Source organism: Pristis pectinata, chromosome 40 (assembly GCF_009764475.1).
Source record: "Pristis pectinata isolate sPriPec2 chromosome 40, sPriPec2.1.pri, whole genome shotgun sequence".
NCBI classification, from domain to species: Eukaryota; Metazoa; Chordata; class Chondrichthyes; order Rhinopristiformes; family Pristidae; genus Pristis; species Pristis pectinata.
This window is the reverse complement of record NC_067443.1, coordinates 8,227,250-8,297,251: the sequence shown is the minus strand read 5'-3', so window position 1 is coordinate 8,297,251 and position 70,002 is coordinate 8,227,250. Positions and strand designations below refer to the sequence as shown.

At 56.1% G+C, this 70,002-nt stretch overlaps 4 protein-coding genes across 5 annotated transcripts in view; 1 reads left to right on the top strand and 3 right to left on the bottom strand.

The window, feature by feature from the left end:
* Positions 1–4,933, top strand: part of mettl25b (methyltransferase like 25B) — a 10,971-nt gene extending 6,038 nt beyond the window's left edge. Inside the window, exons 5-8 of the mRNA XM_052045785.1 lie at positions 1,736–1,879; positions 2,166–2,698; positions 3,218–3,402; positions 4,394–4,933. Of these exons, the coding sequence (XP_051901745.1) occupies positions 1,736–1,879; positions 2,166–2,698; positions 3,218–3,402; positions 4,394–4,545 (1,014 nt within the window). The 3' untranslated portion in view covers positions 4,546–4,933. The remainder of the gene's footprint in view (positions 1–1,735; positions 1,880–2,165; positions 2,699–3,217; positions 3,403–4,393) is intronic.
* A 719-nt stretch (positions 4,934–5,652) lies between these two features.
* Positions 5,653–14,166, bottom strand: mrpl24 (mitochondrial ribosomal protein L24). Its single transcript, XM_052045787.1, has 6 exons — positions 14,067–14,166; positions 11,305–11,478; positions 9,154–9,249; positions 8,363–8,466; positions 8,140–8,270; positions 5,653–5,887 (listed from the first exon to the last, which is right to left on the bottom strand). Exons 2-6 carry the CDS (start codon positions 11,473–11,475, stop codon positions 5,751–5,753), a joined length of 639 nt encoding a protein of 212 aa, XP_051901747.1. The 5' UTR covers positions 11,476–11,478; positions 14,067–14,166; the 3' UTR covers positions 5,653–5,750.
* Positions 14,167–17,623: 3,457 nt separating this feature from the next.
* Positions 17,624–42,345, bottom strand: LOC127587442 (hepatoma-derived growth factor-like). Of its 2 annotated transcripts, none has more exons than XM_052045763.1 (6): positions 42,095–42,345; positions 26,204–26,280; positions 25,514–25,652; positions 24,310–24,480; positions 19,517–19,723; positions 17,624–17,821 (listed from the first exon to the last, which is right to left on the bottom strand). In XM_052045763.1, exons 1-6 carry the CDS (start codon positions 42,179–42,181, stop codon positions 17,801–17,803), a joined length of 702 nt encoding a protein of 233 aa, XP_051901723.1. In that variant the 5' UTR covers positions 42,182–42,345; the 3' UTR covers positions 17,624–17,800. The 2 variants fall into 2 exon arrangements, with proteins under 2 accessions (XP_051901723.1, XP_051901724.1); XM_052045764.1 differs by having other exon boundaries at positions 19,529–19,723; positions 42,095–42,326.
* Positions 42,346–67,791: 25,446 nt separating this feature from the next.
* Positions 67,792–70,002, bottom strand: part of tlr18 (toll-like receptor 18) — a 2,558-nt gene continuing 347 nt past the window's right edge. The window contains exon 1 of the mRNA XM_052045743.1: positions 67,792–70,002. This exon is cut by the window's right edge and continues 347 nt beyond it. Coding sequence (XP_051901703.1) covers positions 67,899–70,002 — 2,104 coding nt within the window. The 3' untranslated portion in view covers positions 67,792–67,898.

The window sequence follows — 70,002 nt, the reverse complement described above, 5'->3', positions numbered from 1 at the left end:
GTCCCAGGCACCAGTACGTCTCCTGCCAAAGATGTACAGACCATCGCCGTGGTTACAATGCCTGATTTACAGACGCCCAAGCTCCCATAATATTACATTCAAAAGTCCAGCCTACTGCAATCAGAATCAGGTTTATTATCACTGACTTAGATGTCGTGAAATTTGTTGTATTGCGGCAGCAGTACAGTGCAAAGATGTGAAATTACTATAACTTACAGAAACAAATTAATAGTGCAAAAAAAATAACGGGGTACTGTTCAGAAATCTGATGGCAGAGGGGAAGAAGCTGTTCCTGAATCATTGAGTGTGGGTCTTCAGGCTCCTGTACCTCCTCCCCGATGGTAGTAACATGAAGAGGGCATGTCCCGGGTGGTGAGGGTCCTTAGTGATGGATGCCGCCTTCTTGAGGCGCCGCCTCTTGGAAATGTCCTCGATGGTGGGGAGGGTTGTGCCCGTGATGGAGCTGGCTGTATCTACAACCCTCTGCAGCCTCTTGTGATCCTGCGTGTTGGAGGCTCCATACCAGGCGGTGATGCAACCAGTCAGAATGTCTCAAACGTTCGTTCCTACGCACACCAGAACTATTTTCCGCTCTCTCCATTTTTACTAATTGTTTCCTGTCTCGTGTGTTTTTGATGCCATCCATTACAACACTGTGGAGGTCAGGGAGCTCTGTGTCTCACAGTCCCATAACTTGTGGACAGACCCTACCCATGACTGTGGTGGCCAAGCCTGGTTCACTGACGGAAGGGTGGGTGTACTGGGAGCCACCATAAGTGAAGCCCCCAAACAAGGTACCGACCTGGGAAGCCACAAGCTGTGTGGGAAACAGTCGCAGCAGAACATGTCAGGCAGCGAGTCAGCCCCAGAGCCAGGTTTCCAGTGACGACCAACACTGAGCAGTGAGGTCCGACCCCGGCACTGCCCGGCCAGCTCTGTCTGCCTCCGGTTGTCTCAGCTGTTGGAGAGGAGGGGTCCCCGCGTGCGCACCTCACCACGGGGAAGAGAGAGACTGATCTCCACTCCACCCCCACACCCCTCACCTCCCTTCACCAGTCCGGCAACTGGACTTCCACGGATAAAGGCTCCCAACCACCTGGGTTGGAGGGATTTCTCAGTGCTGCTCCCTGGCTCCCGAACTTCTCGGTTTCCATCCTGTTAATGCCTCATTTTCCATAGAAACGCCAGCTTAGATTCCCAGCAGGAAGGGCAGCTGTGTGACCGCTCCTAGCTGTGAGGCCTTCTGAAGTCGAACAGCAGCCAAATTCCTTTGGAGTCGCCTTGCTACCGGAGGGGCAGAGCTCCCATCATCCATCTACCATCGAGGACATCTTCAGGAGGCAGGGCCTCAAGAAGGCGGCATCCATCGCGGACCCTCACCATTCGGGACATGCTGTCTTCTCGTTACTACCATCGGGGAGGAGGCACACTCAACGATTCAGGAACAGCTTCTTCCCCTCCGCCATCAGATGAACCCATGAACACTTCCTCATTATTCCTCTTCTGCACTCTTTATTTTTGTAACATATAATTTTATGTCTTTCACTGTACTGCTGCCACAAAACAAATTTCACATCGTATGTCAACGATAACAAACTTGATTCTGATTCTCCAGAGGTGGAGACGTGGGGTGGGGGTGGGGGGTTGGTGAGGGAGACCTGCACGCACACCCCCCACCCCCACCCCCAGCTGTGAGTGAGCTGCTGTCCTCTCTTCTCTCCCCCCAACCCCCCAGGGCCACCTGTCTCGCTACCTTGCCTTTGGCCACGGCCTACAACTGACCGGGGTGGAGGGGACCGAGGAGCTGGTGGCTGCGGCCAGGAGGTTCGACAGGGAGCTGCTGCTCGGCCTGGCGAAGGAGGCCCGCCGGGAACCGAAGGTGAGGCCTCCTTAACGGTGGGCTGTTCGGTGGGGTCGGGTTGGGGGGGGACAGTGGGGTCTTCAATGAGGGGGGCTGTTGGGGTGTTCAGTGAGGCGGGGTGCGGGGGGTGGAGGGGGAAGTGAAATGGAAGGGGGTGGTAGAGGGGAGAGGGGAAGGTGATGGGCGAGGGAGGGTTGGGGGGGGAGAGGTGGAGGGGAGGACAAGAGGGGGAGGGGGAGGTGATGCCGGGTCAGGAACCCAGACCGACCCCCTGACACACACTCTCTCTTTCTGTTGTACCCAGGCCGGGAGTGAGCAGCCGAATTGGAGCCCGGACCCCCCCAACGTTCGGCCCCCCCGGCACCTGGTGCAGTGGGTGGACCCTGAGGAGGAGCAGGACCTGGAGCGGGTGCTGGGGCTGGGGCCGGGTCAGGGTCCGGCCCCCCTGGTGCTGACGGCCCTCCACGCCTGTGGAGACCTGGGTCCTGCCACCCTGAGGCTCTTCGCCCGCTGCCCCAGCGCACGGGGCCTGGCGGTCGTGTCCTGCTGCTACATGAAGGCCAGCGCGGAGGGTGGGGTGTATGGCCCACCCCGGGGCGGGTACCCCATGAGCACCTGGGTCCAGGGGCTGCCCTCCCACCAGCTGCCCTACAAGCTGCGGGAGACAGCCTGCCACGCGGTCGAGGACTTCGCTGTCCGGCTGCAGGGCGGGAGCCGGGAGCTGCGCACGCACGGGTACCGGGCCGCGCTCGAGGTCCTCATCCGCCGCATCAACCCCCAGCTCCGCCGCCTCGCCCTGCACGCCAGCAGGAAGACTCACCTCCTCCCCTTCCAGGAGTGAGTACACCGTCCTTGGGGCAGCAAGGTGTGGGGGCCGGAGGGGGGGCAGAGGGGTGTGGGGGCTGGAAGGAGGGTGCAGAGGAATGTGTGGGACGGAGGGGGGGCAGAGGGGTCTGAGGGACGGAGGGGGCAGAGCGGTGTGGGGGCAGAGAGGAGCAGAAAGGTGTGAGAGACAGAGGGCAGAGGAGTGTGGGGGACGGAGAGGGGCAGTGGGGGACAGGGGTGTGGGGGACAGAGGGGGGTCACAGAGACGGGAAGGGTTGTGGGGGGTGGAAGGGGCTGTCTGTTCCACCAGGAATGGGAAGTCTTCAGCCCAGATCTGGGGCTAGATCAGTCGGGCAGAAGACATGCTTCTGGGGCGTCTCTGGGCCACGGTGGGGGGCGGGGGGAGGAATCACCAATAACGCCGAGTGGGAGCGCAGGGTGGGCTGGGACAGCCCCCAGCAGTGGTGGGGTAGGTTTTCACACTGAGACCCCCCCCCCCCCAACATTGACACCCTCTTCCTGTCTCCACAGCTATGCCCGGGAGGGGTTACAGAAGCTGGGCTTGGACCCAGGAACCCCCTGGGACACTGATGAGGTCCAGTCATTGCTGGGGCAGGAGGGGAAGGTACTGGCCTACTTCTGCCTCAGCCTGACCTTGGCTCCCGTCATCGAAACACTGATCCTCCTGGACAGAGTCATCTACCTCCAGGAGCAAGGTATGGATAGTCGGGGACTGAGGGGCTCCAGGAGGGGAGCAAAGAAACAGACAGGTTTAATCCAACAGTACAGCCTGGAACAGGCCCTCCCGTCCACCATGCTGTACCGAGCTCGTTAAACTAACAATAAACGCCCAACTGAACTAATCCCTTCTGCCTACACACTTTCCACATCCCTCCATTCTCTGCACATCCATGTGCCTTCTAGGAGCCTCGGAAACCCCTCTGTCGTATCTGCCTCCACCCCCACCCCTGGCAGCACATTCCAGGCACCCACCGCTCTCTGTGTAAAAAAAATCCTGCCCCCCACATCACCTTTGAACTTACCCCCTCTCACCTTCAATGCATGCCCTCTGGTGTTAGACATTTCGACCCTGGGAAAAAGATACCGGCTGCCTACTCTATGCCTACATCATCTCATAAACCTCCGTCAGGTCTCCCCTCAGCCTCCACCGCTCCAGAGGAAACAAAATAGTCCAACCTCTCTTTATGGCACGTGCCCTCTAATCCAGGCAGCACCCTGGTGAACCTTCCTACCTCTTGAACTCAATGCCTCGACTAATAAAGGCAAGCGAGCCGTACGCCTTCCTTACCGCCCTATCGATCTGTGCAGCCACCTTCAGGGAGTTATGGACGTGGACCCCAAGATCTCTCTCCACATCAACACTGTTAAGGGCCCTGCCATTAACTGTGTGCTGACCCTTTACATTTGATCTCCCAAATTGCAATACCTCACACTTGCCCGGATTAAACTGGTTTGGGAAGAGATCGGGAAATGAAGGGGTAGGGAGGAAGCAGACAATGGGGGTGGGGGTGGAATTAGGGGTTTGGTAAAATAATGGGGTGGGAGTGGAAGGTTGGGAGATCAGGGAGCAGTGGGCTAGGGAGGGAGGGAGCAGGCAGGGGGCTGCCCTGCTGGAGATCCTTAGATTGGGTTAACAAGGAGGCAACCTTCGATAAGTTAAACACCCGGTGCCCATTCTCCCTGCAGGCTTTCAGTGCCAACTCCTGCCCTTGTTCGAGCCCAGGTTCTCCCCTCGTAACTTTGTGCTGGTGGCTGCCAAGGTCAGGGGGCAGCTCAGCCATCTTCTCTGCCCCGAGGAGGGGTTTGGATGCCCCGAGCGAGGTTGCAGAGACTCCTGACAGTCGATGCTGTGTGCCCGCGGACAGGCAAGGTGGGGGGTGGGCAGGGAGAGGACGGACAGAATGCCCACCCCCAGCTTCCAGACGATGTGGTTTGCTGTTTACTGCATGGAACTGAGCTCAGATACGGGACGGCGTGGCTGTGCCCACTGGTCAGGGACACATCAGAGCTCCAACTTCGCTCCTTCACCACCAAGGTCCACGTAGATCAAGGCAACACAACTCCTACAGCAGGCCTCCAATCACCATTGCCCGTGAACAGAAGCTGGTTTCAGCAGAGCAAGGTCCCACAAACAGCAGCACGCCCAGAATGAGCTTGGTTGGATTTGGGTAACTGTTGGTGAGGATGTGCTGTACCACTGGGGGGGGGGGGGGGGGGGGGGGGGGGGGGGGGGGCGCGGGGGTCACTGCTGGGGGAAAGGTTCCACCACAGGAGGGTCACTACTGGGAGAGGGGTCACTGCTGGGGGAGAGCCCCCACAGGGTCACTGCTGGGGGTGCCCCCCCCCCCCCACCCTGTGCTCCCTCAGCACCGCAGGGAGAGTGCCCCAGGTGCAGGAGGGAAAACTCACACTCAGTCCTGCTCCAGGCGCCACTGCAGCCCTGCTCTGGGTGCAGAGAAGCCTCCTGCAGGCGAACAGCCAGCCTGACTGCTGGCGCAGCTGGAAAACCCGGCGCTGGTTCCGGTCAGGCCCGGCCGGCTCGAGGAAGCTGCCAGTGACGGCCTCCTGCCTACAAGTGAGTGCGTGCGTCCCTGCGTCAGTGAATGGGCATATGGTGGGGCAGCCCCCACCACCCCCCCCCCCCCCACACACACACCCTACACGGGCTTGAATGGTGCCCCAGTGTGAACCCCGTCAGCAGAGGGGGTGGAGACAGTGTGCGGTGACAGACCCCACTGCCCACTCCCTGCACTCACCGTGGGGACGTTAGGCCTCCTGCTGGCTGCAGCGGTGGGAGGTCTCACTTCACCTCTCCAGCCCCGGGAAGTGCCCTCTGCCCTCTTGGCTTCCACTCCTGGTTCTGCAGCTGCCCAAGCCCCAAGCCCTTGAGCTGAAGGTAGTCGGTCACCCACGGGAAGGGCAGCACACAAACTCCTGCACCGATATCGATGGAAGGGAATGGTTTAATTAAAGAGCCTATTACAGAGTGTTAAATCTGAGTGAGAGCGTCACTGAGTCCCTTCACTCCTTCCTTCCTCCACGATCAGTACCAGAAGGACTTGCGCTGACGCCCGGTCTCGACGATGCCCATCTTCTCCATGACGTCTTCCTCAAAGGTTCGCAGAGCCGGGGTGTAGGAGCTGTCCAACGCATCCTCCACGCTGGTGTCCTTTGGCCCATCTGGACACGGCCACAGAGGAGAAATCAGAGCCAGCGGTCGCACGGGTCAGATCCACACGTACACACAGAGTCATACAGCACGGAAACAGGCCTTTCAGCCCAACACATCCATGGTGCCCACCTAGGCTAGTCCCATGTACCCACATTTGGCCCATATCCCTCTAAATCCCTCCGATCCACGAACCTGTCCTAGTTTCTCCTGAATGTTGTTCGTGTACCTGCCTCAACCACTTCCTCTGGCAGCTCGTTCCATTGACTCACCACCCTCTGTGTGAAGAAGTTGCCTCTCTGCTCGCTTTTAAATCGTTCTCCTCTCACCTTAAACCTATGCCCTCCAGCTTTTAGTTCCCTTTCCCTGGGAAAAAGTATGTGCGTTCACCCTATGCCCCTCTGATTTTATACACCTCCATAAAGTCACCCCTCAATCGCCTACGTTCCAAGGAATGAAAACCTAGTCTGCCCACAACCCAGGCCCTCGCGTCCTGGCAACATCCTCGTAAATCTTCTCTGCGCTCTTCCCAGTTTAACCACGTCTTTCCTATAACAGGACGACCAAAACTGAACACAACACTCCGAGTGTGGTCTCACCAATGTCTCGTACAACTAGTCCATGTACAGTGTCGTGAACTAGAGACGGGAACAGTCACCGGTAACAGCTTGTGTTCAATAAGGTCATGGCTAACCCTTTCCCTCGGCATCAGTTTCCTGCAGTAACACCACATCTCTTGATTCCCAACAATCTATCGATCCCACTCTTCGATACACCCAGTGCGGGGGAGAGAATCCTGTCTCATCTCAGTCCTGAACAGCTGACCACTGGTTGTAGCTACCCCAGCCAGGGGAAAACACCAACTCTGCAGCCATCCAGTCAGACCCCATTGGACTTGTCGGTTTCACTGAGGTCACCTCTCATTCCTCTGATCAGTAAACTCACGGACAACTTAACGTCTCTTCCACAACAAACCCACCATCCCTGGAATCAATTCCTTGCTGCACCCCCTCTGTTGGAGACCAGACTGGGATGGTGTCTCCTCCTGCCCGAACACAGATGTAACCTTTCACTGTGAGTTGGTCAAAAGTCAGTTCTGGTTTATTTACTGTTTTAGCGTAGTTTCCCATCTCATTGCCAAGTCATGACTCCTGCCTTTGTTGTTTGCTTTGTTTAGATTGAAGTTTCAGACTGAACTGAATCACTTTCACTCTTTATATAAGTTCTATGGAATTAGGATGCCTCTTCCCCAGAGGCCCAAATCATCAGTGTTCAAGGACCTGTGTATATACACCCCCTGTCCGCGGGCCTGTGTACACACCCCCCCCACCCCAACCCCCGTGTACTCACCCCACCAGCACCTTCCTCCGTACATTAGTGTGGGGTTGGCCCGTTCGCTGTGACCCGTGGGTCTCCCCTGGAACTCCAGTTCCCTCAGCTCCACCCAGACCTCACCCGTGGGGCTGAACCTTCCTCTCCACCACCTCTACCTCACTCTTTAAAATCAGGGTGAATTTGTTTACCACTTTGTTCGTCCCTCCTGAAAGTTAAACATCCCAGAATAGTTAAACGCCAACATTGGTCACTTTGGCACCAGCTCCCTCTAAAGGACCATGAGATCACCCTGCCCTGAATTCACCTTCCTCACTCTGAATGCAGCCAGCTGATGTGCCTTCCGGTCTGCTCCTGCACCAATGTCCCTCCCTCCCTCTCGGCCCACAGAGGTTTCTATACAATGGCGCGATATTACACCACCACTGTCCTTCACGTTCCAGAGGTTCCCTCAACAGAACCGTTCCCCTAAATGTCTCAATTCTCACCCGCAGCTCGAGTTATTTGATTCACTGTGACAGTGGTCACTGCCTGATTCAAGTGGAGTTCTCTCAGTACTGCCCCACTTAACACACCCAGGCCAGGGGCAGCACGGGGGAAGGAACCTGCAACGGTGGGATCTTGAAATTCTCATCAACTCATTTTCAGATCTGTACCTGTGGGTGAAACCCTGTCTCTGTAATCCTCATCTGACCCCTACACCCCTCTCTGTCTGTGACCCCCTCCAGCCCCTACACCCCTCCCTGTCTCTAAACCCCTCTGGCCCCCTACACCCCTCCCAGTCTCTGTGTGACCCCCTCTGGCCCCTACACCCCTCCCCGTCTCTGTGAACCCCTCCAACTCTGCTTCTCATCCCCTCCCCACGTGGAATTCAGGTTTCCTACCAGTGGGTGGTTTACTCTGAGGGGGTGGGGGCGAGGGGACTACTCACCCTTCCACTGCTCCGGCACAATCCCATCCTTCCTCTGGAAGACGGGCTTGGGGATGATGCGGCCGGAGCGGGTGGACACTCTGACCTTCTCTCCCTCCTCCGTGAACCTCCAGTCCACCGTCGTGGGTTTTCTGTGTGGGAGGAGGAGCGGGTGATCATTAGACTGAGTGTTGGCCCTCACCGAGTGACCGGCACAGTGACCGCGGTCCCACAGAAAACCTACCTGTCGGCAGGGTCGACGAGGGCCACGTCTGCCACCAGCAATGGTGCCTCGCTGGCGATGTACGTGCCCCTGTGCTCTCCCATTTTCCCAATATAACGGTAGTGCTGTGGGGAGAGGGAGGTGAAAGGGTTAACACACAACACACGGGTCCCATCTGCCCCTCACCCCCCCCCCCTCCATCTAATCCTCACCCCTCCCGGGATCATGGTCACCTGTCCAAACCCAGCATTCTGTGGAAAAATACTTGCACCACACATCTCCTTTAAACTTACCCCCTCTCACCTTAAATGCATGCCCTCTGGTGTTAGACATTTCGATCCTTGGAAAGATACCGGCCGTCTACTCTATCTGTGCCTCTCATAATCCCGTAACCCTCCCAGGTCTCCCCTCAGCCTCCACCGCTCCAGAGAAAGCAACCCAGGTTTGCCCAGCCTCCCCTTGTAGCTCACCCCTCTGCCCCAGCCACCACCTCCCCGACCCCCGAGAGACCCCCAGTCACCACCTCCACCCGACCCCCGAGGGACCCCCCAGTCACCACCCCACCCCGAGAGACCCCCAGTCACCCCGACCCCCGAGACCCCTAATCACCACCTCCACCCCGACCCCTGAGACTCCGTCACCACCCCAACCCCCGAGACCCTCAGTCACCACCTCCAACGACCCCCGAGAGACACCCAGTCACCACCCCGACCCCCAAGACTCTCAGCCACACCGCCATCCCGACCCCCAAGAGACCCCAGCCACACCTCCACCCGACCCCCGCCTCTCCCTGCGGAGACCCCCACACTCACCGTGTTCAGTCCCTCCAGGATCACCCAGTTCCGTGCTCGGATCACCTGGCTCACCTTTCCCTGCTTGCCGGCATCTTTCCCTTTGAGAATTTCAACCTGGCCGGAAGAACAGAGAACGATCGGGATCCGAAGCGGGAGAAGCGTACAACACCCGGTGCTCTGGACTCATACCCTGGGACACGCAGCGACCCTCCCACCATTGGTCTGGAGAACCCCGGACTGAGACACCCCTCCACCAGGACACAGGGCCCCACCATGAAGCTCTCCCCAGCTCAGTCCCACACGGCCAGAGGCCACAACTATGGCCTCTTGTCCCACACTCCCCAGCCAGGGGAAGGCTCCCCCCTGCACCCAGTCCGTTGAAACAGCACACCTCTAAAACGTAGAACAGTACAGCACAGAACAGGCCCTTCGGCCCACAATGTTGTGCCGACATAGCTAATCCCTCCTACCTACAGAATGCCCACATCCCTCCATTTTCCTCTCATTCATGTGCCTCTTAAAAGCCGCCAATGAATTTGCCTCCACCACCCTATCAGGCAACGCATTCCAGGCATCCACCACTCTCTCAGTAAAAAACTTACCCCTCACGTCTGTCCTGAACCTTAAATGCATGCCCTCTGGTATTGGATCGCTCAATAATGAGAAAAAGATATTGCTTGTCCACCCTATCTATGCCCCTCATAACTTTATACACTTCCAACAGATCACCCCTCAGCCTCTGCCGCTCCAGAGAAAAGAGCCCAAGTTTGTCCAGCCTCTCCTGATAGCACATGCCCTCTAATCCAGGCAGCATTGTAGTCAACCTCCTCTGCACCCTCTCTAAAGCCTCGACATCCTTCCTATAGTGAGGCGACCAGAATTGCATGCAATACTCTAAATGCGGCCTCACCAGAGTTCTGTAGAGATGCATCATAAATTCTCGACTCCTGTACTCAATACCCCGATTAATGAAAGCAAGCATTCCATAAGCCTTCTTAACCACCTTCAATGAGCCCTGGACTTGCACCCCAAGGTCTCTCTGCTCTTCAACACTGTTAAGGGTCTTGCCCTTAAGAGTGTACTGCCTCTTGACATTAGTCCTACCAAGGTGCAACACCTCCCAGTTATCCGGGTTAAACTCCATCTGCCATTTCTCTGCCCACATCTGCAGCTGATCTATATCACGCTGTATCCATCGCCAGTCTTCTACTCTATTCACAACTCCACCAATCTCTGCAAACTTACCAACCCACCCATCATGTACTCATCCAGGTCATTAACGTACATCCTGAACACAGACACGGTCAACTCGATCCGTCGTCCTACGGCCAGCCCACCTTCCCCGGAGCCCTTCTGGTGAACATTTGCTGCACTCCCTCTCGGACAAGTACATCCAGCCTCTCCTGTGAAACACTCCATCCCAGGCAGCATCCCAGGGAATCTGCCCTGCACCTTCTCCAGTGTACGGTCACTCCCTTCCCTCGGCCTGTGACCACAGCTGTACACAGTCCTCCAGCTCCGGGCCGAACCTTCATCATCGTCCCGGTTCCTGGCTGAGTCGTTCCCAACCCTCAAGCCCACTGTCACTCCTGGCAACTCTGCCAGCCTCACCCTTTGATGTTAATGTTGTGTTTAACCTTCTCCCAGCAGCTGGAGATGGGCCACTTTTCCGTGTGTACTTTTTGAACTATAAAGGATTTTGTTTTTGCAAAACATTGTTTTGTAACATTATCAGCCTTTATCTAGATATCAGCAAAGTTAACAAGTTTCAGGACACACGTCAGTGATAATAAACCTCATTCTTCATGATGGAACTTCTCTACCAACCCACCCCTCAACCCTCCCTACATCTCTCTGCCTTACAACGTCCGTCCGCGCCCGATCCGTGGTCCGGTATCTCCCGCTGTGTCCACCAGCTCCTTCCCGAGGCACGGTGCCCGGAGAGTGAACCTTCCCGCCAACTCCGATTCCAGGAGGCAGACTCGGAGGGAGCTCCTCCCCCCCATCCCCCTATCCCATCCTCCTCCCCCCTCCATTACCCCATCCTCCCTCCATCCTCCTCTCCTCCCTCCATCCTCCCCTCTTTCCCCCTCCCCCATCCACTCCCCTCCTCCCCCATCCTCCCTCCTTTCCCTCTATCCCCCATCCTCCCTTCCCCCTGCCACTCACCACGTCTCCCCTGAATACCGTCCACTCCGGGATGGGCTCCACAAACACCTTCCTGCGCTGCCTGCCCGGGGGGTTCATCCTCTGGGCTGCTGCCGTCCAGGGACGGTTGGTGCCGTACCGGTAACCCGCCGGCACCTTGGCTGCAGCCGCCAGCAGTGCAGCGAGACGCATTATCTGCAGCGGGGGTGCACAGGCGGGAACGGATAAGTAACATCGCAATGTCCCAACTCACCCGCAGTGCAGAAAGCAGCAGCAGTTAAAAAGCATTTAGACCCGAACGTCGACGATCCGTCTCCCCCCTCGTTCCTGCAGCAACCTTCACCCTCCCCTCCCCAACTCACTCCACGCCTGCCTCCATCTATCGCCCCCCTGACTGTCTCCCAACGCCACCCCCTCCCCTCCCGGACCTGCACCCCCCTGCCCATCATCTGTCAGCCCTCGTCAGTCCACCAATCACCTCGGGCTCCCGTCTCACCACTCCCTCCCCCCCCCTCCTCTCTGCACCAGCCCTCTCCCCTCTCAGTCCTGAGGCAGGGTCTCGACCCGAAACGTCGACAATCCCTCTCCCCACAGGCACTGCTCGACTCGCTGAGTTCCTCCAGCAGATTGTTTGTTGCAATGAAACATCCTCGCTCGGCTCTACCCAAGTGACAGGCGTGCTGAACTGGGATGCTGCGTCACGTAATCACGAGCCATTACTGGAACCCGGGTTTAAAGGCACAATTAGTATCTTCAGGGCCATTTAAACAGTCCTGTGTACACACACACACACACACACACACACAGACATACACACAAACACACACAGATTCAGACACACACACACACACACGCGCACACACACACAAATTCAGACACACACACACACAGACACACACATGCAAACACACACACAGATTCAGACACACACAGTGATCAGCAGTGAGTTGAATGACCTAGGGATGGAAGGTGATTAGTTGCAAACTAGAGGCCGCTCCCCCCCTCTATCCTATCACACAGGAGACAAGCCAGGGAACTACAGGCTGGTGAGCCTAACATCAGTGATGGGAGAGGGATTCTGAGAGACATGATCTAGCTGCATTTGGAAAGGCAAGGGCTGATTAGGGACAGTCGGTGTGGTTTTGTGTGTGGCGAATCGCGTCTCACCAATATGACGGAGTTTTTCTTGAAGAGGTGACCAAGAATGTTGACAAGGGCAGGGCAGTAGACGTTACCTACATGGACTTTAGCGGGACCTTTGACGTGGTAGGTTAGATCCCATGGGATCCAGAGTGAGATACAACGTTGAGTTGGTGGAAGGAGTCAGAGGGTGGCAGTGGAGGGTTGTTTTACAGATGGGGGGCCTGCGAGCAGCGGTGTGCCGCAGGGGTCAGTGCTGGGTCCACTTTCAGATACATTAACGATTTGGAAGAAAATGTAGGGGGCCTCATTATTACATTTGCGGATGGCACCAACATTGGTGGCATGGTGCACAGTGAGGAAGGGTGTGTAGGGTTACAGTGGGATCGGCTTCAACTGGGAAAGTGGGCCAAGGATTGGCAGATGGAATTTAAACTGGACAAGTATGAAGTGATGCACAGTAAATGGCAGGGCCCTGGGGAGAGACCCAGGGTACACAGCTCCTTGAAAGTGGTGACACGGGTAGACTGGGTGGTGTAGGTGGCGTTTGGCACGCTGGCCTTCATCGAGCGGGCCATTGAGTACGAGTTACAGCTGTGCAAGGCGTTGGTGAGACCAGACTTGGAGCACCGTGCGCAGCCCTGGTCGCCCAGCGATCGGAAGGTGTCACTGAGCTGGAGATTCACCAGCATGCTGCCGGGATTGGAGGACTCGAGTTACAAGGGGAGACGGGACAGGCTGGGACTGTTTTCCTGGAGCGAAGGAGATTTACAGGGGTTTATAACATCACGAGGGGCATCGATAAGGTGGACGGTCACCGTCTTTTCCCCAGGGTGGGGGAGTCTAAAACCAGAGGGCACAGGTTTAAGGTGAGGGGGGCAAGATTTAAAAGGCACCTGAGGGGCAGGTTTTTCAGAGGGTGATCTGCTCTGCTCCTCCGTCCTATCCCACACGGGGGAGCAGGCGGAGGCCGCTCTACTCCTCCGTCCTATCCCACACAGGGGAGCAGGCGGAGGCCGCTCTGCCCCTCCCGTCCTATCCCACACGGGGGAGCAGGCGGAGGCCGCTCTGCCCCTCCGTCCTATCCCACACGGGGGAGCAGGCGGAGGCCGCTCTGCCCCTCCCGTCCTATCCCACACGGGGGAGCAGGCGGAGGCCGCTCTGCCCCTCCGTCCTATCCCACATGGGGGAGCAGGCGGAGGCCGCTCTGCCCCTCCCGTCCTATCCCACACGGGGGAGCAGGCGGAGGCCGCTCTGCTCCTCCGTCCTATCCCACACGGGGGAGCAGGCGGAGGCCGCTCTGCCCCTCCCGTCCTATCCCACACGGGGGAGCAGGCGGAGGCCGCTCTGCCCCTCCCGTCCTATCCCACACGGGGGAGCAGGCGGAGGCCGCTCTGCCCCTCCCGTCCTATCCCACACGGGGGAGCAGGCGGAGGCCGCTCTGCCCCTCCCGTCCTATCCCACACGGGGTAGCAGGCGGAGGCCGCTCTGCCCCTCCGTCCTGTCCCCCCGGAGCCCGGACTCAGGCGGCGCCGGTAAACCCACCGGCTGAAACCGCTCTGGGTCCGGGGAGACCGTTCGGCCCGTCGGGCCCGACCTCGGCCGTCGCTCCCCTTCCCTCCCGCCCGCCCCCGCGCTCCCACCTCCACACGGACCCGCCGACCTCCCGCTTCCACCGCCGGCCCTCGCCGCAGGCCGCGGACTACAACTCCCGTGGTGCCCCACGGGCCACCGCCTCCTGCGCATGCCCGTTGCGCGCAGTGACCGCCGGGAGTTGGAGTCGCAACGCGACTACACTCCCAGAGTGCACTGGGCGGTTGTCGGCCCGGTGCCTGCTGGGAGTTGGTGTCATTCCTGACTGCATTTCCCAGGATTCCGTGCGCGCCACAGGGGCGGCGCATGCGCAGTGGGACGTCCACCATCTCAGGGAGCTGAAGCGCCATATTAGTGGGCGCGCAGCCGGTGTTGGGGAAGGTCAGTGGCCGCAACACCCTCCGTCCCCCCGTCCCTCCATCCCCATCCCCTCCATCCCCTCCATCCCTCCATCCCCCATCCCTCCATCCCCCATCCCCTCCATCCCCTCCATCCCCTCCATCCCTCCGTCCCCCATCCCCCATCCCCTCCATCCCCCATCCCTCCATCCCCCATCCCCTCCATCCCTCCATCCCCCATCCCTCCATCCCCCATCCCCTCCATCCCCCATCCCCTCCATCCCTCCATCCCCCATCCCTCCATCCCCCATCCCTCCATCCCCCATCCCCTCCATCCCCCATCCCCTCCATCCCCCATCCCTCCATCCCCCATCCCCTCCATCCCCCATCCCCTCCATCCCCCATCCCTCCATCCCCCATCCCCTCCATCCCTCCATCCCCCATCCCCTCCATCCCCCATCCCCGCCATCCCCCATCCCCCATCCCTCCATCCTCCATCCCCCATCCCCTCCATCCTCCATCCCCTCCATCCTCCATCCCCCATCCCCTCCATCCCCCATCCCCGCCATCCCCCCGTCCCTCCATCCCCCATCCCCTCCATCCCTCCATCCCCCATCCCCCCAATCCCTCCATCCCCCAATCCCTCCATCCCCCATCCCCTCCATCCCCCATCCCCATCCCTCCATCCTCCATCCCCCATCCCCTCCATCCCCCATCCCCCCAATCCCTCCATCCCCCCATCCCTCCATCCCCCCGTCCCTCCATCCCCCGTCCCTCCATCCCCCATCCCCTCCATCCCTCATCCCCTCCATCCCCCATCCCCTCCATCCCCATCCCTCCATCCCCCGTCCCTCCATCCCTCATCCCCTCCATCCCCCGTCCCTCCATCCGCCATCCCTCCATCCGCCATCCCTCCATCCCTCCGTCCCCGTCCCTCCATCCCTCATCCCTCCATCCCCCATCCCTCATCCTCTCCATCCCGCTGCACCTGAGGCATCCCCTCCATCCCCTCCATGTCGCTGCACCTGAGGCATCCCCTCCATCCCCTCCATGTCACTGCACCTGAGGCATCCCCTCCATCCCCTCCATGTCGCTGCAGCTGATGCATCCCTCACCATCTAAACGCAGCCAGTGAAGAAAAGGCCACTGTGGGACGTGGCCGGGCTCCCCACCAGCTCACAGTGAATGGGAGGGTCCATAGCCCAGAGTGTGTCCCACCTCATCTCACTGTCTCCAACCCCTGGTCCAAAGCTCCCCCTACCCCTGTCCAAAGTACCCCCTACCCCTGGTCCAAAACTCCCCCCTACCCATCCAAAGCTCCCCCCTACCCATCCAAAACACCCCTCTACCCCTGGTCCAAAGCTCCCCTATTGACAGCCTGTTACTCAAATCATTCTCACCACCCATTGCCTTGTCCCAGATTCTATGCCACTGCTCAGCTGGTGCCCTCAATCCCTCAAACACCATCTCCCTTCACTGCACAGGAACCACCTTCCCAGCCACCTGCCCCCCTGTGCTGCTCCAGCTCGTGCTTCAGACGGCAGTCGGTTCCACATTCTCCCCGCTCTCGGGTAGAGAACGCTGGAGTTATCAGGGAGCGTCTGCCACTTATGAATATGCTCCTGATCTCCACTCCTCGGTGTTGCCGCCAATCATTTCCTGTCCAGAGAAGCGCCCCAGCATAATCTTCCCTCAATTTCCTAGCATCTCATTTGTTTTTAATAAAAATGCCTCTGCCAGTTCTGTTCAAAGAACCAAGGTGAAGTATTAACTCCCATTTCTCTCCACGGATGCTGCCTGACAATGCATTTTTCCAGGGATTTTCAGATCTCCAGCGTTTGCAAGAGCAGTATCAGTCGGGTACTGTGTTCATTATAAGTACGCGTGCCGGCTTGGTGGCGTCAATTTTTATTTTGTGGGTATTAGTTCAGGGTGTTCCCCAGCCAGGCCAGCCGTCCTGCAGTTGGGAACGGGGAACGACGCAGTGAAGGCCCGTCAGCCCATCGTTCAGTCCGTTCCTCGTCCTCTCAAGCAGAGAGAGAGACGTGCGGGTACTTCAACGCACCGCTAATCTCCAGAAGCTTTGCGACTTCGAAACACGTTCAAGTGTTGTGTTGAAGCCTGACAGCCACACTTGTGCACAGCAAGCTCCCACACAGAGGTTGAAATAATTCATTGAGTTCATTCTGTGCCGTGGATTTTTGGATATGGGTTAGTGAAGGGAGCTGAGGTTGAAGACGATGGTGTGAATGGTAGCGGGGACTCGAGGGGCGGAGGGCTGACCCCTCTCCATAACCATCACTCAAACACTCCCTCATTCTCCAAACGGCAGTGTGAGAGCGTTTACCTCCCCCCAAGGCATCACACCAAGGGAAGGTGCTTTCACCAAGGGCAGCTGAGCAAAAGTAGGGCTGGGGTCATTACCCAGAGGGGAAAGTCAGGGGCAAGCTCCTCCCCAGAGAGGTGGGCTTGTTTCCACAGGGAGCAGGAGGGGAGGGGAGGGAACGGCAGAGGTGGATTTCAGAGCAAGCCCTGTGGTGGGAGTGTCAGCTCCAGCTGAAGGAGACACCGCTCATCCCCCAGTGTCACTCACTGCTCGGGACATGAGAACCCCACCATCGGGGGGGGGGGGGGGTGGGCGTGGGGGACGCAGCTCTGTTCGTGTACCAAGGTTGGACGGGACCTGGGTAGTTTCGGACAAGCTGGTGATGTCTCAGACTGGGGCTGAGCTAGTCAGAACAAGAGGCTGCGGTTCAGCGCCTCCAGTCCAGATCCCCGCCCCCCGCCCCCCACCCCCGGAGACTGCAGGTGCTGGAGCTACACACAAAGCCCGGGAGGAACTCAGCGGGTCAGGCAGCGTCTGTGGAGGGACACAGACAGTCGATGTTTCCGGTCCAGAACCTCCAGCTGGACCAGACCACCAGTCCTGATGAAGGGTCTCGACCCGAACCGTCCACCGTCCACTTCCCCCAACCCGCTGAGGTCCTCCCGCGCCTCATGTTTGGTCCTCCTGAACGACCCAGCTCTGGTTTGAAGGTTCTACCCACCCCCCCCCCCACCCCCTTGCTCTGAACCCTTGCCCCCACCAGCTGAAAACCCCCTCTCCCCCCGCCCTCCAATAACCAGCCCTCACCAGTTCTGCATCAGATACCCCCGGCGCACACCCACCCCTTGCCCACCATCTGTGAAGCGGCAACCCATGGAGGGAGCATGCGGCCGCCGGCAGGCGCCCCCCCCCCCCCCCCCACACACACACACACACCGCGACAAACCGTGAAGCAGAATTTTCATTTTATTACCATAAAAGTGAGCTCAAGCTCGACACTGGTGTAAAAAGCCGCTATCAGCACAAACAATGCTTTCCTTTGAAATCTAAAACAAATGCCCCGATCCTCGAGGTTTCTGGGTCTGCAAAAAAGCCTGGTCCAGCGGATCAGCTTCATGCTTTAAACAGGAGCAGCCTCGGCCTGCAGGGGGAGAAGACGGGGGGGGGGGGGGGGGGGGGGTGGAGAGAGAGGGAGAGCGGTGGTTACAACCCTCAACAACAAGCAGCTCATTGGACAGACACTGAAACCGGCAGGGCCCTTGGCAGAGTGACGGCGATCAGCTTCTCACCACCCACCACGGGAGACGGCAGTGAGTGAGGGGGTGGGGGGAGAAGGAGCGAGTCGGGGGGGGGGGGGGGGGGGCGCAGTGTGGAGTGAAGGAGACAGGCTGGCTGGGAGGGGAAAATCGCCTGGCAGCATCAAAGAGTTTTGAAGCAGGAAATTCCAGAGATTAGGAGCTGACGGCTGGAGGCAAAACTGTCGGTGGGAAAGGAGCCAGACGTGGAATGATGGGAGACGGGGAGGGGTGGGGGGCCGGAGGGGGTCACGGAGACGGGGAGGGGTGGGGGGGGCCGGAGGGGGTCACGGAGACGGGGAGGGGTGGGGGGGGCCGGAGGGGGTCACGGAGACGGGGAGGGGGTGTGGGGGGCCGGAGGGGGTCACGGAGACGGGGAGGGGTGGGGGGCCGGAGGGGGTCACGGAGACGGGGAGGGGGTGTGGGGGGCCGGAGGGGGTCACGGAGACGGGGAGGGGGTGTGGGGGGCCGGAGGGGGTCACGGAGACGGGGAGGGGGTGTGGGGGGCCGGAGGGGGTCACGGAGACGGGGAGGGGGTGTGGGGGGCCGGAGGGGGTCACGGAGACGGGGAGGGGGTGTGGGGGGCCGGAGGGGGTCACGGAGACGGGGAGGGGTGGGGGGCCGGAGGGGGTCACGGAGACGGGGAGGGGGTGTGGGGGGCCGGAGGGGGTCACGGAGACGGGGAGGGGGTGTGGGGGGCCGGAGGGGGTCACGGGGAGGGGGTGTGGGGGGCCGGAGGGGGTCACGGAGACGGGGAGGGGTGGGGGGCCGGAGGGGGTCACGGAGACGGGGAGGGGGTGTGGGGGGCCGGAGGGGGTCACGGAGACGGGGAAGGGGTGTGGGGGGCCGGAGGGGGTCACGGAGACGGGGAGGGGTGGGGGGCCGGAGGGGGTCACGGAGACGGGGAGGGGGTGTGGGGGGCCGGAGGGGGTCACGGAGACGGGGAGGGGGTGTGGGGGGCCGGAGGGGGTCACGGAGACGGGGAGGGGTGGGGGGCCGGAGGGGGTCACGGAGACGGGGAGGGGGTGTGGGGGGCCGGAGGGGGTCACGGAGACGGGGAGGGGGGGTGGGGGGCCGGAGGGGGTCACGGAGACGGGGAGGGGGGGTGGGGGGCCGGAGGGGGTCACGGAGACGGGGAGGGGGTGTGGGGGGCCGGAGGGGGTCACGGAGACGGGGAGGGGGTGTGGGGGGCCGGAGGGGGTCACGGAGACGGGGAGGGGGTGTGGGGGGCCGGAGGGGGTCACGGAGACGGGGAGGGGGTGTGGGGGGCCGGAGGGGGTCACGGAGACGGGGAGGGGGTGTGGGGGGCCGGAGGGGGTCACGGAGACGGGGAGGGGGTGTGGGGGGCCGGAGGGGGTCACGGAGACGGGGAGGGTGTGTGGGGGCCGGAGGGGGTCACGGAGACGGGGAGGGGGTATCCCACCTGCTCTCTGCCTGGTTGTGTGGGTCAACCATCCCCCCCCCCCAAGCTGCTCCAACCCCAGCCGGCTCGGACCCCCCCCACAAACATTGTTTCTGCAGCGCGGGAGGGGCTCCCTTACCCCCTCGTGCACCTTCTGGGTCTCCGTGGCATTGACCAGCTCGCTCTCCGTCTTCTCACTGGGTGCCAGGCTGCCCTTGTTCTCCTTCTCCTCCTCCGCCTGCTCCTCTCCCTGGGGCGGGGGGCTGTGGCCCTCCTCCTCCTCCCCCTTGCCCCCTTCCTCCGCCTCCCCCTCCTCCTTGGAATCGCAGGGCCGCTTCGGGGAAACCTGGGGGGGGGGAGGGAAGAGTTTCAGTGGTGGGCAGAATGGGCTCGACCCCTCAGTGTTGCAGTCCTCAAGATGACCCTGCAACTCTGAGCCTTGGACCATAGGAGCAGAATGAGGCCATTCAGCCCGTTGACTCTGCTCTGCCATTCGATCATGGCTGATTTATTTTCCCTCTCAACCCCTTCTCCTGCCTTCACGTAACCTTTGACACCCTCACTAATCAAGAACCTGTCAGCCTCCACTCAAAATACACCCAATGACTTGGCCTCCACAGCCGTTTGTGGCAACGAATTCCACAGATTCACCACCCTCTGACTGAAGAAATTCCTCCTCATCTCTGATCTAAAGGGACGTCCTTCTATTCTGAGGCTGTGCCCTCTGGTCCTAGACTCCCCCATGGATGGAAACGTCCTCTCCATGCCCACTCTATCCAGGCCTTTCAATATTCGGTGGGTTTCAATGTGATCCCTCATCATTCTAAACTCCAGTGAGTACAGGCCAAGAGACATCAGACCCTCCTCATAAGTTAATCCTTCATTCCCGGGATCATTCCCGTAAACCTCCTCTGGACCCTCTCCAACACCAGCACATCCTTCCTTAGATATGGGGCCCAAAACTGCTCACAATACTCCAAATGGTCTGACCAACACCTTTATAAAGCCTCAGCATTACATCCTTGCTTTTATAATCTCTCGTTTAATACCCCCTAGATTTAGAGACAGATGTAGCACAGAAACAGGCCCTTCAGCCCATCGAGTCTGTGTCGACCATCAATTTACACTAATCCCAATTTATTCTCTCCACATTCCCATTATCCAGACACATCACAGCTTGGTACGGCAACTGCTCTGGACCACACCGCAAGGAACTGCGCAGAGTTGTGGACACAGCCCAGTCCATCACACAAACCAGCCTCCCCTCCATGGACTGCCCCGGGAAAGCAGCCGACATAATCAAAGACCCCTCCCAGCCCAGTCATCCTCTCCTCTCCCCCCTCCCGTCGGGCAGAGGGTACAAAAGCCTGGGAACACACACCACCAGCTTGTACCCCACTGTTATCTTGTATGATAAAGATGAATCTCTCAATCTACCTCATCATGGTGCTCGTATTGCCTACCTGTACTGCCCTTCCCCTGTACTGTAACTCTGTACCTTGCATAATACAGCGTAGAAACACTGAGTCCATGCCAACCACCAAGCACCCACTTACACCAACCCCATCTTATTCTCCCCACATTCCCATTGACCTGCCTCAGTTTCTGTGAAGCACTGACACACACTGGGGACAACCTTCAGTGGCCATTTAAACTACATCCCTTTGGCACAGAGGAGGGATTTGGACCAGCTCGGGGAAACCCACAGAGTCACAGGGAGAACATGCAAACTCCACACAGCATTGCTTCTTTTGTACTAACTCGCTGTGCTTACGTATGGAACGATCTGTACGGACGGCATGCAAACAATAATTCTTCACTGTATCTCGGTATGTGTGACAATAATGAACCAAGTACCCAGTTACTCCTCCTCACATTCTACCCCTCACCGACACACTGGATACAATTTACAGCAGCCAATTAACCAGAGCACCCAGGGAAACCCACCTGCTCACAGGGAGAGCGTGCAAACCCCACACACAGCACCGGAGGTCGGGATCGAACCCAGGTCTCCGGAGCTGGGAGACAGCGGCTCCACCCACTGCGCCACACGGTTGGGAGGTCGAGCTGGCTAAAGCCGTGACCCAGACCACCTGTGTCCCACCCTGTGCTGGATGTGACCAGGCAAGGAGACATTTCAACCTCTTCACAGACACCTCCCTCCACCAGGAGCAGCCGTTTTCACTCTAGGGAAAGATCCTGGAACGGCGGACCCAGGGATTCACCGAGTTCTGCTCCGGGTCAGAATTACACCGCCTCTCCCTGCTCCACATTCAGGGTCACTCCGTCCCCAGACTCGGCACAGCCGAAGCAGCAGTCTCCGACACCTCCTCCCACGGATCAGCCCCTCATACCTGTGCTGGTTCTGCAGAGGGTAATAACTAATTAGTTCCCCTCCCCTATTCCTCCTTCACCAAACTACAAGCACTTCCCTGTTGAAAGTATCCTGACTGGTTGCATTGTGGTCTGGCACAGCAATTCAAATGCAGAGGAACAAGAAGCTGCAGACAGTGGTGGACTCTGCCCAATACATCACGGGCACATCCCTCCCCACCATCAGGAGTATCTACAGGAGCTGCTGTCTCAAGAAGGCAACATCCATCAAAGATCCTCACCATCCGGGCCGTGCCATCTTCTCACAGCTCCCATCGGGCAGGAGGTACAGAAGCCTGAAGTCCCACACCACCAGGTTCAGGAACAGCGACTTCACTCCAACCGTTCGGTTCTTGAACCAACCGGTACCTCAGTACGGCAACACCGGGACCACTTTGCAATAAAATGGACGATAGGGTTTTTTTGTTCTAATTCTGTTCTTGCTTGTAAAATCATGTATAACACGATTAATTTATGTTTTTCTTGTGAATGCTGCTGATCTGATGCTATGTGCCTGTGATGCTGCTGCAAGTAGGTTTTTCATTGCACCTGTGCACACATGGACCTGTGCCTCTGACAATAAAATCAACGACTTGAGAACCTGTCCAAATGCCTTTTAAGATTTGTAAAGGGACCTGCCTCCACCTCCTCCTCTGGTAGCTTGTTCCATCTACCCACCAGCCTGTGTGTGAGAAACCTGCCTCTCAGACCTCCTCTAAATCTCTCCCCTCCCACCTTAAACCTGTGCCCTCTAGTTCTAGACTCCCCTGCCCTGGGAAAAAGACTCTCTCTCTCCTATCTATGCCCATCTATAAGGCCTTCATTAGTCGGAGTATTGAGCTCAAGAGCCGCGAGGTGACGTTGCAGCTCCTTAGATCTCTGGTTAGACCACACTTGGAGTGTTGTGTTCCATTCTGGTCGCCTCATTACAGGAAGGATGTGGAAGCTTTAGAGAGGGTGCAGAGGAAATTTACCAGGATGCTGCCTGGATTGGAAGGCATGTCTTATGAGGATAGGTTGAGCGAGCCAGGGCTTTTCTCTTTGGAGAGGAGGAGGATGAGAGGTGACTTGATAGAGGTGTACAAGATGATAAGAGGCATAGATCAAGTGGACAGTCAGAGACATTATCCCCAGGGTTACAATGGCTAACATGAGGGGACATAATTTTAAGGTGATTGGAGGAAGATATAAGGGGGATTTCAGAGGCAAGTTTGTTTTTACACAGAGAGTGGTGGGTGCATGGAATGCACTGCCGGCAGAGGATGTGGGGGTAGATACGTTAGGGACATTTAAGAGACTCTTAGGTAGCCACATGAATGTTAGAGAAATGGAGGGCTATGTGGGAGGGAAGGGTTAGATAGATCTTAGAGCAGGATAAAATGTCGGCACAACATCGTGGGCCGAAGGGCCTGTGCTGTGCTGTAGTGTTCTGTGTTAGCCCTCAACCTCCAGAAAAGACAAACCCAACCTGTTCAATCTCCATTCCAGTGAATGTCTTCTGCATTCTCTGTTGCTCCCACACCCTTCCTGTCGTGTGGTGACCAGAACTGTACACAATACTCCAAGTGCTGCCTAACCAATGTTTTATTGACCCCCCCCAACTCTTGTACTCAGTGCCTCAGCCCATGAAGGCAAGCCTGCTGAACGCTTCCATCACCTCCAGATCCACCTGTGTCACCAGTCATGGGTTTGAAGTTTGCAATGGTTCTAAAACATTGTCTTCAATCTCCTGTGGTGCTGTACAGGGAGAGGTGTGACCAGTCAATGCTTACCTGTGCACAGGCAATTATTGCATCAAGCCAAACAAAACTTGTTCAGTTCCCTTTCAGCTTGTCTGAAAACAAGGCGTACATTATAACAATCTCTTAGTCCCAATATAAATTTCTGTGTCAACAACTACAGTGCCCAGAGTCCACACAATCGGGTCACGTGTTGATGACACCATCCCACCAGTGCCGGTGCTGCGGGGTGGGGGGGGGGGGGGGCGGGGGGGAGGACAAAACTTAATAAGCAAACACAATTACAAAGGTGCACGGGGCCAACGTTTTTATATCAGCAACAGAGAGATGGAAGGGAGGGAGGGAGGGAGGGGGAGAGAGAGACAGACAGCAGAGACAGAGACAGAGGGAGAGAGAGAGAGGGAGCAATAACACAAAGCCCTCCGCTCCCTCTCCCCCTTTCTGATCCCTCCCCCCCGCACCTCCACATCCTCCCTCCTCACACCCTCCCTCCTCCTCTCCCCCTCTCGTGTCCCCTCCCCCTTTCTTGCACCCTCTCTCCCCCTCCATGCCCCTTCTCTCCCCCTCCCCCACTATCTCCCTCTCCTCCCCAATGCCTTCTCTCCCCATCCACATGCACACACTCCCCCCTCCACGCCCCCTCTCCTCTCCCCTCCATGGGACCGAGGTGAGCAGTGTGAACACAGTGAGACGGGGGGGGAGGTGTAGACCCCGCGGCGTGCGGCTGAGGCCCGCAGGGTCCTTGCCTCACAGCGGGGGGGGGGGGGGGGAGGAAGGTGTGGACCCCGCGACGTGCGGCTGAGGCCCACGGGGTCCTTACCTTTGTTGGAGTGACCAGCTTGCGCTTCGAGCCGGCCTTCTCCAGCTTCTCCTTGTCCTTGGCCGGCTCGTCGATCACCAGCTTCCCCTCCTCGTCGCTGCTGCCCTCCTGGTTCTCCTTCTTCTCCCCATCACCTTCCCCCTCCGACGAGCTTTGGTGGGACGTGGGCGCCTGGACAGGAAGGAGCAAGGTCAGGAGCCCTGGATGATACAGGCTGCGGTGCGGCAGAGGGGCTGGTGGCTGCCGCTGGCCCGGGGGTTCCACACTCGCCTCTGAGGCAGAGGGTTGTGGGTTCAAGCCCCACGCCAGAGACCTGAAGACAAAAATCCAGCCTGCCTCTCAGACGGAGGGTCACCCTGTGGGAGGGGCAGTATTGAGGGAGGGTCACGCTGTGGGATGGGCTGTACTGAAGCCCGACGCTGTTGGTCTACGGGCACCCGGTGCAGCGTGGGTCAGGGCGCGCGGAGGATCTCCTGGTGGGTCTCCTGCTGGGCCTGGCCAAGCTGGCCATCCACGGGACGCGGCGGCGGGCGGCCGAGGGTACCGGCAGGTCGGCCTGCCTGCCCGTCTTCCGCGCTTACGTGCACGCGTGGGTGTGTTTAGAGAGGGAGCAGGCGGTTTCCGCGGGCACCCTAGCTGAGTTCCGCGCTCGGTGGGCCCCTCAGGGGGTTGCGTGTGTCGTGGACATTACAAATGTGATTCTTATTTGAAGTGTTGCATGTTACATTAACGGGTGTAGCGTCACGTGTGTGTTTCGTTAGTATTAGTTTGCATTCTCTACTGTAGTATGTCGTTGCGTAGTTTCTTCTTTTCTGTATTAGACGTCGTGTATTGACACTGGTTGTCTTTCTGTAGTGCTTTTAGCGAATAAATGTTTATATTAAAAAAAATGGGCGGTACTGAGGGAGGGTCACCCTGTGGGAGGGGCAGTACTGAGGGAGGGTCACATTGTGGGAGAGGCGGTACTGAGGGAGGGTCACATTGTGGGAGGGGCAGTACTGAGGGAAGGGCACATTGTGGGGGCACGCTGAGGAGGGAGGGGCATCGCCGGGGGCACGGTGAGGAGGGAGGGGCACACTGTGTGAAGGACACAGAGGAGGGAGGGTCACAGTGAGGAGGGAGGGGCACACTGTAGGGCACGGTGAGGAGGGAGGGGCACGGCCGGGGGCCAGGTTTCAACAGGGGCATCAGCTGAAACACTCACCTGGTATCCCGACTTCTTGACTGTTGGGTTGTTCTCGATTTCCCACAAACCCTCACTGAAACCTTTCCGTTTGTTCGGCTTCCCCAGCTTTTCCTTGGATTCCTCGTATGGGAACAGGTCCTTTGGTCCCAGGAAGGCGCTGTGGGAGAACAGAGTCACAGCCAGTCCTCGTCTGGGAGAGTGGTGCACTTCACCGCAGGCAGCGCTGGCAGACAAGCTCATGTGCAGCCAGGGAAGGGGGGGGGGGGGGGGTTGGGAGGAGGAGAGGGGAGGGAGAGGAGGAGGGAGGGGGGGTGAGGGAAAGAGAGAGGGAAGGGGGAGAGGGAAAGGAAGGGGAAGGGGAGGGAGGGAGGGAAGGGAAGGTAAGGGGAGGCAGTGGAGGGGGCAAGGTGGGAGTAAGGGGGTGGGAGGGGGTGGGGACGAGGGGGTGAGTGTGAGAGCGAGGGGGTGGGGAGAGGGAGGTGGGAGGGGGTGGGGGCGAGTGTGAGAGTGAGGGGCTGGGGGAGAGGGAGGTGGGAGGGGGAGGGGCGAGTGTGAGAGCGAGGGGGGTGAGAGCGGGGTGGTTGGGGTGAGGGGGTGACGGAATCGGGACGGGGTGGGGGTGAGGGAGGTGGAAGCGAGGGGTGGGGGTGAGGGCGATGGGGAGGAGGTAGGGGGCAGTAACCACACAGGCTCCAGCTGATCACTTACGTCTCGTGGGTGCCAAAGAAGAAAATGGGGTATTTGTTCGATGGCGATTTCACAGCTCCCTCGGGAAGCTCGTCAATCTGTGGATCCAAACCAGGGCATGGTGAGCAGGGGGCAGTTCCCACCCCACCACCGACACAGTGGGGGTGGAGAGGGTGGGGGTGGAGAGGGGAGGGGAGGGGAGGGGAGGGGAGGTGGAACAGGGCACCCTCCCGCCATGTTACGAGGGGCACCCTCCCACCAATGCACACACCAGAAACACGGCAACAGACTGCACCCATGAAGCACCCCCCCACCCCAGACCCTACCTCACCGGCCTCCCCCCACCCCAGACCCCACCCCTCCACCTCCACCTCCCCACCCCACCCCGCCACCTCCCCCCCACCCCAGACCCCACCCTGTGGCCTACACCCCACCCCAGAACCCCCCTCGCCGGCCTCCCCCCACCCCCGACGTTAAGCTGAGGTTGGAAGCAGACTGTCCGACCACCCCGCCCCCCCACATGCAGGGAGCCCCCCCAAGTTCATCCCTCAACCAGTCTCTCTCCAGTTGGTGTGTGTGGGATAAAGTACAGCACAGAAACAGGCCCTTCGGCCCACCACGTCCAAGCCGACCCTTCTGCCCACCTACACCTATCACATTTGCCTGCATTCAGACTGGATCCTTCTGAACCTGGACTATTTAAGGGTCCATCTGAATGCACCTTAAAGTGGTGATTGTATCTGATTCTGAGTTCCAGATATCGACCTCACTCTGTGTAAAGAACTTACCCCTTAATCCACTTTAAAACCCCTCCCTCCAGCCTAACCCCTCTTATAGTTGATACCCCTACCAGGAGAGGAAAGGGTTTTCCCAGCTACCCTATCTCTGCCTCTCAAAACATAGAACATGGAACAGTACAGCACAGGAACCGGCCCACAACATTGTGCTGAACAAATTAAGCTAATGACACCTGTTCTGTACCCCTCCATTCCCTGAACATACATGCACCTGTCTAACTCTCTTAAACCCCCTCTATCCCATCTGCCTCCACCACTCCCCCCCCAACCCCCCCCCCCCAGCAGCGCAGTCCAGGCACCCACCACTCTCTGTGTAAAAAATAAACTTGCCCTGCACATCTCCCTTGAATTTTCCCCCTCACCTTGAATGCACGCCCACTAGTATTGGACATTTCACCCCTGGGGGGTAAAGATAACCTTTTATACGTCAATCAGGTCACCCCCTCAGCCTCCTTCGACGCAGGGAAAACAGTCCCAGTCTGTCTGACCTCTGCTCATGACCGAAGTGCTCCGATCCAGAAGAGTGGTGGCAGAGCTCCCCACACCACTGAAATGCCTCGCTGGCAGCCTGGGATGGGGCTGCGGAACCATTTCTGCCTGAGATGTCCAGCCGTGGGCAGCACGCCGCTGGAATACGAGAGACGGGTGGAGACTGCTCATTCACGTCTCGGCACACCTTGGCAGACTGCCCTGCCGTCCTCTGAGAAACTTTAATTTCCTGTCGTGTTCTGTGCACAGCCTCCCTTCAGTCGCTGCCCCCTATGTCAGGCACCGACTGTGGCGATCCACAGAAGGTACAGAGTGAGCTCTTCATCAGCTGGGGGCCTGCCCTGTGGGTGTTAGACCCCAAGTAGGAATGGACGAGTATCCTGACAGGTTGCACCTCAGCTGGTCTGCCCTGGAGCCACGTTATTGCAGTTGGCACAACAAGGCTGACAGCCTTGGCCAACACACATCCATTGAGAGGAGGTAGGTCAAGTCAAGACCCCATTCTAACCGCGATGGAGCCCACCAGCCTCAGCCGAAGGACATTCGCTACCAGTTGGGGGGTTGATCACAACCCTGTCCTCAGCAATGGAGCTGCTGTAGAGATGGTGGACCGTTTCAAGTTCCTTGGCCTCCACATCACCAGCGACCTCTCCTGGTCCCTTCAGACAGATGGGGTGATCAAGAAAGCACATCAGTGTATGTACATCCTCAGGTGTCTGAGAAGGTTCAGCTTGTCCACAAGGATTCTCTCAAACTTCTAGAGATGCCCTACAGAAAGTATCCTGACAGGATGCATCCCAGCCTGGTCTGGCAACTGCTCTGCTGTGGACCGACGGGACCTATAAGAGTGGTAAACACTGTCCGGTCTGTCACAGGCTCCTCACATCCTTCCATCAGTCCGCCTCACAGTGAGTTACATCAGGAAGGTGAACAGTATGGTCAGGGATGTCTGCCACCCTGGCCATTCCCCTTGTCTCTTCTACCTTCTGGAAGAAGATACAGGAAAGCCTGGACATCCAGACTGAAGGACAGCTTCATCCCCACTGCTGTCAGACCCCTGAACCAGTCACCTCTCTCACACCCCCTTCCCAATGGGGCTGCCACGTTCTCAGACTCAGAATTAATAACCGATCAATAACCTCCGCTACTTCACTTTAGCATTTCCTTTTGCACTACCTCAGTTTGCACTACGGTCGGCGCCATCCTGCTGCTCTGCACTATTTATTGTTGCATTTATTACGACCACGTACACGGTTTACTCTGCGAGCTTCACACGAGCGAGGAATTTCACTGCACCCTGGTGTAAATGACAATAAACTCATCTGAATCTAAAATTACTCCTTTAATCCGAAGTCCCCAGCCCTCTGCACCGAGCTCCAGCTGAGGTTTTCCACCTTCCCGTGGTCAGCCACACCCACGTGCTGGAAGTGGATGGAGATAGGAGAGAAAAGAGAGGGAGGTGAGGAAGGAAGGGAGGGAGGGGACTCGTGTGGTATAAACCCTCAGAAGTCCGTGAGCCCCACTGGGCTGAGAACTAAAGAAATTCTGCTTAAGTGGCTTAAGTGTGATTCCTCCGACACTTGAATAGCTGTCAGCCGTGAAACTGCAGGGTCCCTTCTGTGGCGAGGCACCCATTCCAGCGGTGTCCCAAGTACAGTGTCCAGCATCGTCCAGAATCAGGTTTATCACTGACACACATGGTGAGATGTGTTGTTTTGCGGCAGCAGTACAGCGCAAGACATAAAAATTACTATAAGTTACAAAACTAACTAATACAATATTAAATAAATAAAGAGGAATTCATCCCCACGGGCCCCACCAGTCACCAGATCCTGCTACAACTAACAAACCGCTGGAGGAACTCTGTGGGTCAGGCGGCATCTGTGGAGGGAGATGTACCATTGACGGTTTGGGTCGAGAGGCTTCACCTGGACTCGAATGAGCAGTTTGTTTGTTGCTCCAGATTCCAGTGTCCTGTGTCACCAGGTCCCGCTAAGCCCATCTCCCTCACACAGTCCCACCAGAGGTTCTGTTTCCTTCAGGAAGCAGGGGTTCAGACGATAGGTTACCGCCCAGGAGCGGCCCTGGTTTGTCACACGGGGGCAAAAGTGATGCTCTTCCTCCTGTGGCCCACTGCCCAACTCCCCCTGCCCATGAGCCAATCATAGAGTCATACAGCATGAAACAGGCCCTTCAGCCCAACCGGTCCATGCCAACCAAGGTGTCCACCTGAGCTAATCTCAACTGCCCGTGTTTGGCCCATATCCCTCTAAACCTTTCCTATCCGTGTACCCATCCCAGTGTCCGAACCTTGCCTCGACCACTTCCTCTGGCAGATCGTTCCACGTACCCACCACTCTCTGCATGAAGAATTTGCCCCTCAGGTCTGTTTTAAATCTTTCCCCTCACACTTTAAACCCATGCCCTCTAGTATTTGATTCTCTTTCACCGGGAAAAAGACATTCACCTTATCTATGCCCCTGATGATTTTATACACCACCCCTCATTCTCCTACAGTCCACGGAATAAAGTCCTAGCCTGTCCAACCTCTCCCTATAACTCAGGCAACATCCTCGTAAACCTCCTCTGCACTCTTTCCAGCTCAGTGACGTCTTTTCTATAGCAGGGCGACGACACCATCCTCCAGGCCTCACCAGCATCCTTGTACAACTGCAACGTAACACCAGCAGTGCCTGGTACACTCCAGTCTGAAAGAGGCAGCCAAAGCAGCCCCAGGGGGGGGGATGGCGAGAAAGCAAGACAGCCTTCCAGGTAGAGGGCTCCCATACACAAGCGGGGTCCTCGCAAGAGATCACCAGCTTCAATCAGAGGTGCGCGATACAAAAACAAGAGACTCGTAGCCGACATAAAACACTGGTAAGGCAGCAGTTCTGTACCCTGCACCCAAGGACCACACCATCCCCTTAGGGAGCATGGGGAGAAGATTTACTGGAGCCCAGGCAAGTGAACTGCAGACAAGCTGGAGGAACTGAGGGTTGCTTTGTCTGAACAGGGAAGGTTTAAGTTGCTTTGTCTGAACAGGGAAGGTTTAATAAAGGCATTGAAAATCAGAAAGGTTTTTGGCAGAGTAACTGGCAGGAAGCTGTTTGCAGAGGTGTGTGATTAAGAATAAGTGGCAGAGGAGAGTCTTCTAACAGAGTTACAGGCCCTCCCCGCGTTACAACAGTTACGTTTTCTACTATCTCCCCATTTTCTTTCAGTCCAGATGAAAGGTCTTGTCCCGAAACATCGACTGTTCATTTCCCTCTGCGGATGCTGCCTGACCCGCTGAGCTCCCTCCGCGGATGCTGCCTGACCTGGAGGTGCCTCAGTGTTGTCCCATCCCTGTGAACTGTTCGTAACCTGGAGAGATCCCAAGTGGGAAATGTGGCCACGAACAGAGTCCCCACGTGGCAGAAGAAGCCTGCAGCCCTGCAGCAGCCGACAGATCCACCGCAAACACTCAGAACGTACACGTCAGGGTTTCGAAAGCTGGGGAGGACCTGCGCTGGTTTTGAACACAGTGCCTAAAAGGGTCAGTGGAGGCAGATTTAACTTGCAGGTGGGAACTGGATGAATATCTGGGGGTGGGGGGGGGTTGGGAAGAGCGAGCTATGTGGAGCACTCTCTCAAAGAGTTGGCAGTGGCATGATGGGCCAAATGGCCTCCTTCTTAGGGCATGAGAGGCAGTGCTGACACCGCTGAACCCCAAGCCTCGCCCTTGGGGTCAGGAATCCCAGAGCAACATACAGTGAGCAGGGAACACGCTGGATAAATCCTCAGCTCTGTGACCTGGGGTGAGAGGCATGTCCTGGCAGCTGAAGCTGGAATGTTTCCACACACCAAGGTCAGCGGCAGACACCACGGGAGGCGAGAGACAGGCTGTGACTCTCTGACTCTTGGCTGAGGGGTTGGGTATGGTGGGCACAGAGGTGGTCTCCGTGATCAGAACCAGAAGCCATGGAGCTAAAACAGTCACGGCAAATCCAATCGGGAACCATGAGGATGGAAGGGTGGAACTCGTTCTGTATGGAAGCTCAGAGGGGAAGGGGGTGGGGAAGAATGGGAGGGGATGGTGACGAGGGAGATTGTGGTCTGGTGGGGGGGGGGGGGGGGGGGAGAGTGACACATGCCCGGAAATCCTCTGCAAACCCCTTTGTGATCCCAGAGTGAGACACCTCAGACCGAGCAGTATTAGACTTGGCCTGCCTTGACGAGCCATTGCTTGGCCAAATCCTCCAGCCCTATCACATCACACAACTGGATCCATGTTAACAGCATGGGCTGCCTTGGAACCTGTCCTACTGAAGGCACGAGGACATGTCACAGAGCAGCTCTTCAAACATCAGCTCCCGCCGCTCCCTGCAGCCCGCACCCAGCCCAACCGCCCCAGCGGCATCCGACCAATGCCCCCGTCTCCTCCCCACCTCAGCCTGAGCCCACAGGACCTGACACGTTCCCTACAGCCGCGATTCCCGAGGCAGCTATTTGACTGTGAGAGCAGCACAGCCAAAGCGGCTGCGATCCCACCCACCCTGCGCTGCCGTCTCACTCGCACCCACACACGCGTCTGAGCCAGAGAGAGTGGAAGATCCTAGCGGTCAAACACAGAACCCTACTGTGTCCTGACTGCATCCTTTGAATGTCCCATCCAGCAAGGATCTACTGATTGCATCAATGTAACAGTGGGAGGGAGGCACACACTTGCACAATCCTTCACAGTGAGCTCCTGAGTGACCACACTCTGATCTAAAGCTATACCCATCGTCCTAAAGATCCCTCAACTCCGACTGCACCCTCCAGACACAGGCCCTGGGGCTGGCCATCCAGGCTAATCCAATTACCCCATGGACAAGGCAGGCAGACAGCCTTGCTGCCTCAGCACTGCTCCGCCCTCAGCATCGCGCTCCCTCAACAATGGACTTCTGACTGTGCTGCTCCCTCAGTACCGCCTCTCCCAGTGTGACCCTTCCTCAGTACTGCCCCTCCCATAGTGTGACCCTCCCTCAGTACTGCCCCTCCCACAGTGTGACCCTTCCTCAGTACTGCCCCTCCCACAGTGTGACCCTCCTTCAGTACTGCCCCTCCCACAGTGTGACCCTCCCTCAGTACTGCCCCTCCCACAGTGTGACCCTTCCTCAGTACTGCCCCTCCCACAGTGTGACCGTTCCTCAGTACTGACCCTCCCAGTGTGACCCTCCCTCAGTACCACCTCTCCCACAGTGTGACCCTTCCTCAGTACTACCCCTCCCACAGTGACCCTCCCTCAGTACTGACCCTCCCACAGTGTGACCCTCCCTCAGTACCACCTCTCCCACAGTGTGACCCTTCCTCAGTACTGACCCTCCCACAGTGACCCTCCCTTAGTACTGCCCCTCCCACAGTGTGACCCTTCCTCAGTACTGACCCTCCCACAGTGTGACCCTCCCTCAGTACTGCCCCTCCCACAGTGTGATCCTCCCTCAGTACTGACCCCCTTCAGTACCACCCCCACCCCCCCCCCCCCCCCCAGTTCTGCCTGTCCCCCAGCATTACACTGGTGTCTCAGGTCTATGGAGAGAAGTCCCAACCTGCGACTCAGAGCTAGGTATGTTACTGACTGAGCCACAGCTAACACTTCATCCTTATTTAAAGCCTTGCACGTGCTTTATTTTTTCAGACAAAAACTCTAAAAATGTTTAGGTATAGTTGACCAACTGGAATTTAAAGCACCCAATCAGAGAGGTTCCTGGCTCACGGTTGCTTCGGGGTTGGAGGCTGGGTGTGTCCAAGTGAAGGAATGTGTGCCTGGAATGGGTGATTAACTTTCACTTTGTGAAGAGCCTTTTCACCTTACAGGCAGCCATCCCGTCACTTGGTCCCCCTCTGTCCTGCTTCCCTTGCTGTGTCTCGGGAAACCTGCTCACAGCCATTCCCTTCCCCAGTGAGGAGCCAGTGGAGGAAGCTGCTTATCACAAACCCAGCCCACAGTAACTGCAGCCAAGTAACAAAACCAGCCCATGCTTTTTTCTGAAAACCCTCATGTCCTGAGTTATAACTGGGTGGTTGTGGTTCTGAGTCAGAGGCTGTGCATTCAAACCTTTCCCCAGAGGACTTGGCAAGAAACACCAGGCGGACAGAGCCAGGCAGGGCTGAAGGAGCATTCCCACGGTGGGAGGGGCCGTGTCAAGGAATCACCACACTGTTGGGGGAGTCGTGCAATGGGAGCTTTACACTGTTGTAGGGGTAGAAGGGAGCAAGGGTCACACTGTCAGAGGGGCACTCCAGAGGGAGCGCCGCGCTGTGGGAGGGGCACTGAGGAGGGAGCGGTGCACCATGGGAGGGGTGGTGAGGAGGGAGCGTCACGGGAGGGGCGGTGAGGAGGGCGCACCCCACCGTGGGAGGGATGGCGAGGAGGGAACGCCGCACTGTGAGACGGCGAGGAGGGCACGCCGTGGGAGGGGCAGTGAGGAGGGAGCGCCACACTGTGGGAGGGGCGGTGAGGGGGGCGCCGGTGAGGAGGGAGTGCCGCGCCGCAGGAGGGGCGCTGAGGAGGGAGTGCCACGCCGCGGGAGGGGCGCCGGTGAGGAGGGAGCACCGCGCAGCGGGAGGGTCAGTACTGCCATTTCCTGAACACCATTAGCTGGTCTCATCCACTACAGCGTTTACGTAAAGAAGCCAGCCCCAAGCCAACAGCGTGTTCTCCGATGTTTACCTCCCAACACTGAACATTCAGCCGTCCGTACACTGCTGAGGTTGTGACCTTGCTGTGTAAAGGCTACCTGTGAGGTGCTCTGGTGCTGCAGAAGTGCCAGTCCTTTAGGAGGTGACTCTGCCCACTGTCTGTCTGACTGTAATTAAACCCTGCTTTAATTATTTACTGGATGGGTGCATCATGAGCCAAGACTGGCATTTCCTGCCCACCGCTGGTGTAGGTGTTCCCATAAAACCTCCAGGACCTGGGCCCAACAGTGATGAAGGGTGATGTACTCGGCTGGGAGGGGAAGCTGCAGGAGGGTACGGCAACCCTCTGCTTGCTGCCCTTGTCCTTCTGGGTGGCAGGTGGTGACTGAACAGCCATGGTGCTGGATCCACTGTGACGGACAGGGGACCAATCAGAAGGGTTGCCCAAACTACCCGAGTGTTGCTGGAGCAGCACTCACCCGGAGGATGCCCAGTTTGTGTGGCTGCTGCGGTTTTGTCTCTGGTAACGGTGAGCCCGGGACGTTGGCGGGTGGGGTCTCGGTGACAGCAGTGCCACTGACTGACGAGGGCTCAGCCTCCCTCTCCCATCAGAGACGGCCACTGTCTGGCACCCTTTGTGAGTCGAGAGTTCATTATCAGCAAGTCGTCTGGTGGGGGTTGCTTCGTTTGCAGAAGGGTGGGGGATTAAACCGAACACCACCATTACCACCGAGCCCCCTCATTCCTGAAGGGACGCCAGCTTGTGAATAAGGCCATAAGATACAGGAGCAGAATCAGGCCATTCGGCCCATCGAGTCTGCTCCGCCATTCAATCACGGCTGAGTTTTTTCTCTCAACCCCATTCTCCCCATAACCCTTAACCCCTCCCCCCTTACCAAGAGAACCTATCAATCTCTGCCTTAAGTACACCCAATGACTCAGCCTCCACAGCCCTCTGTGGCAACGAATTCCACAGATTCACCACCCTCGCTTTCCATTAGTGGGAGAGTCTAGGACCAGAGGGGGGGCACAGCCTCAGAATAAAGGGACATGCCCTTAGAACAGAGATGAGAAGGAATTTCTTCAGCCAGAGGGTGGTGAATCCGTGGGAATCGTTGCCACAGACGGCTGTGGAGGCCAAGTCATTGGGTGTATTTAAAGTGGAGGTTGATAGGTTCCTGATTCGTAAGGGCGTCTAAGGTTTCGGGGAGAAGGCAGAAGAATGGGGTTGAGAGGGAAAAATAAACCAGCCGCGACCAAATGGCTGAGCACTCGACGGGCCGAATGGCCTGAGTTTGCTCCTTTGTCTTGCGATCTCTGGCTGAAGTGAGGCCGAGGACATGACTGTGATGCCTTGGGGCTGAGATAATTGACCCCCAATGACTACAACCACCTTCCCCATGTGAGTGAGGACTCCCAGCACCAGAGAGCTTTCCTCCGATGCCCGTTGACCTCAGTTCACCTTCCAATGTATGTACAACGGTGTCTCTGTAATGGGTAAGGATATAAACACAGTGTGGACATTGAACTTTGTGCAAAGGCGTAATATTTATAACACCTACAGATAAGCCTCTACACAAATGTCATAAACAAGCTGGCCATCCTTTTACTGATGTCGGATACTGATTACATGGGATCCTACTGTTTGCAAATTTCCCTCCCTTAATAGTAGCCATGCTCCAAAAGAATTTCAATGGTTGGAGTCAAAGAGATACAGTCCATTCAGCCCATATAGTCCATGCTAACCATGAAGCACCCGTTTACAGTCATCCTACCCTAACCCATGTTACTCTCCCCACATTCCCATCAACTCACCCACTCATTGGGGATAGTTAGCTCATGGTCTTTGGGATGTGGGAGGAAATCAGAGCACCCGGGGGAAACCTACGTGGTAACAGGGAGAACGTACGAACTCCACACACAGACAGTGACAGAGGTGGGGATCGAACCGGGGCATCAGACTATGATAAGCAGGAGAAAGGAGCAGCCCACTGCCCCATACTAACACATACCACCCATGCCAGCAACTGAAACAGAGTTAAAAAGCACCGAGTGAGAGAGGACCAGACTCTCAGAACACAATCGCTTTCTGATGTCTTCTAGAGTCACAGAGTGGTACAGCACGGAAACAGGCCCTTCGGCCCAACTGGTCCATGCCGACCAAGATGCCCATCTAAGCCAGTCCCATCTGCCTGTGTTTGGCCCGTATCCCTCTAAATCTTCGTAACCATGTACCTTGTTCCATATACCCACCACCCTCTGCATGAAGAATTTGCTCCTCAGGTCCCTATTAAATCTTTCCCCTCCAACCTTAAACCTATACCCTCTAGTTTCTGATTCCCTTTCTCTGGGAAAATGACTGTGCGCGTTCACCTTATGACTTTATACACCTCTGTAAGGTCAACCCTCAGTCCCCTTGGCTCCAAGGAATAAAGTCCCAGCCTGCCCAACCTCTCCCTGTAACTCAGGCCCTCGAGTCCTGGCAACATCCTTGTAAATCTTTTCTGCATCTTTCCAACAGCAGGGTGACCAAAACTGCACACAACAGTCTTTCAAGAGCGACCTCACCAACGTTTTGTACAACTGTAACATAACATCCCAACTCCTGCACTCAATGCCCTGAATGATGAAGGCCAGCTTGCCAAATGCCTCCTTCACCGCCCTGTCTACCTGTGATGTCACTTTCAGGGAACCAAGTACGGGTACTCCTAGGTCCCTTTGTTCTACAACACTCCCCAGGGCCGAAGTTCATTGTGTCCTACCCTGTCCTACCCATTTTGTTCGTGAACGCGGTGATTTTTGGCACATTCCATTAGAAGAGTGTGGATGAAATTGAGGAGAGCAAGATCAAGGGGCAGGCCAGCAGGGTAGCAGTCAGTGCTGCAGCTTCACAGTGTTGGACCTTGGATGCTCTCTCTGTGTACTCTGCACACTCTCTCTCCACAACCGCACTGTTTCCGACATGCTGGAAGGTTAACTAGCCACCGTTAGTGCAGGCAAGCAGTAACAGGGTTAAAAGTAGTACAGAGAAGTGGGGGAATGAAACTGATGGGCTTACTCTGCTGGGAGCTGGCAACAGCCTAATGGGCTGAATGGCCACTTTCTGTATTATGAAGGATTTCAGTTCTATGGAAAGTTGAGAAGCTGGGCTTGGTTTCCTTACAAAAATAAAAGGTTAAGTGGAGATTTAATAAAGCTGTCCAGCAATGAGAGTGTAGGTCAGAGTAAACAAGGAGGAGGTGTTTCCAGTGTCAACAGAGTCAGGAACCAGAGGGCACAAGTTACTTTCAAAAGAACCAGAGAGATGAAAAGAATTTGTTTTAAACGCAGCAAGCTGTGATCTGGAACATGTTGCCTGCATGGAAGGTGGGATCAGAATCAATGGGAACTTTCAAAAGACTCTGAGTAAATATTTAAGGAAAACTAAATCACAGGGTGTGGGGAGGAATGGGGCGAGGGGGCAGGAACCAGGCGAGGGGGCAGGAACCGGGCGAGGGGGGAAGAATGGGGGAGTCAGCACAGGGACAATGGGCTGCAGGGTTGAAGACTGTACGAACCTCCCGACAGAGAAGGGCTTGAAAACTCAACCAACAAGACCTGTTTTCCAAAGAATGTATTATCTCTCCCCTGCTCGACAAAACTTTGCTGCAGTTCCAAGCAGAAGCGGCAGATAGGAAGGATGGGGAATGGGTGGGTGGGGCAGGGGAGTACAGTTACGGACGTGGAATGGAAGGATGGGGGGAGTGGGGCAGGGGACTACAGTTAAAACATGGGGTCACCCTGAAGTTCAGAAATGGTCTGTTTTGCCTACCTCAAATCCAGTTTCTGTTTAAGGGAATTTTTAAATCACACTTAATTAGTTCCAACATAATCCAGGTGGATTTAATCTCATTATGCTGGATGCCAAGGACTAGTAACGTACATGAAAACACTCAAACCTATTACCTTGTAGACATGAAATGTGTTTCCCTTCTCTGCAACTGTTTAACCTTCTCCCCACCATATGATTCCAAACATTTCACTGTCTCTCCCATGGATAATAGATATCTACTCTTCTGTGTGCCCCTGCACCTGGTGTCTGTAGACCTGCCCAACGTACTGCCCCTTGCTGAGGGAAAAAGGGTTTTCTCTGACAACTTTTCACAACCTCAGGACATCCCATAGCTACTGAAGTGCATTTAAGGTGCAGTTACTGTTGTAAGGGATGCAGCATCGCTGCCTATGTTCACACAGCAAGATCCCACCAATATGATGCAATTCAACATCCAGTCCACGTAGGATAGGTTGAGCCATGAAAAGACTATGGGGAGAAACCCCCCAAAACTGAAACAGAGAGTACGGTACAAGCACTTGGGGAAGGGGCCCTACTCTAATGCATCATCAGAAAATGAGACAACAGTGTGAATCCTCCCTCAGTACCACCCCCCCCCACAGCGTGACACTCCCTCAGTACCACCCCTCCCACAGCGTGACCCTCCCTCAGTACCGCCTCCCCCACAGCGTGACCCTCCCTCAGTACCGCCCCCCCCACAGCATGACCCTCCCTCAGTACCGCCCCCCCACAGCGTGGCCCTCCCTCAGTACCGCCCCTCCCAAGGGGCGGTGCTCCCTCTGTACAGCTCCTGCAACAGTGCAACGCTCCCTCAGTACCGCCCATCCCACAGTGTGAGCCTCCCTCAGTACCACCCCTCCCACAGCGTGACACTCCCTCAGTACCGCCCATCCAAGCGTGAGCCTCCCTCAGTAACGCCCCTCCCACAGTGTGACCCTCCCTCAGTAACGCCCCTCCCACAGTGTGACCCTCCCTCAGTACTGGACTAGATGTGACATTCTTAAATTTTGTGATCACATCTTCAGAGTGTGACTCTAACCCACAATCTTCAGCTACACGGAGACTAACACTGAGCACTTCACCCACAACTCAGTCCGGTGAACCTAAAGCTCCGCAGGATGCAGTCCAAGTCCCAGAACACCGCTTCACCTCAGCAGAGAACAACACCATCCCCAAGTCCATCTGGGCATGTTCTGTAACCATCCAGAATCTGGACTTCACTGGCAAGCCCAACTCCGCCCTTTCCTAACTGTCCCTCGAGAAGGCGAGACTGAGGAACATTGGGGGGAGCACCATCACTGAGGCTTATCTCATGGAGGCACAGAATCAGGCCCTTTGGCCCACCATATCTATGCCAGCCCCTCCGCACTCTTGGTTCATGGCTTTCAATGTCCTCCTGGTGAGGGTTCTCCCACAGTGCTGTTGGAGGGGGAGTTCCAGAATTTGGACCCAGTGAATATGTAGGACTGGTGATATCTTTCCCAGTCAAGACGGTGGGTAAGTTGGAGGGAACACCACCACCACGTGCACCTCATTAAGCCCTGGAGCCAAACAAGAGTCTATGTTCCTCACACTTCTCTCTCTGTCTGGACAGTATTCCACTCACATCCGAAGTCTGAAGCACCCAATCCTTTCACAGCACCAGTCCCCACACCATTCATCTGCCCGTTCACATTTACCACTACACAATAACACACAACTTCCCTCTTCCCATTCCAGACTCAGGGAGAGGAGCCTGGAGCCACAGACACATCTACTCAAATCCCACAAAGACCACCACATTTCTCAACATATCCCCAGTGATTTACCCCATCCCTCTCTCACATCACAGCCCGGACACACCTCCCACCATGACCCTCTGTGCCACCATCTCTCAAGTGTCACCAACTGTGATACCACCAGCCCACTTCCCAAACACCCAATCTCCTTCCAGTCTCCACCCCGCCTGCTTCCCTCCCCAGCCCACGATTTACCTCTCTCCAGGCACACATCCACTTGACACTGCTCCATCAGGATCCCACAGACTCTGCCCCAGAGACACATGATCCTCCCTGTCATCACACCCTACTGCAGACTGCTCCTCCATCATAAATCCTCCTCCCACCCCCAACCTGGCTCCTCCTCCCCTGCTGTGGCTCAAGTCATCCCGTTAGAAGCCAACACCCACTCCTCCTCCAACCCACCCCAACAACCCCTCCTACCCATACGTCTACATTATCCCCTCATACCTCCCAAACGATGTGACTCCCTCTCAAAAACCACCCACCCAATATGCCTTCCCAACCCAACCCACCCAAAGATACCCTTCAGACCCACACACCCCCATAACCCCCCCACTCATCTCCCAATGTAATTCCCCTAGCCACCTAGTGACCCCTCCTACCCCCAAAGCAATGTGCCTCCTATAAACATGACCCCCTCAACCTACTCTTCTCGTGATCCTCACTAATCCACCCACCCAATGTAACTCCCGCCAACCCACACACCCCATAACCCCCGACACCTCCCAATGTGACCTTCTCCTACCCACCCACCTAATGTAACCTCCTACCCCCCAAACAATGCCTCCCCCACCCACCTACACAACGCGATCACCTCTCTCCCACTCACACTCCCTGTAACCCTCATACCCCCAATGTGACCCCCTCCTACCTACCCACCCTCACCCCTCCTGCTCCCCAAGCAAAGTGCCTCCCTATCCACCATGACCCGCTCATACCCACCCAGACCCCCGATAATCCCCATACCCACCCACACCCTCTGTAATCACATACCCACCCACACCCTCTGTAATCACCTCATACTCACCCACATCCCTGTAACCCCCTCATGCCCATCTACACCCCGTAACCCCCTCATGCGCACCCACATCCCTGTAACCCCCTCATGCCCACCCACGACCCTGTAACCCCTTCATGCCCCTGTAATCCCCTCATGCCCCCGTAATCCCCTCATGCCCACCCATACCTTCCTACACCCCCTGTAACCCCCTCATGCCCGCCCACACCCCATTAACCCCATGCCCACCCACACCCCCTGTAACCCCCTCATGCCCACCCACACCCCCCGTAACCGCTTCATGGCCATCCACGCGCCCCATAACCCCGTCATGCCCTCCCACGCCCCCTGTAACCCCCTCCTGTCCTCCCACGCCCCTGTAACCCCCTCATGCCCACCTACACCCCCATAACCCCCTCATATGCACCCACACCCCCTGTAACCCCTTCATATGCACCCACACCCCCTGTAACCCCCTTATATGCACCCACATCCCCTGTAACCCCCTCATATGCACCCACACCCCCTGTAACCCCCTTACATGCACCCACATCCCCTGTAACCCCCTCATGCCCACCTGCACCCCCTGATGCCCACCTGCACCCCCTGTAACCCTCATATGCACCCACATCCCCTGTAACCCCCCATGCCCACCTACACCCCCTGTAACCCCCTCATATGCACCCACATCCCCGTAACCTCCCATGCCCACCTACACCCCCTGTAACCCCCTCATATGCACCCACATCCCCTGTAACCCCCCATGCCCACCTACACCCCCCCGTAACCCCCTCATATGCACCCACATCCCCTGTAACCCCCTTATATGCACCCACACCCCCTGTAACCCCCTTATATGCACCCACATCCCCTGTAACCCCCTCATGCCCACCTGCACCCCCTGTAACCCCCTCATATGCACCCACATCCCCTGTAACCCCCCATGCCCACCTACACCCCCTGTAACCCCCTCATATGCACCCACATCCCCTGTAACCTCCCATGCCCACCTACACCCCCCCGTAACCCCCTCATATGCACCCACATCCCCTGTAACCCCCCATGCCCACCTACACCCCCCCGTAACCCCCTCATATGCACCCACATCCCCTGTAAGCCCCCATGCCCACCCAGTGTCCCCACCATTCCTACAAACCCCAAGTCCCTCCAACAGCCCCCCCAACCATGACCCATCACCCCCACCCACGGACCACGTGACCCATACCCCGCTTCCCTCCCCTCCCCACGTGACCCCCTCCCACCGTGACCCCGGCCCCCCCACCCCCGGGCCCGGGCCCGGGCCCAGCCCCTCCCCCACCGCCGCCGTCCCGCTCCCTCCGCCCGCGCCCTCACCCGGGCCGGCCAGTGCGGGTAGCCCTTCATCTTGGCGAAGACCAGGTCCCCGGCCTTGTAGTCCCGCTGGTGGTTGATCCTCGACATGTCGCGGCCGCTCGGGGCCGCCCCGCTCTCCCGCTCCCGGCACCGCGCTCGCACTCAGGCCCAGCCTGGCATCGACCCGCCCGCGCTCGGCTCGCCGGCCTGGAGGACCGCCCGCTCCCGCTCAGACCCAGCCTGGCATCGACCGGCCCGCGCTCGGCTCGCCCGCCTGGAGGACCGCCCGCTCCCGCTCCCGCTCAGACCCAGCCTGCCATCGACCCGCCCGCGCTCGGCTCGCCTGCCTGGAGGACCGCGCGTTCTCCTCCCGCCCGCACTCCAGGCGGCGCTAACCGAGCGCCGCGACATCGCTCTAAGGCCGGGTCTTGGTGGAGACAGAGCAAAGATCACGCTGGCCCGTCCCGGCACACGGCCCCCCGTCCCGGCCCCCCCCCCGCACCGTCCCGGCACACGGCCCCCCGTCCCGGCCCCCCCCGCACCGTCCCGGCACACGGCCCCCTGTCCCGGCCCCCCCCGCACCGTCCCGGCACACGGCCCCCCGTCCCGTCCCGGCCCCCCCCGCACCGTCCCGGCACACGGCCCCCCCCGCACCGTCCCGGCACACGGCCCCCCGTCCCGTCCCGGCCCCCCCCGCACCGTCCCGGCACACGGCCCCCCCCCGCACCGTCCCGGCACACGGCCCCCCGTCCCGTCCCGGCCCCCCCCGCACCGTCCCGGCACACGGCCCCCCCCGCACCGTCCCGGCACACGGCCCCCCGTCCCGTCCCGGCCCCCCCCCGCACCGTCCCGTCACACGGCCCCCTCCCCCGCACCGTCCCGTCCCCCGGCGCCCCCTCCCCCGCACAGTCCCGGCACACGGCCCCCCCAACACACCGTCCCAGCACACGGCCCCCCCACCGCACCGTCCCGGCACACGGCGCAAACCCCCCCCCCGTCCCGTCATACGGCCCCCCCATCCCGTCACACGGCCCCCCCCCCGCACCGTCGCGTCACATGGCCCCCCCGCACCGTTCCGTCACACGGCTCCCCCCCCCCTCCGTCCCGTCACACGGCTCCCCCCCCTCCGTCCCGTCACACGGCTCCCCCACCCCTCCGTCCCGTCACACGTCCCCCCCGCACCATCCCGTCACACGGCCCCCCCACCCCCCCGTCCCGTCACACGGCCCCCCCACCCCCCCCGTCCCGTCACACGGCCCCCCCACCCCCCCCGTCCCGTCACACGGCCCCCCACTCCCCCGTCCCGTCACACGGCCCCCCCACGCACCGTCCCGGCACACGGCGCAACCCCCCCCCTCCGCTCCGTCACACGGCTCCCCACCCCCCGCAGCTCCCCCCGTCCCGTCACACGGCGCACCCCCCCTCCCCCGCACCGTCCCGTCACACGGCGCACCCCCCCCTCCCCCGCACCGTCCCGTCACACGGCGCACCCCCCCCTCCCCCGCACCGTCCCGTCACACGGCGGCCCCCCCCCGCATCGTCCCATCACACGGCCCCCCCTGCACCGTCATACGGCCCCGCAGCCCTCCCACCGTCCCGTCACACGGCGTCCCCCCCGCACTGTCCTATCACACGGTGACCCCCCCGCCGCACCGTCCCGTCACACGGTGACCCCCCCCCCCCCCGCCGCACCGTCCCGTCCCGTCCCGTCACATGGTGCCCTCCCGCGACCGTATCCCATCACACACAGTGAAGTTCCCTCTGCACCGTCCCATCTCACAGGGTGTCTCCCCCCCACCCCCCCTCCCATCATCTCATCACGCAGTGAGCGCTCTCTGCACTATCCCATCTCACACAGTGAAGTTCCCTCTGCAATGTCCCATCACACACAGTGAACCTTTCTGCAATGTCCCATCACACACACTGTGAAGCGTCTACACCATCCCATCACACAGACTGAAGAGCCCTCTGCACTGTCCCAGCACACGCACAGTGAGCTCCCTCTGCACCATCCTTTCAGCAACTTTTCAGGTGAAGAGGAGAAAACGTTTTTATTCTTGTGAAGGATATGTTACAATGTTGTGGGAGGCAGGTGAGGCAGGGACACGAGCGATTCTGCAGATGCTAGAATCTGGAGCAATACACTCAAAATGCCGAAGGAACTCAGCAGGTGAGTAGGAAATAAACAGTCAACGTTTTGGGTTGAGACCCTTCATCAGGACTGGAAAGGAAGAGGGCAGAAGCCAGAATAAAAAGGTATGGGGAGGGTGGAGGAGCACAAGCTGGCAGGTGATAGGTGAGTCCAGGTGAGAGGGGGAAATTAGGTAGGTGGGGAAGGAGGGATGAAAGGGAATGATGTGAGAACCTGCTCCTGCCCCACTGAACTTGTGTCCTCATATCTCGACTATGACATCCGTGACACTTCACATGCTCTCCATCACTTCAGCAGATTTTCGCTTCCCCGGCCACGTCTGTCTCATTTTCACCATGGACGTCGAGTCCCCGTACACTTCCATCCCCCATCGGGAAGGCCTTAAGGCTCTCCACTTCTTTCTTGACAACAGACCCAACCAGTTCCCCTCCACTGCCACCCTCCTCCATCTGGCAGAACTGGTACTCACCCTCAACTCTTTCAACTCCTCCCACCTTCTCCAAACCAAAGGTGTAGCCATGGCCTTAGCTACGCCTGCCTTTTTGTCAGCAACGTGGAAAAGTCCACGTTCCGAGCCTACACCGGTGACACTCCCCAACTCTCTCCCTGCTACATTAACGATTGCACTGGCGCTGCTTCCTGCACCCATGCTGAGCTCAGCAATTTTCATCAACTTTGCCTCCAACTTCCACCCAGCCCTCAAATTTACTTGGTCCATCTTCGACACCTCTCTCCCCTTTCTAGATCTCTCTGTCTCCATCGCCAGAGACCGATCACGCAGCGACATCTTTGACAAACCCACCGACTCCCACAGTTACCTCGACTACACCTCTTCCCAGCCTGTCACTTGTAAGGATGCTATTCCTTTCTCTCAGTCCCTCTGCCTCCGCTGCATCTGTTCCCATAATGAGGCTTTCCATTGCAGGACATCTGAGATGTCTTCCTTCTTCAGTAAACGGGGTTTCCCTTCCACCACTATCAATGCTGCCCCCCTCCCCCACCCCCACCCTCCTACCTTCCCCTCTCCCCCGAACTCACCCATTACCTGCCAGCCAGTGCTCCTCCCCCTCCCCCAACCTATCCCGGTTTCTGCCCTCTTCGTCTCCAGTCCTGATGAAGGGTCTCAGCCCGAAATGTTGACTGTTTATTTCCCTCCATAGATGCTGCCTGACCTGCTGAGGTGAGGCAGGGAGGTGCCTGGAATGAAGCTGTCAGCTTTTGAGGGAGGCACACACCCTGCTTTTCCCAGTTTAGTACAAACTCCCTCCCCACCCCAACTGCCTGGCCCAGGTGGGCTGATGTGTGATGGAAATGTACAATCAACCTGTGGGATGATGCTTATCTCAGCCTCAGGTTCCCGGGCATCAACATCTGTCCTGGGCCCAACACATTGATGCAATCATGAAGAAGGCACGCTAATGGCTCTAGGAGTTTGAGAAGGTTCAGTATGTCACCAAAGACTCTTGCAGATGTACGGTGGAGAGCATTCTGACTGGTTGCATCACCGCCTGGCATGGAGGCTCCAATGCACAGCATCGCAAGAGGCTGCAGAGGGTTGTAGACTCAGCCAGCTCTATCACGGGCACAACCCTCCCCACCATTGAGGATATCTTCAAGAGTTGGTGCCTCGAGAAGGTGGTATCCATCACTAAGGACCCTCACCATACAGGACATGCCCTCTTCTCATTACTACCGTCAGGGAGGAGGTACAGGAGCCTGAAGACCCACACTCAACGATTCAGGAACAACTTCTTCCCCTCCGCCATCAGATTTCTGAACGGCCCATGAACACTGCCTCATTGTTCCTCTTTTGCAGTATTTCTTTATTTTTGTAACTTACAGTAAGTTTTATGTCTTGCACTGTCCTGCTGCCTAAATTTCATGGCATATGTCAGTGATAATAAACCGGATTCTGATACTGAAGAACAAATATGGACGACACGGGGGTGGGGTCATAATCCAGGGTTACCTTCTCCCCTTTCCCATCCGACTTCTCTCCCTCAAACTTTAGATTTCAGATGAGTTTATTGTCACATACACCAGGCTTTGCGTGTGTGACACTCACAGAGTACACGGAAATAACAAACAGTGACCAGCACAGCGCAGCAGAGATCGCAGAGCAGTCTGAACTAGTGCAGACAGAAACACTAAAGTGACAATGATGGAATAACTGAGAGAGGGAGAGAGTCCGAGACCGTGACAGCACCACCAGGAAGGGGATGTGAGAGAGGTGACTGGTTCAGAAGTTTTGCATTTTAGAAAGTCAAATCCAGGTTGGACTTTCACAGTGACCAGCAGGGCCCTGGGGAGTGCTGTAGAACAGAGGGACCCAGGAGTACAGATACACGGTTCCCTGAAAGTGGAGTCACAGGTAGACAAGGCAGTGAAGAAGGCTTTTGGCAGGCTGGCCTTCATCGGTCAGGGCACTGAGTATAAAAGTTGGGATGTTGTGGTTGTACAAAATGTTGCTGAGACTGTACTTGGAGTATTGTGTTTCAGTTCTGGTCGCCCTGCTCTAGGAAAGATGTTACTAAACTGGAAAGAGTCGAGGAAAGATTTGTGAGGATGTTGCCAGGACTTGAGGGACAGTTACAGGGAGAGGTTGGACAGGCTAGGTCTTTATTCCTTGGAGCGTAGGAGACTGAGGGGCGACCTTATCGGGGTGCATAAAATCATGAGGGGCATGGAGAGGGTGAATGCACTCAAGTCTTTTTCCCAGGGTTGGGGAATCAAGAACCAGGCGGCACTGGTTTAAGGTGAGAGGGGAGAGATTTAATAGGAAATTGAGGACCAACTGTCTTACAGTATATGGAACGAGCTGCCAGAGGAAGCGGGTGAGGCAGGTACATGGATAGGAAAGGATTAGAGGGATATGGGCCGTGTGGGCAAAAGGGACTAATTTAGATGGGCATCTTGGTCGGCATGGACGAGTTGGGCCGAAGGGCCTGTTTCCGTGCTGTGGGACTCTCTGACTAAGTCTGACAGCCGTGGTCACCCACTAACGGACGCGGAGTTGGGGGGACAAGAGACTGCACATGCTGGAATCTGAGCCTTGACGTCCCATTAGATTTCCCAGCACTTCATTCATCCTGTCAGGGATTGTTACAAGTTCTTCCACACACCTCGAAACTGGCCCATCCAATATCTTTGGAATTATTTTAAAATATCAGTTCAAGGGGTGTGGGCTTCACAGGCAGAGCCAGCATTTAATTACCCATCCCTAGTTACCCCTGAGAAGATGGTGGTGAGCCGCTGTGGTCCTTGAGGTGTGGGTGCCCCCACAGTGCTGTTGGGGAGGGAGTTCCAGGGTTTTGACCCAGTGACAGTGAAGGAATGGCGATATATTTCCCAGTTGGGACGGTGTGTGGCTCAGAGGGCAACTCCCGGGGTGGGGGGGGGTGTCCCGTTCTTTTGCTCCCCTTGTCCTCGCTGGGAGAGGTGGTGGGTTTGGAAGGTGCTGTCTGAGGAGTCTTGGTGAGTTGATGCAGTGCCTCCTGTAGATGGTCCACACTGCTGCCACTGTGTGTGGGTGGTGGGGTGGGTGAACGGTGGTGGGTGGGGGGCCTATCCAGAGTGTGATGGGTGCCTGGAACGGGCTGCCAGGGGTGGCGGTGGAAGCAGATACAGTAGAGGTGTTTAAGAGGCTGTTAGACCGATGCATGAATGTGCAGGGAGTGCAGGGATACAGACCATGTGCAGGCAGAAGGGATTTCATTTAATTTGGCATCGTGGTCAGCACAAACTCTGTGGGCCGAAGGGCCTGTTCCTGTGCTGTACTGTTCTATGTTCTAGCAAGTGAGCTGCTGTGTCCTGTACGGTGTTGAGCTTCTTGAGTGTTGTTGAAGCTGCACTCACCCAGGCAAGTGAAGAGTGGTCCATCACACTCCTCACCTGTAGATGGGGGAGAGATAACGTGGCGGATGTGGAGTGCATGGACTAACTCCACCCAGACAAGTGGAGGGTGGTCCATCACACTCCTCACCTGTAGATGGGGGAAAGATAACGTGGCGGATGTGGAGTGCATGGACTAACTCCACCCAGACAAGTGGAGGGTGGTCCATCACACTCCTCACCTGTAGATGGGGGAGAGATAACGTGGCGGATGTGGAGTGCACGGACTAACTCCACCCAGGCAAATGGAGGGTGGTCCCTCACACTCCTGACCTGTAGATGGGGGAGAGATACTGTGGCGGATGTGGAGGCTTTGGGGGGGTGAGTAATTCACTACAGGATTCGTAGTCTCGGACCTGCCCTTGTAGCCACGTTGGTTACTGGCTAATCCAGGTCAGTTTCCAGTCAGTGGTAATCCCTCGGGATATTGATCGTGGGGTGTTGAGTGATAGTAGTGCCATTGAATGTCGGAGGGTGATAGGTGGATTCTCTTTTGTTGGGTGCCATCACAGTCTGCCCCCTGTGTGGGTGAACGTTACTGGCCACCTGTGTAGGCCAGGTCTTGCCGCATTTGGATGTGGACTGCTTCGTTATCTGAGGAGCCGTGAATGGTGCCGGACTTGTCAATCATCAGCAGTGTCCTCCTCATCGAAGACTGGTATTCATTGAACTTTCCTGCCACTTCCTTCCGTCCCAATGTTAATTCCCCAGTCTTGCTCTCCATGAGGTAACTCAATACCCTTGCTGTTTGTTTTACATCCTCTTAATCAACCTCCTCCTTATTCTGTTAATTTATTGTTAGTTTAAGTTTGTGTTAACTTATGTCTGTAATGTCCTGTGCTGCTGCTGCAAAGAGCTCATTTTCACGGCACATACCCTGAGTATCGACAGAGGTGTTGCCTTAAGAAGGCAACGTCCATCATCAAAGATCCCCACCATCTGGGCCGTGCCATCTTCTCACAGCTACCATCGGGCAGGAGGTACAGAAGCCTGAAGTCCCACACCACCAGGTTCAGGAACAGCTACTTCCCTTCAACCATTCAGTTCTTGAACCAACCTGCACAACCCTAATCACTGCCTCAGTGCAGCAACACTGGGACTGCTTTGCACTACAATGGACTTTGATTTTTTTTGTTCTAATTGTGTTCTTTCTCGTAAAAATTGTGTATAATTTATGTTTAATTTATGTGTTTATGTGACTGTTGTTTTTCTGATGCTCTGTGCCTGTGACGCTGCTGCAGGGAAGTTTTTCACTGCACCTGTGCACACATGGACTTGTGCAGATGACAATCAACTCGACTTTGACCCAGTCTGTATGCCTATGGCAATAAACTTCAACTTGAACTAGTGGTGGAGAGTGTTCTGACTGGTTGCATCACTGCTTGTTATGGAGGCTTCAGTGTGCAGGATCACAAGACTCAGCCAGCTCCATCACAGACACAACCCTTCCCACCATCCAGGACATCTTCAAGAGGCGGTGCCTCCAGAAGGTGGCATCCGTCACTAAGGACACTCACCATACAGGATATGCCCTCTTCTCGTTACTACCATCGGGGAGGAGGTACAGGAGCCTGAAGACCCACACTCAACGATTCAGGAACAGGTCCTTCCCTTCCGCCATCAGATTTCTGAACGGCCCACGAACCCATAAATACTACCTTGTTATTCCTCTTTTGCACTATTTATTTATTTTTGTAACTTGTAGTAATTTTTATGTCTTGCTCTGTCCTGCTGCCGCAGAACAACAAACTTCATGACATACGTCAGTGATAATAAACCTGATTGTGATCCTGATTTTCTGTTGCTGGTTTCTGAACCATTCCCAGTCTCTGCTCCACCACGACCTTTGCCACTTCGTAAGCTCCAGTTTTCAATGTAGTATTCTCCATGAACTCTGCCAGTCACGGACAGTTCATCTGTCTCCCAGGATCCCTCTCCTTCTAATTGGGATAAATTCCTGCAATGCGTTGTGTGACTATCTGCCGCTGCTCATGTAGTGACCTGTCCCTGACCTGTCTCCGTCTATTCTGCACAACACCACCTTCATACCTTTGTAATTGCCCTCAGTTACGTTGGTTCTGGTTCTGGGACTCCCCAGAAAATCCAACCCCTCCCGTTCCCCTGCAATGAAGAAGGCTGCAAACTCACCCCGCCCGATCCCCACAAAGGGCAGTGTCTCCCTCGGCTGCTGGGTCAGGCACAGAGGGCACAGCAGGTAAAGGTCAGACCCTATTCCCCGAGGGTGGTACTGATTAGGGGGTGCCTGATCCTGTGGACATGGTGAATAGAACATACAGCACATACAGCATACAACATAGAACACGGAACATAGAACACGGAACATAGAACAACACGGCACATCGAATCAGGTTTACTATCACTGACAGATGCCGTGAAATGTGTTGTTCTGCGGCGGTGGTCCAGTGCAGACATCAAAATCCATAAATTACAGAAATTAATAAGTGTGAAAAAAGGAATAACTAGGTAGTGTTCACCGGTTCAGAAATCTGATGGCGGAGGGGAAGAAGCTGTTCCTGAGTCATTGTGTGGATCCTGGAGCTGATGGTAGTAATGAGAAGAGGGCATGTCCCAATGAGGAGGTGTAGGATTAATAAACTAGAACTGTATTGATATTTTAAGATGGATGAGAATTATGGCTGCTTGAAATACTGATTTAAAAAGTGTCCTTCAGGCCAGAACAGCCACACCACTGCTCTCCTGGGCTGGGTGCTGTGTGGTAATTGCTGTGGTTGGAACTTAATTGGATTCCCATTATGCTTGACTATGGAGATGATGGTCAATCTTAACGGGAAATGGGAAGGCTGTCTCAAACAATGAAGGTGATACCTGCCTTTGTCTCACCCGATTGCAAAATGATTAGCTAAACCTGTGGTGTGAGGCTGCTCTTTGTCCATCTGCAGTAGCCCTTTGTCCGTTTCCTGCTCAACCAAGAACTCCGGCACCTGACTCATTAAAGTATGCGTGATAATACCTGTATAACTCTCTGTCTACCCCTTTGTACTGGGAGAACTCGGGAGTGACACTTAGTCGCTAAGAGAATTCTCCTAGCGGTGCACTGCTAATAAAGGTATTTGTTCGAATCGACCTCGTGGCACTGTGTTATTTACAGCGGACGGATAGGGAAAGTTGATTTCGGGACGACAATTTGGCGAGCCAGCCAGGAGTCCAAGACGAGGTTTCGGAAACGGCGTGAGCGACCGACGGGGATAACGGCCACCTGAGACGGACGGGCCCACAAGGTACGATTCCCCTTGATCCCTCTCAGGTAGTCGGACACCTGATCGATCCCTTCGTTTACCGACAATCCTCTGACGGACTCCTCGCGAACCTGTCCGAGTGCCACAGGTAAGAAGGGGTTCAAGTCCCCAGTTAAGTTAAGTTCTGTTCGGGGTTCGAGTCCCCAGTTAAGTTAAGTTCTGTTCGGGGTTCGAGTCCCCAGTTAAGTCCTGTTCGGGGTTCGAGTCCCCAGTTTTGGATTTGGGATTTTAAGTTGTGAATTTCAAGGTTTTGACCTCTAGGTTCTGAGATCGGTTCTCCAGTACTACCACCCTGCCTTAGACCAGTTCTTAAGAGGGGAAATCCCCCACGGGAAGGTCAGGAACCTGAAGTGGGTGAAGGAAAGAGACCGATCTTATAGGTAATCGCAGCGATTCGTACCGTCCGATCGGGTAGAATACAAATATGGGACAAACTCTCGATAAGTCTGGGTCCAATACCCAACTATCTAAGTTATGTAAAGACGATCCGAAGAACGAGAGTAACTTCCGTAAATTATCAGCATGCATCAGTAAGAAATTGGGAAAAGAAATATGGCCATTGGGGGGATCTTGGGACTCAGAGAAATGCCTAAAGGCAGAAAAGGCAATTTGGGAGCGGAATACAAGGGAAAAATGGAAATTATTAATGTCTACTTGGAGAAAAACGGCCGAAGACCTAACAAATAAATCTAAGCAGGCTAGCTGGGAACATAATGCACGCAGAAGGGGAATTAGTGTGTGTGATGAACAGGGAAATCCTAAGAGTTGGGAAGTCCTGAAGTCTCAGTGCGGAGACCATGATGCTGAAAGGAGCAGAAGGGAGGGAGGAGAGGTAAATGAGGTGTATAAGGAGAAACGCAGAAATAAAAATAAAAGTAGTAAGGATAAAGTGGAGGTACCTCCCGACATGTCTGGCGTGCCATTGTTGTTCCAAAGTAATGATACGGACGAAGAGGAGGAGGATTGGATGGTCCGACCCACAGCCCCTACCTACCCCTCGGTTTCATTGCCGCCCCCATATAATGCAGCTAGCCCGCCAGCCGTCCCGCCCCTACCACCAGCGACTGCTAGCCAAGTCCCGCCCACAGGACAAGTCCATGAACCTATTGCGTCCCGAACCAGGATGCGGCTTAGTCGAAGGGAAAGCCCACAGACAGGTGGCTCTAAGGCCACAGACAAACGACGGAGCTTTCTGGCAAGGGATGGTCCTTCAATAGATTCTCAGACGGACACCGACTCTGATTCTACCACTGATTATGGCGACCCTACAGATCCCAGCCTACCGACCATGTTGAACGGGGTTAAGGGAGCCAAGGTTAAGAAATAATTCCCCAACAGGAGTGTTCCCAATCCTGATCCAGACCAAGCCAGCGCTAATCCTACAATCCAAATTTACACCCCTTGGAAGCCTCAGGAGATGTGCTTAGTCATGAGTCGGGCGCCCAACCCTAAAACCAACCCGGAGGATTTCATAGATTATGTGATGGGGACAATTCAGATGTATCAGGCCGCCCCACAAGACCTTTTCAGCCTTTGTTGCATGACCCTTACGACTAATGAAGTGGCACAGTGGAAAGAACACCTGGGGAACTATGCTGACTGGCCAGCCTTTCAGGCGGCCATCCGGCCTCAGGACCAGGTGGCCACTATTAGAACTGCCCTTCGTAAAACCCTCCAACAGCCTATTGACATAACTAAAGTTTTAGAATGCCGACCAAAACAAGCTGAGGACGGCCCAGACTTTTGGGACCGCTTCTGTTCACTTTACGGTACCGATGCGGGGGGACGATGCCTACAACAGAGGCAATGCCTCCCCCCAGTTTAACGCCCTCTTATTACAATGCATCCCTGCGGGTGTGGCCTCATCTATCCGCACTAATGACATGAACTGGCCTGACCACACACGACAAGCCATGAGGAGGGCGCTAGTCCATTTCTGGAGTAACGGGCGCGAGTCGAAAGCCACAAAGATAAAACAGGAAATGGTGCAGAGACCCCCTCGGCCCCAACCTTCCTACTCCGACAATACGGGCTATCAAATGGAGCGGCAATTTTGCGTTCCAGAAGGGGTTGACTGGTCCGGTAAAGGATACCCACTATACCCCAATGACAAGAACCCCAGTGTACGGGCCCCCTTGTGGGCCACCACCACCACCGTCTCGTAATTACCTAGGACCCAGGGGACCCCAACAACCCGCACCAGCGAACGCCAGGCCGACGGGATGCTACCTTTGTGGGGCACCTGACCATTGGCGGAGGGACTGCCCCCACTACCGTCATCGCCAGACCAGACCCCCTGGTAGATGACAACCTTTTTCAACCAACAACCCGTTTTCTGCCTGACTAGATGCGGAGAGTAGCCTCTCCATGTACCCTGCCCTCACTGATAACCCGGACGATGAACCCATCGTCCATTTCTTAGTTGAAGGAAAGCCCATTCCCTTTATGATAGACACGGGAGCAAATACTTCGACCCTTGAAGCCCCTTGTATTACCCAGCATGATTTTAAACTGTCCACTGCTTCAGTTCCATTGAGCGGACTGGAGGGACAGGAAAGATCCTACCCCTTAACTGAACCCTTACAAGTTAAATTTGAAGATCAGGAATGCCTGATCCAGTTTGCAGTAACCACAAGCCTGGGGGTTAACCTAGCCGGAAGCGACCTGCTCTGCTCCTTCCAACTCAAAATACAATGCCTGGATGACGGTATTACCATTACTGGTACTAAAAACCATAGGATCCTCTGGATTCACCAGCCTCCTCAGTGGTGGACGGTGAACCTCACGAGCAGCGATTTTAACCCACCCTTGGAAACCACTGACCCGCATGTGACGCTAGCTTACAACCCCACTGGGGCCTCAAGGGAACAAGAAGGGTTGTATGCTCCTCTCCTGGGTAGCATGGTGACCGTCATTATTTTAGGGGAAGTAGTGGGGAAGGAAGGGGCAGCACTTCTAGTCCAAGTGCCTAATGAATTCTGAAATCAGTCAGGCTTGATGTCCCCTCACATTACTCTGTCAGTTAACGAGGGACATAGACCAAAGGAACTGGGATTCCTAGCCCACCGGCTTGAGGTACAGGCAGACAAAGGCCTTTTCGGGGTTCCTCAGGCTCTGCCAGGGGGGACCCTGACTTACTACCTCGTCCCTTTCTTGGTGACAGGCTGTTTACACCATCACCGGCCCCATCGACTCCCTTCGGATGAACCCACCCCCGATTTATGGGCCGCGTCGAAGTCCGAGGTGGGATACACCCCAGTGACCCCAGTCCAGATCTGTGTAAGACCGGGAGCACAACTGCCTTCCATCCCACAGTATCCCCTTCAGAGAGAGGCAGTTGACGGAATAACTCAGTTAATAGATTCATTCTGCAAGCAGGGCATCCTGGTTCCTTGCCAATCACCTTGTAACACCCCCATTTTACCTGTCCCCAAACCCGGACGAACAGAGTGGCGCCTTGTACAAGACCTACGTAAGGTCAACGAGATAGTGGAGCCACTACATCCCGTGGTCCCGAATCCAGCTACCATTCTCAGCAGTATCCCCGCCGACTCTTGCGTTTTTACCATTGTGGACCTGCAGCATGCATCTTTCGCAATTCCCCTCTCTCCCGACTCGCAGTACCTGTTTGCTTTCACCTTCCAAGGTCAGCAATACACTTGGACACGCCTCCCGCAAGGTTTTATACAATCCCCGACTATTTTTTCCCAAGTTTTACATAATCAACTCCAAGGGTTGCACCTTTCTGATAAATCCACCATTGTCCAGTATGTAGATGACCTTTTACTAGCAAGCCCCTCGGAGCCCGCCAACATCGCGGACACGAATAGACTACTTAACGCGCTCCACTCGTGGGGATACCTCCACAGAAAGTAAAACGAACCCAGCACCAGGTAAAATTTCTGGGCACCCTGTTAAGTGCTACTGAGCGGCGGCTCACTCCCCAACGTATTATGCCCATCGTTGCCACCTCACCGCCCACTACCCCAAAGGGTATGCGCGCCTTCTTAGGGTTAGTAAATTTCTGCAGACAGTGGCTACCTAACGTGGCGCTCCTTACTAAGCACCTCACACCCTTGGCCTCAAGCCAGTCCGTGGGACCCTTTGAACTTACCAAGGAACAAAGGGAGGCCTTTGATAGCCTCAAACAGGCCCTTGCCAGCGCCCCGGGGGGGCCCTTTGTATGATCACCCATTCCAGCTCTTCGTGAATGTCCTAGAGGACTGCGCTACAGCCGTCCTTACTCAAACCCATGGGGATAGGAAAAGACCGGTGGCATACTACTCCACTCGGCTGGACCCAGTTGCAAGGGGACTTCCACCATGCTCACAAATGCTTCCAGCCATTTATTCCCCAGTAACAGCAGCCTCCAATATAACCTTGCAACAGGCAGTGATGGTTTATTCCTCCCACACCGTAACGGCACTCTTAACTTCTCACCAGACGCAACACCTTACCCAGGCCCGCTTAAACAGATACGAGGTAGCACTCCTGAATAACCCACTCCTCACTTTTGCTTACTGTACGACCATTAATCCTGCCACCTTCCTAGAGGCGCCACCTGAGTATCTTGCAGACCCACCTCATGACTGTCTAATGCGTAACCACTTTTTAATTGCACCCCGCCCGGACCTTTCAGATAAGGCCATCCAGTCAGCCGACTTAAACCTGTATGTCGACGGTAGTTCCTACATTTCTGAACAGGGCATCCGCCTTAGCGGCTATGCTGTGGTTAACGACTCCCAGAGTGTGGAATCGGCATCTCTGCAGCCCCCAGTCTCTGCCCAAAAAGCAGAACTCTTTGCCCTGACCCGAGCTTGCATTTTAGCCAAGGACAAAGTAGCTAATGTCTTCACTGACTCCCGCTATGCTTTTGGAGTTGCCCATGATTTTGGCCAACTCTGGGCACACAGGGGATTTCTGACCTCTACAGGTAGCCCCATACAGAATGCAGTTTATGTAAAGAACCTCCTCCAAGCCATCCTCCTCCCAAACAAATTGGCCATCATTAAATGCTCAGCTCACCTTTCAGATGCCTCCCCAATAACCCAGGGCAATAACAGGGCAGATATAGAAGTGAAATCGGCAGCACGCCAGGGGTCTAAAACCATTTCCACTATGGAAAAACAAGCAGTTGTTTGCAAGCCAAACATAGCAACGCCGGGCACCCCAGACATGGTTACTGTGCAGCACTTACAGGGGGACGCCCCTGACACAGAAAAACAAATGTGGAAGGCGCACGGATGTACGCATTCTGCACTACACGGCCTCTGGGTTACTCCAGTCGGTCAAGTATGTATACCTGATTCTTTGTTACCAATGCTTATTGACTGCCTACATTCTGACACCCACCTTGGCAAGGAGGGAATGAGTAACATTTTACTACATACCTGGTGGCAGCCCAGATTGGAGGAAGCAGCACAAGGCAAAATACGGTCGTGCTTGATATGCCAACAAACCAATGCTGGGAAAGGGGTGAAGTGCACCCCAGGCAAAACCCCCTTGCCAGGTGGTCCTTTTGAATGCATACAACTCGACTTTATTGAATTACCGCGTGTACATTGTTACAAGTACTGTCTTATTATTGTTGATGTATTTAGTAGATGGATTGAAGCTTTTCCAACCACCAATAATAAGGCCTCAACAGTGGTAAAGTTATTGCTCACAGAGGTTATACCAAGGTTTGGGGTACCCCGACAGATAAGTTCTGACAATGGCCCCCACTTCATAGGGAAAATAAATAAGGAATTGTGCGAGGCATTGCATATCGAACAGCAGTTCCACTGCACCTACCACCCTCAGTCAGCAGGTGTAGTAGAGAGAGCTAACAGCACCCTTAAGAATAAACTAACCAAATTAGTGTCAGAGACAGGTCTAAACTGGTTGAAGGTTCTCCCCTTAGCATTATACCATATGAGAATCACCCCCCACTCGGCCACCGGGGTATCGGCTGCTGAAATTGTCTATGGGCATCCGGGAAGAACCCCATGGGACGCTGCCACCCAACCCCCACACAGGTTGACCTTAATATCATGGGGGATGAACTACAAAGGTATTTCAGACAACTTACATCCTCTTTAAAGTTTCTTCATTCGCAGGTGGAGAGTGCCTTTAAACCACCTGAAGGGCAGGACACGGAATTGCCTGACCTGGAAATCGGAGACTCGGTACTGATACGGGATTGGGAGCGCCCTAAACTGGGACCTCGGTGGAAAGGCCCCTTCCAGATACTACTCCAAACACCGACAGCCGTGAAAGTAAAAGGCCAGGAACGTTGGATTCATCTGAGCAACTGCAAACGATGGCCACCGGAGGAAAGCTAATACCTTTTAAATTCGGACTCCTCACCATTACCAGTACTCTTGTGTGGGCGTTAGAGGATAATTTGTTTTACAAAATACATATGCAGCTACATGGGAATCGCACGGTTTGTTACCCCTTGGCAGAGCAGTGGAAGGCCTTTTTATAGCCACACCAAGCTGGAGCCCCAGGGCCCTCTTAAAGTATGAATTTTCAAAAACAAAAGTGTGTTGGACAGACGGGAACTTACAGGAGGGTGCTGCCGGGTAAATGCTTGCAAGGAACAGTAACAGGACCTAGTAGTACAGCCCACCACCAGTCCTTCTCCTACTGTTTCACCGGCATAGGGTGGGGTTGTGGGCTAGCAATTGTACAGCATACGACAGCATGTGCCGCCATTACCTGTACAGAGAGGAATTGCGGGTTTAAAGGGGGATGGTTGAGCTGTGAGTGCGCTGCCACCAGGTGTGCTACGTTACTTGCAGGAGAGCGATGGGTTTGTGGAGAAGGGAACGGGACCCACATGAGATTGTCTAATGTCTCCTTAGAATGGCTAACCAGGGAGAATTACCTGAGGGAGCATGGGGGAAATGTTGCTGGGATCTCTTGGTATTCTCAAATGCCCAGTCCACGGCAATCGGGTAATGTAACCTGCTACCAGGCTAAGGAAGGGTATGTGTTCCTCTTTAATGGCACTTACACCACAGCCACCCCCACTCTGCCAGCCTGGTTTGCAATAGGAACGATCGGGCCGGTCACGGTCCCCTGCCCCCAGAAGGCTCATGTCCAACGAAGACTTGTGGTGCGGTCAGTTAGTGAGGAGTTCTGTGAGGATTGGAAGGATCCTATGTCATTGGGGTCTCCCTTAGCATCGTCAGGCTATGGATTCCTGAGTACTCTCTCTCTGGGGGGTTCGGCAGGAACTATAGCCGCAAAAAACCGGAACTACCTTATTTGTGGACTGGCTTCACTGGGAAACAGTACTATGGAGGGCCTGAAAGCTGTGAACCGGGAACTGGCAGAGCTTTGACTTTATGCCCAGCAGACCCGGAATGCTGTGGACTACCAGCTGGCTCAGCAAGGAGGAGTATGTGCCATAGTTGGGGACAAATGCATCACCAACGTGAGAGACGAGTCCTACAACATCTCCCATGCCATTCAGGACATTCAGACGCAAGTAGATAGCTTTAGACAGGGATTTACAGGAGGGACAAGTTGGTTGGGGTGGCTGCTAGGAGGATCGTGGGCATCATACCTGCTGCATGGAGCTGTGGGACTAATCGTGATTATAATAGTATGCTCTGTGGTGCTGGCCTGTCTAAATACTTGTTGCAAGGTCCTTATTAATAAGCTCTTGGCCCCGTTCTCAGCGCCGCTCTAGTTTATCATGAAATGATAAAAAGGGGGGAATGAGGAGGTGTAGGATTAATAAACTAGAACTGTATTGATATCTTAAAACGGATGAGAATTATGGCTGCTTGAAATACTGATTTAAAAAGTGTCCTTCAGGCCAGAACAGCCACACCACTGCTTTCCTGGGCTGGGTGCTGTGTGGTAATTGCTGTGTTTGGAACTTAATTGGATTCCTATTATGCTTGACTATGGAGATGATGTACAATCTTAACGGGAAATGGGAAGGCTGTCTCAAACAATGAAGGTGATACCTGCCTTTGTCTCACCCGATTGCAAAATGATTAGCTGAACCTGTGGTGTGAGGCTGCTCTTTGTCCATCTGCAGTAGCCCTTTTGTCCGTTTCCTGCTCAACCAAGAACTCCGGCACCTGACTCATTAAAGTATGTGTGATAATACCTGTATAAATCTCTGTCTACCCCTTTGTACTGGGAGAACTCAGGAGCGACTCTTAGTGAGTGCTGAGGAGAATTCTCCTAGCGGTGCACTGCTAATAAAGGTATTTGTTCGAATCGACCTCATGGCACTGTGTTATTTACAGCGGATGGATAGGGAAATTGATTTCGGGATGACACCGGGTGGTGAGGGTCCTCAGTGATGGGCGCCGCCTTCCTGAGGAACCACCTCCTGAAGATGTCCTCGATGGTGGGGAGGGTTGTGTCTGTGATGGAGCTGGCTGAGTCTACAACCCTCGGCAGCCTCTTGCGATCCTGCGCACTGGAGCCTCCATACCAGGCTGTGATGCAGACAGTCAGGATGCTCTCCACTGTACACCTACAAAAATTTGTAAAAGAGTAGATCAGTACAACACAGGAACAGCCTTTTGACCCAAGATGTCTGTGTCGAACACGATGCAAAATGAGACTAAATCTGTTCTGCCTGCACATGATCCATCCCCCTCCATTCCCTGCATGTTTATGGGCCTGTCTAATAGCCTCTTAAACACCTCTGTTGAATGGGTCTCCTCCACCACCCCTGGCAGCACATTCCAGGCATCCACCACTCTCTGTAAAAAAAACTTGCCCACACATCTCCTTTAAACTTTCCCCTCTCACCTTCTGGTATTTGACATTTCTACCTTGAGAAAAAGATTCTGGCTGTCTACCCTATCTCTGCCTCTCATAATCTTATAAACCTCTCTCAGGTCTCCCCTCAGCCTCCCCATTTCAGAGAAAACAACCCAAGTTTGTCCAACCTCTCCTTATAGCTCATGCCCTCTAATCCAGGCAGCATCCTGGTGAACCTCTTCTGCGCTCTCTCCAAAGCCTCCAAAACCAGAACTGCACACAATACTCCCAAGTGCGGCCTGACCAGTGTTTTATACAGCTGCAACATGACCTGCTGATTCCAGTACTCAATGCCCGATGAAAACAAGTATGCCATATGCCTTTTTTTTATCATGCTATCTACTTGCATGGCCACTTTCAGAGAGCTGAGCACCTGGGCCCCAGGATCCCTCTGTACATCAATGTTGTTAAGGTCCCTGCCATTTACTGTACACTTTCCCCTTGTATTTGACCTCCCAAAGTGCAACACCTCACACTGCCTGGGTTAAACTCCAGATTCTCCCACAGGTGGAAACATCTCAATATTCACCCAGAGGGTGGTCCATATGTGGAACGAACTGCCAGAGGAAGTAGTTGAGGCAGGTACATTAACAACATTTAAAAGGCACTTGGACAGGTCCATGGATGGGAAAGGTTTAGAGGGATATGGGCCAAACATGGACAAATGGGACGAGCTTAGATGGGCACCGTGGTCAGCATGGACCAGATGGGCCGAAGGGCCTGTTTCCGTGCTGTATTGCTCTATGACTATCTACCCTTCATGACCATAAGTTTCAGTAGGGTCTCCCTCCGATCCCCTGGGTAGGGGAGTGTTGTCCCTCTCGGCACCTGGTTCCAGCTGAGGTCTGATACCCTGGGAGGAGACAGTTCTGGCCCTGTCTCCACCAATGGGCCCCAATTCCCCCGAAGATCCCAGGGAGGATCCCTCTGCCGCTGATCCTGGGGGTGGGACCGTGATGAAGGTGCACACCCTCAGGCCCAGCGCGATACATCCGCCTCCCTCGACAAGCAACTGCTCTCTTGAGCTCCATGGATTGGGGCCCTGACCTGTTTTTGTTTTGGGTTTCCAGCATCTGCAGCCTTTTGTTCCACACCGCGGAAATCTGCTCTCTGCTGCCTTCCAGTGTCCACATCTGGCAGGGTCAGGCCCTTCAGCCCACCAATTCCCTGCTGGCCACCATTTACCCAATCCCATTTATCCACCCCACATCTCAATCAGCTCCAGGAATCTACCCCTCACCCACACACTGGGGGCCGATTAACCCATCGACTCCCCCCCCCACCATGTCATTAGGATGTGGGAGCACCCGGGATAAACCCACATGGTCACAGGGAGAGCGTGCAAACTCCACACACACAGTGCCGGAGGTGGGGATCGAACCTGGGTCTCTGGGGCTGTGAGGCAGCAGCACTACCCGCTGCATTGGTGGCACTGCGCTTGGGCAGTGGAACACGGGGAGTCAGAGACAATTCCCTATAAAGTCGGTCTTGCAAATGATAACACAAATGTAATATTATTCTAGAATGCAAATGACATGTAGAATGACGTAAAATATTGCAAGACGTTATGTAGGAATTGTATAACATGAAATGTCACAAAAAACCATGGATTGCACAGTGTTGTTATTCCTTACACTGCTCTCAGTCAGCCTTAACTCTCATGTACTTTCCTCACTCAGTCCTGAACGTAACTCACTCCGGCCACACCCGAGGAGTCCCTATCCCATCTCTGCACCTTGCAAGGTGCTTCGAGGGGTTGCAGAAGACACCTGTTTGTAATACAGAAATCACACCATGGTCACTCAGTGCCTGTCTCTCACTAACACCCTGTGACTAAGTCCGAAGTTAAGCTGAAGCCCTTGATACAGTTCTTGGTTACTCTGCGCCCTGACACTGTTAGAGGATGTGCTATCGGAGTGTACACTGGCATGTATGGAATACGCACTGGCTCAGTTAGAAGTAGAGGTTGCACTGGCGCTGGTTCTGACTGAGGTTGCACCGGTGTTGTTTGAAGGTGTGCTGACTATTTAAGGTAGAGACTACACTGGAACTGTTAGAGGTTGCACTGGAAGTGTTGGCAGTTGCACTGGAACTGTTAAAAGTTGCACTGGATGTGTTGGCAGTTACACTGGAGCTGTTAGAAGTTGCACTGGAAGTGTTGGCAGTTGCACTGGCATGGTCAGAAGCACAGGGTGCACTGGCACCATCATAGGTAGAAGCACTGATGCTGTTTCCAGGTGCACTGGCACTGTTAGAGAGGGCACTGGCACAGGTGGAAGTAAGTTTAATTGTCTTGTTTGAGGGTGCACTGGGTCTGTTTGAGGGGGCACTGATATAGTTAGAGGTGGAGGCTAGTGCACTGACACCACTGCACAAAGAGCACTGGTACTTAGAGATGGGGACCTCTGGCATTGTTAGAGGGTGCACTGGCAGTGTTACAGGGTGTGCTGGTGTTGTTAAATGTAGAGATTGCACTGGCACTGATCAAGTTAGAGGTACACTAGCACTGGCAGAGTTAGGGTGCACTGGCACTGGGGGAGTTAGAGGGTCCACTGGCACAGTTAGGGTGCACTGGCAGTGTTCGAATTGTGCCTCCGGTTGATGGGAATGATTCCTGGGTCAAGTCACAGCGAGAAATTAGACTGTGAGGCACATTCCAAAAATTCAAAGTTAGGAAAACATCAACACGGGAGAAATCCTCGCCTCTCTCCTGAAATAGGGGATTGTGCTGGGTTAATTGTGAATTACAAACCTATTGTTCACCAGGAGCTGGATGGGATATGAGGGTGTGGTGGGAGGGGGGAAGCTGGGGCTTACTGAGGGAAGTCACAGACCAGGATCAAGGGGCTGAATGGCCTCTTCCTATTCCTAATCACCTGGAGTTTTTGGAGTCTGTCCAAGTATATCCGGGAGACATTAGGGGGTCTTCAGCCTTTCCACAGACCCCCCCCCCCCCCCCGGGCTTCCCCTCGACAGAACAGGGTTTGATGTCCCCATGTGGGGTCTGCACCCCAGGAACCGGCTGGTAGGTGAGAAGCCCGAGGGTCAGACAGCCCTGGGGGGTGGGGGGCAGCTTGTCCCACCTGCAACCTCCTCCTTGTGTGACCCCGTGAGCAGCCCGGTCACCCAGAGGGGACTCACTGGGACATGACCTTGAGCAGCAGACTTTAGTTACGGGGAGGGAATGGACGGGCTGGGACTCTTGTCCCTGGAGCGGCGGAGGCTGAGGGGGCACCTGATCGAGGGGTGAAAGATCATGAGAGGCACAGACAGGGCAGTCGTCAGTTTCTCCCGGGGGGAGATGTCTAATACCAGAGGGTGAGCATTTAAGGTGAGAGGGGCAAAGTTGAAAGGAGATGTGCAGGGCAAGTTTTTCACACAGAGCGGTGGGTGCCTGGAATGTGCTGCCAGGGGTGGGGGTGGAGGCAGATACGATAGAGGTGTTTAAGAGGCTGTTAGACAGGCCCGTGAATGTGCAGGTGTTGTCCCGTAATTCAATTCTCACTGCTGTCAGATGTAAAGTTACACAGTGCCACAAGGTCGATTGGATAAAGCACGTTTACTAGCGGTGCACCGCTGTGGAGAAGGCTCTTCAGCTCACATCAAGAGTCACTTCCCGAGTTCTCCCGGTACAAAGGGGTCGACAGAGATTTATACAGGTGTTGTCACGCACACTTAATGCATATGGCGCCACAAGTTTCGGTCGACCCGAGACAGACATCACACCTATTGTCCGGCATAGTTGAGTTATAATCAAGAAATTCAAAGACAGGTATCCCCCCCTCATTGTTTAGACCAAGCCTCCTCTTCAATGTTTATTGCACCCAGTATCGCTACAGTCTAGCAGATCGGGACAGATCAATACCCGGAACAAAGTATTTACCACTCCATCTAGTGAATCAGTGGCTTGCTTGCTCTTGCTGCAGAGGTACTTTTTCTATCAGCTACAGGTATGGTCACAACTCTTAACCCTTTTCTTCCTCATCCCCTCCTTTTTATCTTTACATGATAAACTAGAGCGGCACAGAGAACGGGGCTGAGAGCTTATTAATAAGGACCTTGCAACAGGTATTTAGACAGGCCAGCACCACACAACATACTATTATAATAAGGATTAGTCCCACCGCTCCATGCAGCAGGTATGATGCCCACGATCCTCCTAGTAGCCACCCCAACCAACCTGTCCCTCCTGAAAATCCCTGCCTAAAACTATCTACTTGCCTCTGAATGTCCTGAATGGCATGGGAGATGTTGTAGGACTCAGTGATACATTTGTCCCCAGCTATGGCACATACTCCTCCTTGCTGAGCCAACTGGTAGTCCACAGCATACCGGGTCTGCTGGGCATAAAGTCGAAGCTCCGCCAGTTCCCAGTTCACTGCCTTCAGGCCCTCCATAGTACTGTTTCCCAGCACGGCCAGTCCACAAATAAGGTAGTTCCAGTTTTTTGCAGCTATAGTTCCTGCTGAACCCCCCAGAGAGAGAGTACTCAGGAGTCCATAGCCTAATGACGATAAGGGAGACCCCAATGACATAGGATCCCTCCAGTCCTCACAGAACTCCTCACTAACTGACCGCACCACAAGTCTTCGTCGGACATGAGCCTTCTGGGGGCAGGGGACCGTGACCGGCCCGATCGTTCCCATTGCAAACCAAGCTGGCAGAGTGGGGGTGGCAGTGGTGTAAGTGCCATTAAAGAGGAACATATACCCTTCCTTAGCCCGGTAACAGGTTACATTACCCTATTGCCGTGGACTGGGCATTTGAGAATACCAAGAGATCCCAGCAACATTTCCCCCATGCTCCCTCAGGTAATTCTCCCTGGTTAGCCATTCTAAAGAGACATTAGACAATCTCACATGGGTCCCATTCCCTTCCCCACAAACCCATTGCTCTCCTGCAAGTAACGTAACACACCTAGTGGCAGCGCACTCACACCTAAACCATTCCCCCTTAAACCCGCAATTCCTCTCTGTACAAGTAGTGGTGGCACATGATATCGTGTGCTGTATGATCACTATCCCACAACTCTATCCTCTGCCGGTGAAGCAGCGAGAGGAGGACCGGTGGTGGGTTGTACTACTAGGACCTGTTGCTGTTCTTTGCCAGCATTTACCTGGTAGCACGCTCCCGTAAGTTCCCGTCTGCCCAATACACTTTGTTTTTGAGTATTCATACTTCAAGAGGGCCCTGGGTCTCCAGCTTGGTGTGGCTACATAACAATATACTCAGGGACTGGAGGGAGGTGGACCATATGCAGGCAGAAGGGATTTAGTTTAATTCTGCATCGTGTTCAGCACAGACATTTTGGGCCGAAGGGCCTGCTCCTGTGCTGTTCTGTGTAACCTCAAATGAGCTGACAGCGTTTCACGATTGGAGGCACTTTAAATCTCATAAATCTCCTTTAGATGTTCCGTGTTCTGTGATGTAAGGTGGGGTATCAAAAGCTTAAGGCGGGAGGCCAGCTCCTCGTCCATACTCCTCTCGCCTCCTCCCTCCGTCCCTCCCTCCCTCCTCCCTCCGTCCCTCCTCCCTCACTCCCTCCGTCTCCCCCCTCACTGGCCTGGTTCAGTCTGCAGTTGTTCCTTTATTTTCAAAATATCCTTTATTCATAAAAAATTCTAAAATATCAGAATACAGAAGATTGAACAGTTTCCATAACGAGTAACGTTGCTCCATGACTGCAAGTCATCAGTTAATCCAGCTACAAACAGTTTGTGGGCTTTGACCTAAGGACGGAACCACGGGGTGGGCCCCTCCCCACACAACCCCTGCAGCTTTTCACACAAGCAATAGCCTTAGTTATTTACAGAGCTCCCACCAATGTTACATTAAAACATTGCCCTCCCTGTCCAGGATACACTCCTGTCCCTTTGGTGACCACGAGTCCCGGAAGGCCCCCAGAGAGCGTGTTCCCTCTCCAGGGACACCCGGGCACGGATATATCCCCGGAAGAGGGGCTGGCAGTTGGCTCGGACAGAGCCCTCCATGGTCCAGGGGAAGACCGACCAGGAGGTCTCCTGACCGACCCTCCCCGCTCCACACAGGGTGCCCTAAGGTCAGGAGACTGGGGCTGGAGTGCAGCCAGAACCTGAGGAGCAGCCCCCACAATGGGGACAGGTAGCAACCTCTCACACTACAACCTGCCTTCTGTTCTCCTCTGGTACCAACCACCTCCATGTACTGGTGCACTGAACGATGACAGCATCATGTGACAATAACAAACCAATTGCCAGTAGCTGCTGGAAAGACTCAGCTTTCCTGGAACACCAATGGCTCCTCTCTCGCTCTCTCCACAGAGGATACCCGGCCCACTGGATACTCCCCGACTCCAGGTTTCCGGCAGCAGTGGGGTTCAGTGTCTCACAGGCCCAGCACCTCCCACCCCCCCTGCTCCCACCCCACCACCTCCCCTCACCGCCTTCTGTTCACACCTCGCTGAGGCTTCCCTCTCCCAGCAGGCATGAACATCACTCGCACCATTCAGGTCCCCCCTCTGCATTCCAACCTGGGACGTTCCCTCTGCTCACCCCTCCCACCCTCCCCCCCACCTCCACCCCCCCAACCCCCACCCTGACCCCCACCTCCACCCCTTCTCTCTGCAGCCCAAGTCACACCTGGTATCTGACTGGCTGCAATCCTGCTACTGGCTCTCTCTCTCTCTCTCTTCCTCTCTCTCTGACTCTCTCTCTCTGACTCTCTCACTCTCCCTCTCTCTACGATCTGCCGACTCTCCCGACCCGCTGCCTCCATATTCCAGGTCACCCTGCTCTCAGGCCTCACAACTCATACAGGATAGAAACAGCGGTTAGCCCATCATGTCCATTCGAACCACCGAGAACCTGTCCGAACAGCACAGAACCGGACCAGGCCCTTCGGCCCATCATGTTGTGCTGAATTAATTACACTGGTAATTAATCTCATCCCTTCTGCCTACACACTGTCCACACCCCTCCGTTCCCTGCACAGCCATCTGCCTATCCAAGAGCTTCTTAAACGTCTCTATCGTATCTGCCTCCACCCCCACCCCTGGCAGCCTGTTCCAGGCACCCACCGCTCTGTGTGTAAAAAAATCTCCTCCTCCCCACATCTCCTTTGAACTTACCCCCCTCACCTTAAATGCATGTCCTCCAGTGCCCTCACCAGAGGTTTATAAAGCTGCGACCTATCTTCCTGACTCTTGAGCTCAGTGCCCTGACCAATGAAGGCAAGGATGTCGTGCACCTTCTTTGCCGCCCTATCAACCAACTTTCAGGGTGCGATGGACTTGGACCCCAGGATCACTTTCACATCCCAAAGTGCAACACCCCACGCTTGGCCGGGTTAAACTCCATCTGCCATTTCCCGCCCAGGTCTGCAACTGATCCCACTGTGTCCTTTGGCGACCTGCTCCACTGTCCTGAAAGCACCAACCGCCAGGCTCAGGGCTCTGCTTTCTCCGTCACTGTGACACTTGATTCTGCGCCCTGTTACTGTTTGCCCTCGATGCACCGATGTGATGATCCGTCTGGACCGCCTGCAGAACCAAGTTCTTCACTGAACCGGTGACAAAAAGATTCGCCAACCCTTGTGGGTGAGGCAACACTTAAGGCACTCATGGACGGGAAGGGTTCAGAGGGATGTGGGGCAGTTGGGGTTGTGGGCACGAGTTGGGCCGAAGGGCCTTTCCCCTGCTGTACCTCCCTGTAGAGATCCCCTTGGGGCGGGGGGACACGACCGGACGGACTCAGCTGGGCTGGGCAGCCGGGGAGGACACCTCGTCCTCGGGCTTGCCCAGCAGGCCCCTGAGCTGCGCCCAGAAGAAGGGCTGGCGGCTGGGCTCGGCCGGCCACTCCAGGTAGGTGCGGGAGTCGAGGAGGCGGCGCAGGCGGCAGAAGCGGCTGGGCAGCGAGCGGGGGCAGATGGGCTCCAGCAGCAATAGCACGGCGTCCCGCAGGGAGCGGCCGAGCGGCCGCTGGTGCGCGAAGTACAGCTCGTAGTTGCACCACTCGCTGTCGACGAAGCCGCGGGACAGCACGAAGAGCACTTTGCGGCTCCGCTCCATGTTCTCGATGATGTTGTCGATGATCCAGCGGCCCGGCGTGAAGTCCCGTTCGTGGATGCACACCCGGTAGGGGCTCCGTCCCGCCTCCAGCCGGGCCAGCAGCTGCTGCATCACCCATTCGGCATCCGCCCGGCTGTAGGACACAAAGGCGTGGAAGGTGGGCGGGGGGCGGCCGGGGTCCCGGGACCTCTCCGAGCTCCGGTAGCGGGAGCGCACCACCTGCCAGGTGGCCCGGACGTACCAGGGCAGGTCGTAGCGCCAGCACACCAGCGTGGCCCCCACCGCCAGCAGCGCGCTGGCCGAGACGGAGATGGCCAGCGCCAGCCCCACCTCGCACTGCAGCCGCCCCGGCGAGTAGTCGGCCAGCCGGGTGTCCAGCAGGGCGGGCGGGTGGTAGCAGACGTAGGCGGCCGGCCAGCCGAGCAGGAGCAGGCGGCCGGAGCGCGCCTCGGAGAGGAAGCGGTGCAGGTCGCAGGTGCAGTGGTAGGGGTTGTCCCCCGCGCCCAGGCTCCTCAGGAGGGGCATCAGGCGGAAGGAGCCGGGCCCGATCGCCCCGAAGGAGTTGCCGTCCAGCTCCAGCCTCCGCAGGGCGGGGGCCCGCCAGCCGGCCGGGATGAACTTGAGGCGGTTGCCGCTGAGCAGCAGCGTGCTGAGGTTGGGAGCGCGGGAGAACCAGGCGGGTTCCAGGCGCTCCAGCTGACAGTGGGACAGGTCGAGGTAGCGCAGGGTGCGGGGCAGGCAGGCGAAGGTGGAAGGGTCGGCGGGGTTGTGGTGGAGGACCAGCCGGCCCAGGGCCGGGCCCCAGGGGCAGGGCGGCTGGCACGGGCCGATGAGGTTGTGGCTGAGGTCGATGGTGCTGAGGACCGGCCAGCGGGCTGTCAGCAGGGCGACCGCCCGCAGGCTGCCGATCAGGTTGACGCCCAGGCGGAACTCCTCTAACATCTGCATGGTGCCCGCGTACTGGCAGCGCCGGTTGTAGATGTAGTCCTCCCGCAGCTGGTTGCGGGAGATGTCGATCAGCCGCGCCCGCCTCATCTGCCTCCAGGCTCCGCACGGGACATAATTGAAGGCGATCTGGTTGATGAGCAGCGAGCGGACCTCGCCCAGCCAGCCGAAGCCCTGGTTGAACCTCAGCACGTCGGGGTTGCTGATGTCCTGCAGGCTAAGGTGCTCAAGCTCCAGGCCGGTGATGTCGGGCAGGCCGGCGCTGGCGTTGGGCGAGCGGGCGAAGTCTATGGCCTCCAGCGTCAGGTTCCGCACCGCCGACCCCTGCAGGTTGAGGAGGATGAAGCCCAGCAGCTTCTCGCTGAACTTGCCGCGGAAGAAGGTGAGGTTGCGGATGCGGCTGTCCCGCAGCCCGCGGAAGAGGTCCTCGTCGCCAGCGTAGTAGGTGAACTCGAAGAGGCGGCGGAGGCGCAGCGAGGTGGCGGGGGTGCGGTAGAGGTCGGAGAGGAGGGCGGGGAGGAGCTGGGGCCGGCGGTCCACCGCAATGTCCGTCCACACCGACTGCGACCTCAGCACGGACAGGGAGCCCGCCTCGTACTCGGCCAGGCTGGAGCCGGTCTTCAGGGCCAACCTGGTGAGACGGGTGCGGCTGAGCGGGGAGAGGTCGCCCCTCCGCAGGGCGTGGATCAGCTCCCCTCCGATGGAGAGGTCCCGGAGGTTGGAGAGGTTGGCAAAGGCCGGGCTCAGCCTGACCGTCCGGTACAGGTTGTTGGAGAGGTCGAGGCGGACCAGTCTCGGCAGCGGCGCCAGCACCGAGCCGGGCATGGTGCGGAGGGAGTTG

Bases quoted from the DNA above. Each gene is read 5' to 3' on its own strand.
- mrpl24 (XM_052045787.1), bottom strand. From the start codon at position 11,475: ATGCGTCTCGCTGCACTGCTGGCGGCTGCAGCCAAGGTGCCGGCGGGT. The intron at 9,250-11,304 runs GTGAGTGGCAGG...TCTTCCGGCCAG, and splicing joins CGGTATTCAGGGGAGACGTG to GTTGAAATTCTCAAAGGGAA. The intron at 5,888-8,139 runs GTGAGTAGTCCC...GGCCGTGTCCAG, and splicing joins TGTGCCGGAGCAGTGGAAGG to ATGGGCCAAAGGACACCAGC.
- LOC127587442 (XM_052045763.1), bottom strand. From the start codon at position 42,181: ATGTCGAGGATCAACCACCAGCGGGACTACAAGGCCGGGGACCTGGTC. The intron at 24,481-25,513 runs GTGAGTGTTTCA...CTTCCTGTCCAG, and splicing joins TCAAGAAGTCGGGATACCAG to GCGCCCACGTCCCACCAAAG. The intron at 17,822-19,516 runs GTAAGGGAGCCC...CTCCCCCTGCAG, and splicing joins CCCAGAAGGTGCACGAGGGG to GCCGAGGCTGCTCCTGTTTA.